The following is a 72,089-nucleotide window of genomic DNA, read 5'->3' as shown; positions in this document are numbered from 1 at the left end:
CACAACACTATTTGGTATATATTATTGTGTTTAAGTGGTTACAATTGAAAATCATTGTCATATGCTAGAAATTACGTGTTAAGTTGCGATTTTAAGGGTTTTTAACCGTTTTTGGCACTTTTGCGCATAAAGTAGCTCAAACTTGGTTTGATTTTGATGCGAAACCGGGGCTGATTAAGGCCTTGGTTATGCAAAGATTAATGTTGTGCGGAAGCTTTGATTAATGACACAGAAAAAAACTACAAATGATCATGAAAAGAACACGAAACAACCACAAACAGAACCAAGGATTAATGTTCTGAAATACCTCTATATTACTTTGAATAAATCTGAAACATAAGTTGTTCAACGTTTATTACACAAGTGAGGCTCTCCTTATATAGAGCTCTCAAGTAACATAACGGCTATATTAGCACACGCCTAATTAAAACGCACGTGCTATTACATGGGCACTTAAAACAAAAACAAAAAACAAAAAAAAACACTTCTGATCTAGCAAACAGTCGAGCAGTCCTTCTTCAACTCAGCTTTTAGGAGTCCACGGGGATTGTTAGAATGATTTTAGGACCTTGATAGCTAGATTAGAGTACCAAGATTCCATTTCCACTTTAGCCTAGGTCTTGGATGCATAGGTTTGGTCTTCACGTGTCGTGCAAGGTGGTCTGGTCGCTAGTTTGCTGCTGTGTTGTTCTGAAGCCATGACCTGTTCTGTGAGGTCTGTATGTAGCCTATGCAGCCTTGTGTGGGTTCCTTTGGTATCTTCATTTGATACAACCACATTTGTATCAGATTTGCACGAAACTTGGCACACAAAATTATTTGGTATATATTATTGTGTTGAAGTGGTTAGAATTGAAAATCATTGTCGTATGCTAGAAATTACGTGTTAAGTTGCGTTTTTAAGAATTTTTAAGCGTTTTAGGCACTTTTGCGCATAAAGTAGCTCAAACTTGGTTTGTTTTGCATGAAACTTGGCACAACACTATTTGGTATATATTATTGTGTTGAAGTGGTTATAATTGAAAATCATAGTCAATGCTAGAAATTACGTGTTAAGTTGCGATTTTATGCGTTTTTAATCATTTTTGGCACTTTTGCGCATAAAGTAGCTCAAACTTGGTTTGTTTTGCACGAAACTTGGCACACAACACTATTTGGTATATATTATTGTGTTGAAGTGGTTAGAATTGAAAATCATTGTCATGTGCTAGAAATTACGTGTTAAGTTGCATTTTAAGGGTTTTTAAGCGTTTTAGGCACTTTTGCGCATAAAGTAGCTCAAACTTGGTTTTTTTTCATGAAACTTGGAACACAACACTATTTGGTGTATATTATTGTGTTGAAGTGGTTATAATTGAAAATCATAGTCATATGCTAGAAATTACGTGTTAAGTTACGATTTTATGCGTTTTTAAGCATTTTTGGCACTTTTGCGCATAAAGTAGCTCAAACTTGGTTTGTTTTGCATGAAACTTGGCACACAACACTATTTGGTGTATATTATTGTGTTGAAGTGGTTAGAATTGAAAATCATTGTCATGTGCTAGAAAGTACGTGTTAATTTGCGATTTTAAGGGTTTTTAACCGTTTTTGGCACGTTTGCGCATAAAGTAGTAGTTCAAACTTGGTTTGTTTTGCACGAAACTTGGCACACAACACTATTTGGTGTATATTATTGTGTTGAAGTGGTTAGAATTGAAAATCATAGTCATATGCTAGAAATTACGTATTAAGTTGCGATTTTATGCGTTTTTATGCTTTTTTATCATTAACATCTATTTTCTCTTAGTGCTAACGACAACCTTCTAATTCCGTTGATTGCAGCTACTACACTCTCAAATACATGGACGATATCTTAAAATCCGTGAAGGAGGTTGGAGTCGAAAACATAGATGCCGTAAGTATTTGTTACGTTTTTAAATTATTATTATTGGTAATATCTAATGTTTATTAATCTTTTAGTTTTATATTATATTATAGGTTTTATACGACATTCCGAGGGAAACACGCCCTTTAAGAAGTGGAGAGATGCGCGAATTAAAAGACAAGATTGCCGCGTATCTTGTTAATTTCTGTCCTTGATAAATTGTAATTAGTATAGATTTTTTAGGACTTTAATGTATATTATATATATATATATATATATATATATATATATATATATATATATATATATATATATATATATATATATATATTTATATATATATATATATATATGTACGTACATAATATTATATTATATATACGATCGAGAGTTTATTATTACAAAGAGATTATTGGTGATTTTTTGTGATTATCATTGGATTATTATTGGATTAATCATTGTTATTACATTGTACATTATTATTGGATTATTATTAGTATAAAACGAAAAAAGAAAAAAAAATTACAAAGTATTTGCTGCAGTCAACAAAAAGCCGTAGCAAATAAAAAGGACTATTTGCTGCGGTTTTGTGTCTCCTCTTTATTTGTTGCGGTTTTGTGCTGACCGCAGCAAATAATGCTATTTTTGCTGCAGTTTTTAACCGCAGCATTTAAAGTAGGCCATTTGTTGCTATCACTATTGCTTGGGGTCAAAACCGCAGCAAATAGGGGCCAAAAAACCGCAGCAAATGAGGTGTTTTCCACTAGTGACATCCCCCAAAACTCCTTAGCGCCTTTTGGGAAGCACAACATATATAGTGCCCATAAAAGCGTACAAGACAAATCTTAAATATGAAATATGAAAACAAAAAGCCAAGAAAATAGAACGACAATCTAATTACAAACCTTTAATGTTTGACACGATTGATTGGTAGAAAATGAATAATTCAAAATTGAAATAAAAGCTTTAAGAGATTCAAAAATGGAAAAACAAGATGAGAATTATGAGAAAAATAAACACAAGTATACTATGAGATATCTTGGATATCTCCTCCTCAAATAAAGATTTATTTATAAAGATTCAACAATACAATATAAATAAAATCTCCTCTATCTTGAGAACAATCCTCTCAAGATCTCAATATTAATTCAGTGAAGAACACCCTCAAGTTTCTTACAAAGAAATAACCCTCTCACAAGTTTGTGTTTTTGCTGTATTTTTTTCTATAAATGATGTATCCTTATATAGGCAAAGAGTGCATTAACCAAAGGAATAGAATGCTCATCAATGTAAACCGTAGCTCAAAAGTCCTAAAACGGCATCCTAGGCAAGGTGCTCGAACAACGCACTTAAGTGCTCGAATGCGCACCCTCATCAGAACCTACTAGAAGCTATAGTACATTATGCTCGAAGAGCACTCCTTTTTGACCCCCTTTGTTTGTTGTTTTCGAGTTGCCTTGAGCAAGCAACCTTCACACCATGCCTTGCCTTGTTCAAGGCATGGTTTCACCCTTTATTGAAGCCTCATTTGTCTCACATTAAGCACCTCATCAATCATTTCAAACCTCAATTCACTCACGCTCGACACATCCACATCGTTCTTCTCCTAAGTACAAGTTAAGGCATGTTTGATTAAGTGATTAAAGTCAACGTCATTGTTATAAGTTTTGACACTTGCACTAACAAATATTATTGATTTGATCTCCAATTTATGATGATTTGCTAAAATAGAGCTAGAAAAGATAGAAAATGCCCAATTTTGTATTCATTGAAAAATTCTTTCTCAAATTAGCACTCTGGATTTTAATAGTTGCTACAGTTCCTGTAGCAACTATTGCTCATCAATTGATTTTATTTGGCATATATTTCTCAATGTATAATGTAAAACATGGTTAAGTGGAATCTTGCCTGATTTGTCTTAATGCGTATTTTCATAATATGAATTTTTTAAAATTTCTATCATATGAAATTAACGATATTAAATATTAAAACTGCGTATGCGATAGCGTAAAAAACAGAAATGTAGTAACTATTAAAAATTAGAGAAAGTATTAATTATTACAAAGTTATTTTAATAAATGTCAACGTGAGAATTTTCAGCTTTTCTAACTCTATTTTAGCAACACAAATTCTTGTGAGATACCGTCTCTAATTGTGTCGGCCCATTATATATTTTGTAAAATATTGTAAGTATATATTAAGAATGATGTAAGTAGACATTTAGAATACTTAAAGTAGGCATTAAGGATACGGTAAGTAAGCATTAAGGATAATGTAAGTAGGTATTAAGAATAAGGTAAGTAAACATTAATCTTTAATGGGCCGGGTTTGAGATACGTCTCTCAAAGAAACGGTTTCTCAAGAGACTAGTTGTTTTAGCAAATCATTACCAATTAAGAATTTCACTTATAGTTGCTCGAATTAGTCCACGTATACTAAATTGATTTCACGTGTGTTAATACCAAAAATATGAACAATTTACTCTTTTACCCTTATGGGTGACTAATTATTGAGTAATACTAGTATATTTAGAGTTTTCTAAGTGCTTTGATAAATTCCCCAATCCTCTATATTACTTATACAATTATACTTATTAAGTTAAGAATAAGGAGATCCTCCCTCTCCTTCTCTCTTCTCTCTCTAAAAACACCCTAATTTCTATATTTGGTTTGAGGCTATCATCAACCTTTTGGTTGATGGTAAGCCCTTAATTTGTCCGTTTTAAGCTTTTTGAATGTGATTAAAATAAATATTTGTTCTCGTCGTATAGGAGAATATTGGGTTTTGATCTCTCTCCTCGAGAGAGTATGTAGTTATGAGGTTTGGTTTCTAATTGATATGTTGATAGAGATTAATGCAATAATGCAGCAAACATCAAAATTGCAATTACCATCAACTGCATCAAATTCAATTCAATCTCAAGACTATAACAGATCGAAAGACCCCCTCTTAAAAGGCTGTGTCAAACAGTGATGTGAAAGAGGATATTTAGAATTGTCAGATCTCATATACAACGATCGTAGTTTTGTTAATATTGAATTATATTTGATTAAAATTGTTATGTACTTGTTAACTTTTATCTCTAATGTAGATGTCGTATGATTCTTTATTAATGAATCAGGTTTTATTAAAAAAAGGTTAAGAATAAGGAGATCGTAACTATAGCTTAGTCCAATTCAATATGCTTATCTGTGACCTCTTTAGGAGTTGTAAACTTTTATTATTGTCCAATCCTATTGGCCCATTTATAATATTATCCTCTAATTTGTACTCCCTTTGTCCATCTCATTTAAGATTATTTTTTATTTTAGATTGTCAATTTAATAATTCATTATTTTTAATTTTGGACGATGACTCATCATATTTTAAATATATATGCATTCTAACACTCTTTTTATTTGATTCAGAGTTTATTCTCTATTTCTATTTATCATCAAATATATATCTTTTCTTTAAAAAATAATATACTTTCTCTTTGCTACTATTCTGGAGATATAAAAGAGTAAATATTACTACTTCGTCTAGTGGGAAAGAAAAATAAGGTGTTTTCAAGAAAATGTGATAATAAATGAAAAAAAGAAAATTATATTGATGAAATTAACATAGAGTTAAATGTATGTTTGATATTAAAAAGATAGTAAAATTAAAAATGACGCAAAGTAAATTAAACAGTTAGCTAGTCTCTTGAGAGACCGTCTCTTTGAAAGACGTATCTCAAGCTCAGTTCATTAATGATTAATGTCTACTTACCGTTTTCTTAATGCTAACTTATATTATCCTTAATGTTTAGTTATCGTATCCTTAATGTCTACTTTCAATATCTTAAATGTCTACTTACATCATTCTTAATGCCTACTTACAATATTTTAAAGAAAATATATTAGGGTCGGCCCAATTAGAGACGGTTTCTAAAGAGACCATCTCTCACAAGAATTTAAAATGGACTGAAATCGAGTAGGCAATTGCTTCTTCTAGTTTTAAATATTCTAACTACATTTCTATTTTTCACGCTCAATACATAATTTTATTCTTAAATCTCTTTAATTTTATATATAAAAAATTCTTAAAAATTAATAAAATGAAAATATATGCATCAAGACGTATCAAAAAAGTTACATTTGACTATATTTTACATTATATATAGAGAATTATATATCCAATAGGATCAGTTTATGAACACAATTAGCCGTAGAACCTACTCCTTCCTATTCATAGAAAATGGGACATTTAGTTTTTCACGCTATCCAATGTACTTATTGAATGCTTAATATTCTTTATAATGTATAATGAAACATTTTAAAAAGTGGATATTAATTTACTTTGGATTAAGATGAATCAAATAAGATCTCACTTAACTATGTTTTAATTTATTAATTAAAAAAAATAAAAAATCAAATGTAATAAGTAAATAGTATAAAAAAGTAAATATCACATTTTCAATGAATGTGAGGGAGTATTTAATTCAAGAGAAAGTAATGAAGTACAACAATACTACTTCCTCTGTTTTTTTTTGTTTTTATCTTTGCACAGTTCTCTTTATACTTTAATATCTTTAAATATATATAATAACAAATTATAAAAATACATAATAAAAAAATATACATTAAGACAAATCTAACGAAATTTAATATAGATATATTTTATGTTGTAATTATGTGTCAAAAACATTGATTAAATTTCTCTCTCAGGTAGAATATTCCAAATGGAAAGAATATTAGAGAACCAAATGCACTAATTTAATTCTTAATATCTCTAATTACGTAAAATAAAAAATTATAAAAATTTTATATTTATTCAATATTTTCCGAATTATACTTCGTCCGTTCTAATTTACTTGCAACATTTGTTTTTTCACGCAGTCCAATGCACTAATTTAATTCTTAATATCTCTAATTACGTATAATAAAAAATTATAAAAATTTTATATTTATAATCTTTGTAATGAGACGAATCAAATAAGATTTCACTTGATTATGTTTTAACTTATAAATTAAAAACTAATTACAAATTAAAAGTGATGAATGAATAATATCTTTTTGCTAATGTTGCAACTAATATAGAACGGAACAAGTATTTAGGGAGTATTTATTTTAAAGGATTGTGTTACTCCTACTATCTTTCCCTCTCCTATCTTCCCTTTATGCAATTCCTTTATCTGTAACCCCACTATTTTCCAGTTTTCTCCTTAACTCAAGCACCAACAATGGTGGATTTGCAACCCATCTCCATTCAACACAATAATAATAAAACCTCTGAAGCATTAAACTCATTTTCTTCTAATTCTCCAACTTCTCCTCTCCCTCCTTATTTACCCCATCTTCTCTACCATCCTCCAACATCAAACCCTCCAATCCACTTTCATGAACCCGTGATCAATCATCCTCAGATCTCCTATTATTACTATTACTGCCCTTTTTCATATTGGTTTCCTTCTTCTAATCATTTTTATGGTCTTCAACCCGCCACAAATTTTCAACTTCCACACATGGATGTTCCTGTTTCCGTACCCGTTTCTGTCATCAATACTCCATACGACGTCGTCCACCTTCAGTCACCGCCTGTGAAGAAGTATGTCAATGATTATCATTACAAGAAGAAGGGAAACTGGTATAAGGGTAAATCGAATAAGAAGCATTCATGGAAACCCAAAGTTAGAACCAAACCCGATAAAAAAGAGTTAGCTTTGAAATCGGATCATCCGACTGGATCCGGTTCCGGGTCTGACGATTCTACTGCTCATCCACCTTCACTACCATGTAGTGGCCATTTGGCAAAGTGTACTTCTGTGATGGTCAAAAACATTCCAAATTCTCTGAGGTCTTTTTATATTCCATGTTTTTATTGCTTTCTTTCTCATTAAATTCCGCCTCTTATATAATAAATGCAATAAATACTGCATAAAAATGCAACTAATCAAATTCATGCAAAAATAGTAAAGTCATATGTTCAATTTTGGGTATTTTATAATTTTATTTATATTTATATATATTAATATTTATATTGTTGAATTAATGGTAACAGTAGAAGATCATTGATGAATATGTTGGACCACCATTGCCGGATAGTGAATGGAGGTTATAAGGATAATAAAAGCACAAACCCTTGCCCTTCTCAATATGATTTCCTTTATCTCCCCTTTGATTTCAGGTGCGTGTGACATTAAATAATTAATAAAATTTAATAAGGTTTAATTTAAATCTAGAAGGTAAATTTTTGAAGTATAATTATTATGAATGAACAGGCAACAACAGAATCTAGGGTATGCTTTTGTTAATTTTACTACTGAAGAAGGAGCTTTAAAATTTCGTTCTTGTTGGAATGGGAAAGGGTGGGAAGGTTCTCACAAAGTCTGCCAAATTAGTCCAGCAAAGTTGCAAGTAAAGTCACTTTCTTAATACTTTTTAATTAAAAAGATCAGATGATTTTAATGTGATGCAAATTGATTAGTTCTAATTAATGGTGATGTGTTTGAAAAATAAATGTAGGGTTTGGAGAAGATGAAGAGACATTTTGAGGGTTCTTCATTCTATTGCAAGTCGGAGGAATATCTACCAGTAGAATTCTCACCGCCTCGTAATGGTTTGAATGGTGTTGGTTGCAAGATGATGACTATTGGTAAATGGTTTCGTAAACCCATGTTTAGTTGGAGGGTTAAGTCTAAGAGTGTTGTCATTCCACCTCGTCTAAGGGACTGATCGATCATAAGTCACATATAGTTTGTATGTTGTGTCTTAAAACTATCTTGCATGCATTGTTGTAGACTTGTAGTTGTATATCAGTGTCTTCTTATGTTTTAAGACAATGGCCTGTGTTTTAATTCTCCCCATGGTTCAGATTTGAAATTAACTTGGCCAAGGGGTGAAATAGAAACATGGTTTTATGTCCATGTCTGAGTTGTTTAGATTTGTAGATGTAATCAAGTTTGTGGTAGATGTGTTGTGTAATGCTCATCATTGCTTTTTATCAATCAAAGCTTATTTCTATTGCTTCAACTGTTAATTGTTAGAAAGATTAAACCCTAATGCATGTCAGTCTTTGCCTTATGGATTTTGGTTGAATGCTTGTCTATGGTATGTAGACTTCTTGTGTTGTCAATCTGTAATCATATTTGTGTTGTGATGTTCTTATTTTGGATCAAGGTGGATGTTAGGGAGCCTTCTGATGTTTTCACCTTAATTTTAATCAAACATACTGCCCAATGTCCTATTATGAGAAAGCACCATATAACTTGATTAGTTTCAGCACATAAATTTAAATGAACAAAATAAAAATATTTTTTTGATTTTTAATAGTTATTATACTTTTTTTTTTCACGTAAAACGAATTAAATAACACTTGACTATGTTTTATACTATATATAGAGAAACATATATTAAATAATATTAATCTATAAATAATAGTTGTTATAGGTAAGAAACTGTAACAATAATTTGAAGGGCAAATTTAGCTGAATTGGGTTTTGACTTTTTAAAAAATGGTGTAGTACTTTGTATAACTTCCTAAGATATGAGCATAGTGAATGTTCGAGAAAAGCAAAAATGTGGATTGTTTAGGCGAATTTGGTTGCTCCTTTTTGGTTTTCTTTTGCAGTTTTCTAATTGTATGCTATCTTGTTCAGGCTTTCCAGGTACTATGAACTTTGGTTTGAACTTTGTCTTTTAGTCTTTTACGCTGTTCTATGCTTCCATGTTTTGGACTTACTTCTTCTGTACTAATTTACTCGTAATATTGGATATAATTGCACTATTTACTTATCTTTTTTAATTTGTAATTAACTTATAATTTATATGTTAAAACTTAAAATATAGTCAAGTGAGATCTTATTTGATTCGTCTCGATGCAAAGATTATTAATATTATTTTTTTTACAATTTTTTATTATACATAATTATAGATATTAAGGATTAAATTAGTATATTAGATTATGTGAAAAAACAAATATTGTAAGTATTTTGAAATAGAAAAAGTTGTAAGTATGGCAATTTGCATATCCCAAATCTGAATTCACAGCCCCAGTAAACTGCATGCGGCTGCTATTTCTATAATTAACTTGTCCAGTTTTGCTTCGTTAGTATTTCCACCGGCAGTAAAAATTCCTATTTCTTGGAAAATGCTTTTAAATGCTGTCTTCTTTGGCTGCCAATATTTATAAAAATTGGAGGAGCTGGAAATACTCGGTAAAATACTTCATTTTGCAAGGCTTTTAGCGTTATTTTTTATTTTTGTTATTTTGCGTGCATGTAATATTAATTATTCATGCAATTGAAATTTTACTTTTAAGTACTTTTAATATTCAATGATTTTTGAACTTGAAATAAGTGATGGAGGACACCTAGATAAATAAACGTCTGTCACTAATTGACTTGTTCATATTTTGTATTGTTTTATTTAATTTATTTCCAAAATATATCACATAATTATGATAAATAATTATTCCCTTTTTAACTATGTGATTAATACAAATTAGGTGATATTAATTAATTTGTTCATTTTTTACTAATTGATATTAGCCTTAATAGTATTCGAGTATATGTATTAATTAAATTAATGTATTCTATCCCAGTTTATAACTTACAAACAATTAGAAATAATCTTTCTTATTAAATGGTTTGATTAAATTAATGTATTTCATCTATATACTTGTGGACAATTACTCCCTCCGTTCTTTTTTATCTTTCACTTTGGCTTTTTACACATATTAAGAAAGATAGAATATTTGGGTTGTAGTGGGTATTATTTTAATTAAATAGTAATGTGAAGTAATGATTATAGTGGAAGTATGAGGTTGTAGTGGGTATTATTTTAATTAAATAGTAGTGTGAAATATTGATTGTATTGAAAGTATGAGAGAAAAAATAATTATAAATAAAAGAAAAGGGGTACATTAAAAGAAAATGAGGAGTTTTAATGGGTAAAAGTGGGATAAAAACTTTTTAAAAATAGAAAGTATTCTAACATGGAAGAACTTTTGAAACTATCCGTTATAGTAATGTGGAAGATAAAAAAAGAACGAAAGTAGTATATATTTTCATACTCCATTATTTTTTAATTTGTTCTTAAAAAAGCTATGATATCTTTTGTCAAAATGTAGTTATATAAAATGTCATCTAATTTCATACTCCATTGTATTTCATCTATATAAAGTCAATTTTTTTTATAGGAAGTGAATAATAGTGTTTGAATTATTACAATAAAACGATATATATCTTCTATACTACTATTAGTATCGAAACTTGTAAAGTGCATAAAGCTTTAGTATGTAAGTATATATATAAATATAAAGTTTTAATAAAGTCGCAATGACATATAATTGATTTTAAATTATAAAATTTCATATTTAATAGATAGAGTATATTGAAATATATTTGCTTTTAATGAAAGAAAATTAACTTGTTAATAGAAACTTTACTAATAAGCAATTAATAACACTTTCGAAGCTTTGACGAATATATATATATATATATATATATATATATATATATATATATATATATATATATATATATATATATATATATATATTCATAGGATTTTTTAGCCAAGTAAAATAAAATAATAATAAAATATAATATAAAAATTTGTGCAACACATAAAATTTTTTTAAAAAGAATTGACGGTTGAATTGAAGTAGCCAACATGTTTAATTTAATCTCGAAAATATATATATATATATATATATATATATATATATATATATATATATATATATATATATATATATATATATATATATATATATATATATATATATATATATATATAGGTTAGTTTTTAGTGTTTTTGGTATTAAAAATTTATGTGAAATAGTTTTATGTTATAATTTAATCAAATTAACAATTTCTATTCCATAAATATATCTAATAAAAATATTTACCTAATTAACAACCCCATTAACATGAAATAATTAACCAATAAGAGCTAATTTCAAATTGAATATTAAACAAATTGATTACTATGTTAGGTAAATTTTAATAAATATACTCAATCAATATTATTATTTTTACCTTATTTGGATCACCCAATGCTTGAAAATTTTGGCTGCTTTTTTCTTTGAAAATATTCAAATTATTTAGTTTTGATAGATGATATATTCCATATTAAAATTTTGTTTCTTAAAATGGTAAATTAGTTAGAAAATAAAAGAATATAGTTGTTCAATCTAGAGGGCTCTGTAAGCAGATCATTTGTTTCTTTTTAAGTTTTTTATTAAATTGTAGATGATTTTTTAAATAATAATTGTCGTTTGATTTACAACCCCATTTTTGATAAGTCATGCTTTGTTTAAAATCACAAATTCTTACGGAATACAGTCTCTTTGAGAGATTGTTTTTTATGGACCGGCCCAAATTAAAAAAAAAGAAAAAAAAATGAAATTATTTAATTATGGCAGTTTCCAATGTAATTATGTCAGGTTATTTTATTTGAGAAATACAAACCCACACTAGTGGAAAAAAACATACCTGTTGCTAATCATTTAATGCGGTTTTTTGTATACGCAGCAATAAATACTGAAAAGAATTAGACAAAAGTAAAAAGACAACAAATGCTACGGTTTTAGGGTTGCCCACAGCATATGAGCATTCCGGACATATCAAATGTTGCGGTTTTAAGGAGCCCGTAGCATATAACTTTTCTTTAGAAATTGAACTGAATTTTATATTGCGGTTTTTTAAGGTTGCCCGCAGCATTTAGACCTTTTAAAAACGCGCCATTTAACGTTACAAAACCTTTGTTCTCATTCATTAAACCCTACTGTTTTCTTTAAGCAGGACTATTTCTCTTCAAGCTACAATCATCTTCTTCAAACCCAGAATGTTAAACCCACGAAATTTTCTATTGTTCTTGCTTTTCTTGTTCTTCTTCATCGTCTGCTGGTTCTTGTTCTTCTTCAAGTTACAAAAACTTTGTTATCATCGGCTTGCTGTTCTTGTTCGTTATCATTAATTTTGTAACTAATAATTAACACCTGCTGCTTCTTGTTCTTTATTATTTCTTGCAATTCAAATTCTTGCTCTTCTTACTCTTCTTCATCATCTGCCGCTTACCCATTGTTGTTGCTCTTCTTAAACCCACGAAATTTGGGCTTAGTTCTTGATCTTTTTCAAGGTATAATTTTTTAAAGCTTAGTTCTCAAACCCATTGTTGTTCAAGCTTCATTAATTGTGTTTTAGGGCTTAGTTTTTTTATACTAATTTTTTATTCATTGTACACAACCCAAAACCTACGAAAATTCAAGGTATAATTTTCAATTTGATTTTGTAAATTAGGTTTAAATTTATCATAATTTATGAATATGTATGTAGTTGTTGTTTTTAAGTTTTAAATTTATCATATATTTCATGTTTTGTTATATTTTTAAGTAATTTCTTCATTTTATTTATTAATGTGTATGTAGTTGTGGTTTTTAAGTTTTAAATTTATCATAATTTTTTTATAGTTTGTAAATTAGGTTTAATTAGGGTTGTTTATGGTTAAATTTGTTATTATAAGGGTTAATTAAGGTTAAAACAATTTATTAGAATATACATATTTTTTGAACAATTTATAGATTATGATGGTTTATTATTAATATTGTAAATCAGGGTTAAATGAATGACTATTACTTAATTTTGTGGTTAATTAGAGTTCGTTAAGTATATATGTTAAAAGTTGTTATTAATTTTATTTTGAATTAATTAATCACACTAATTAGGATGACAAAGGATCGTTCTTGGATGTATGGAAGCATTGAATCGTCAGAATTTATTGATGGTGTATTAGAATTTTGTAGTATTGCGGTTGAACATCAAGTTCGGACGGGGGAGTTGGTTTTTATTGCCCATGTGTCACTTGTGGCAATGTATCAAAGGTAGATAGTGTTCTAGGGAGCACATACTTCGACGTGGGTTTAGGCCTCAATATCATGTTTGGGTTTGGCATGGTGAGGAGAGAGTTTACAAAGAGAAAAGTGTTGTTGAGGAACTCAGCAATGTGGCCGATGTCAATAAGGATGTATTAGATCGTGTTGATGGGTATGAGACAGATGAAGAGAATGTCGATGAGGATGTGGATTGTGTTGATGAGATGATGGAGGGAGTCGAGGATGAGTTAGGAAAACGTCCTCGTGTTTTTGACTTGTTGACAGTGGCTTCTCAAAAGCCTTTGTACCATGGATGTACAAATTTCACCAAACTAATAGCAGTGTTGACAATTTTCAACATTAAGTCAAAGTTCAATTGGAGTGATGCTAGTTTCACAAAATTAAATTGCGATTTTAAGGGTTTTTAAGCTTTTTTCGTACATTCGCGCATAAAGTAGCTCAAACTTGATTTGTTTTGCATGAAATTTGGTATATATTATTGTGTTGAAGTGGTTAGAATTGTAAATCATAGTTATATTCTTAAAATTACTTGGTAAGTTGCAATTTTAAGGTTTTCAAAGCTTTTTTGGCACATTCGCGCATAAAAGTAGCTCAAACTTGGTTTGTTTTGCACGAGACTTTGCACACAACACTATTTGGTATATATATTATTGTGTTGAAGTGGTTAGAATTGAATTTACGTTACTATGTTCTAATATATTTCTATTCATACTCATTCAGGTACTCATCTACAATGCAACTTTTTAGAGACGAAATTGTCCCCGAGATTGAGACCTCGGATATGAGCATCATAGTTATGACACTGAAGAGGACCAAATTGTTGGATACGAGCGTATGGCTGAAGACGCTCTACCACTGAACAATGATTATGACATTGAAGACGTCCTACCAACGGATGCTTCCATTACCACTAAGAAAAGAAAAGGGCGAGGTACTACGAAAAACCTCAAAGTCACAGAACTCATGCATTTGGAATACAATTCATTGGGTCAACCCTGTGGAAAACGGCGTAGGCAATATGGAAAACGAGTAGGCCTATGTATCCGCAAGATTTCGATATTGTACGCATGTAACGAGGTTCCAGAGGGTTTGAAGAACTCTTTATAGGATGATACATGGTAAGCAACTTTACTATTTTTATTCATTTAGTTTCATTTTAAAATTAATTTAATTGACATTAATAATTATAATTTTTCTTTTATAGAATTTTTTTCACATCGAGAACGATGAGGAGAAGAGTGTGTTTCTTTCAGCTGTTGCTGAAAGTTCCAGAGATTTCAAATCCAAGCTAGTAACTGGCTGGATCACGAAGAAGCGTGCCCGTAAGACCAAAAAGGTCAAAACAGAAAACAAAGGTGGAGATCAAGCACTTTCAAAGATGCCCTATGAAATATGGGGTCACATATCGAAGAATGAATGGGAGATTTTTGTTGCCAAAAGAACAACTCCCATTGAAGTTGTAAGTATTCCATATTATATTATAGCTTTTGATTTAAATTTACTTCTTTTGATTCAATCATTAAATTAATATATGACATTTGATTTCTATTGATTAATTAGGAAAAGCATGGTAAAGCTTCTGAATTAGCAACCAAAAAAAGTTTTACAATCGCTTGGGCCCAAAAACGTACGATGAGGCCCGAAAAGAGTGGGTGGATGCGGGTTTATACCCCAAAATAAAGTCCGGCCACGACCTCATCTACGACCACCTCTGCATCCGTGAATACTCCTGCTAGAGATCGGGTGCGAGATTGGTATTATGGACTTCATTCCCGAGATGCAAGTGGTAAATTTACCATTACTGATCCTGGAACGAAGAAGGTTGCTGATGCTGTGGTGAGTTTTGAAATTATTAAGTATATTCTTGATTTATTTTGTATTTTTTTGGCTTTGATTTACTTTTTATTTGAACAAATGGGCTAGAAGAAACAAGAAGCTACGGGGGAGTTCACCCCAAGAGGCAATGTTGATGCATTGCATATGGTCTTAGGGACAGACCATAGAGGGCGGGTAGTCGGAAAAGGAGGCGTCTGTGTGGGGTTAAAGAAGGCATTTGGCAAAGAGTGTGTTGCTACTCAATGCAGAACGATGCGTCGATGCCACCTGATGAAGTAGCAACCCTCAGAGCAGAAATTACGAAGGACGTTCTCGCCAAAGTGGCATTCATGTTGCAGAAGATGGGAGCACCCACTGTAGACTTGGCAAAGAGGCAATGTTGATGCATTGCATATGGTCTTAGGGACAGACCATAGAGGGCGGGTAGTCGGAAAAGGAGGCGTCTGTGTGGGGTTAAAGAAGGCATTTGGCAAAGAGTGTGTTGCTACTCAATGCAGAACGATGCGTCGATGCCACCTGATGAAGTAGCAACCCTCAGAGCAGAAATTACGAAGGACGTTCTCGCCAAAGTGGCATTCATGTTGCAGAAGATGGGAGCACCCACTGTAGACTTGGCAAATCTGATTGTCGAGGATCAGCAAAGTCAACATGTGGATTCTAAGTTTTCGGCCAAGCCAACACCCCAGCCCATTCCCACCGTAGCACCCCAGCCCATTACTACCCCCGAAGGGCAAAATCCTACACCGGAGACCATGAATTCCGTTGCTCAAAATCCGGAGCCAACTCCCGAGCCAGTGGTAAAGGTACATAGTTTTTTAATAATTAAGCATTTATTAATTTAAATTGCAACGTGTTTTAATATTTTATTATGATGCTTATTACACTAAAAGACACAATTTTTAGAAGGCGACTCCTTGTTCTCTTTTGCTGCCTCGGTTAGGTGTTGCTAGTGATGGCGACTTAACTGAGGTTGCATTTGGTGTGGCACAACCAACCAAAGAGGGCCAAATAGTGCATTCCATGCCTGTTACAAGTGGCCACATCAGTGTGACCATAGAAACTATTCTAAAGGGGTTTGAAGATTTCTCACTCCCGGTTCCAATACCAGAATGGAGCCTTGAGAAACTATCAGATGCCCTAGGTAGTTTCGTCACATGGCCATATGCTTGGATCCGATTCACTACCATGATAATAATAATTTGTATCTTATTTATTATTTTTTAATTGCATGCTTACACTAATTTAATTGTATAAATTGAAATAGCAAAAGAGTCCAAAGGGCTCTAGGAGAGAGATTAGTTCCTCATCAAAGGTGTCGACTGGGTCAAAGTCGATGGCAATCACTCCAATTTTGACTGATGTGGAGCTAAAAGATCTCTCTCAAGATTGCAAATAACTGCACACATGTGCATCTCGCATGCATGAGGAGGACCCAATCGTTCTAACTCTGCAGAAGGAACAATTCTGCTTTGTTGAGAGCCCTTTTATAATTACTGGTCCTAGTGACATTGGGCAATTTTTGAGAGGAGAAATATTGAATGTAGCACTTATCCATGTCTACATGAGGTGATGTTCATTATCTTACAATTTAGGCATTATTGTTTAACTGTTTTAATAACCAAATTACTGACAAAATTTTCTTATTCGTGAGTTTAGTGCGGCTTACGACGAGGTAAATTCTTGCGAACCTCCAATAATAATTGGATGGTTTTGTCCTGAGTCGATTTCGGGTATTAAAAGCGTAAATGATCCACATGACGTCAAATCATATATTGAGACTGCTTTGAAAAATTTCCTTGCATCTAAACACGCATTCATTCTGGCTCCATATATGGAAGAGTAAGTTTTATTTTGAAATTGAACTTATCTTTTGATTTTTAAGTTCACATAATCTCTAATTTGTTGGTTTTAAATTTGCGTTTGTAGTTTGCATTAGATACTTTTGGTCATATGTCCTTTGACGAATACTGTCCATGTCTTCGACTCATTACAAAAAGCTCAAAGCCCGCCTCGCAACACATAATTCAAAGCCTTGTTGAATGCGTAATTTTATAAATTTTACCAATTTCATTTAATTAAGTGTTATATATATAAATAGTGTTACATTAATATTATTACATACATTGATATATAAATAGTTATACTTTTCCCATGCGTTTCAGCACAATGAAGAAAGTGGGTGGAGAAATGGGATCTATATCCAGAGCCACATTTCCGTAATGGACAACAGTAAAGGTACACAACACTATTCGAAATACGTTTCATTTAAGTGTTTTTGGCATATTCGCGCATAAAGTAGCTCAAACATGGTTTGTTTTGCACGAAACTTGGCACACAACACTATTTGGTATATATTATTGGGTTGAAGTGGTCAGAATTGAAAATCATAGTCTTATACTAGAAATTACGTGCTAAGTTGTGTTTTTTAGGGTTTTTAAGCTTTTTTGGCACTTTCGCGCATAAAGTAGCTCAAACATGGTTTGTTTTGCACGAAACTTGGCACACAACACTATTTGGTATATATTATTGTTTTGAAGTGTTTAGAATTGAAAATCGTAGTCATATACTAGAAATTACATGTGAAATTGCGATTTTAAGGATTTTAAAGCTTTTTAAGCACTTTCGCGCATAAAGTAGCTCAAACTTGGTTTGTTTTGCACGAAACTTGGCACACAACACTATTTGGTATATATTATTGTGTTGAAATGGTTAGAATTGAAAATCATAGTCATATGCTAGAAATTACGTGCTAAGTTGCGATTTTAAGGGTTTTTATGCTTTTTTGGCACTTTCGCACATAAAGTAGCTCAGTCTTGGTTTGTTTTGTACGAAACTTGGCACACAACACTATTTGGTATATATTATTGTGTTGAGGTGGTTAGAATTGAAAATCATAGTCGTATGCTATAAATTACATGCTAAGTTGCGATTTTAAGGTTTTTTTAAGTGTTTTTGGAATTAACATCTATTTTCTCTTAGTGCTTTCGACAAGATTATAATATCGTTGATTGCGGCTACTATACTCTCAAATACATGGACGATATCTTACAATCCGTGAAGGAGGTTGGAGTCGAAAATATTGATGCCGTAAGTATTTGTTACGTTCTTAAATTATAATATTATATATTTACTATTGGTAAAATCTAATGTTTATGTATCATTTAATTTAATATTATATTATAGGTTTTATATGATACTCCAAGTGAACACACCCTTTAAGAGATGGGGAATTGCGCGAATTGAAAGACAAGATTGCCGCGTATCTTGCTAATTTTTGTTCTTGGTAAATAATGTAATTAGTTTAGATTTAGGACTTTAAGTTTTATATGTACATATTATTATATGTATGATCGAGAGTGTATATATATATTAATTGGTGATTATTGGTGATAATTGGTACATTAATTATTGTTTGTATATATACATTGTACATTAATTATTGTTTGTACATCAATCATTGGATTATTTATTAATACTAAACGAAAAATGCAAAAAAAAAAAAAAAAACTATGCTATATGTTGCGATTCTCCCAAAACCACAGTATATAGAGTATTTTTGATTTAAAAAAAAAGATTATATGCTGCAGTTTTGTGTGAACCGCATTATATAGTGTTACAATATATGTTGCAGTTCCTATAAAATCGCAACATATATTCTTTTTTTGTGCTGCGGGTTAAATAGGCCATCTGCTGCTACCAATTATGCTTGTACCACTTATGCTTGGGGTTTACAGCAGCATATTATGGCCAAAAAACCGCAGCAAATGAGGTTTTTTCCACTAGTGCCATTGATTTGTCCCCTTGTAATATGCGTCATTTCCCCTACCAAAAAACTGTAATCATCATTTTTTAAAAAAACCTTACATATTTAGAAAATCTTCCATTTCAGTTTCAATCAACCATTTGAGTTGCCATTTCACTTTTCTTTCTTCCTCTCGTTTTCTTTCTCCTGTACACTCGTGCTTTTCGCCATTTTTATGAAGCAAAAACATAGTTTAGTTCCTTCATATGCAAACAGGTATGGTAAAATTTTAGTTTTTTTTTTTATTTCTTCGAATGTAAAGTTGGTTATTTTGTTGTTGTTAATTTTTTATTCGCCATTTTCAATTGTTTTATTCCATTAATAACCAAATTTCTCTTCTTTAATGAAATAAAATTCTAATTTTTTTGATTTTAGACATGGATGATGAACAAACCCTAGCATCTGCAATGAAAAATTTGAGAAGACCAGACTTATATTCCAGAACGAGTGGTGATGTTCAAGGTTCCAGCCCAAAACCCAAAATAAAGAAGGCTAAACAATGCTACGTCAAATTTGAAACAAATGAAGGATCATAAGTAAAATTTTGTTTTATATGTAAATTGAGTTTAGATCTGATCTAAATTGGCATTAGATCTATTGTAAATTGGGGGTTATGTTTTTTTTTTTTTTTTTTTCTTTTTTTTTTTTTTTAAAATTGGGATTATGCATGTTTATTGTAAGTTGGGATATATGATGAAGTTTAAGATGATAGATTTTATTTTGTAAATTGGGGGTTTTGTTTATTTTTTGTAAATCGAAACTTTATGTTACAGATTGGCTTTAATGTTATGTAAGTTGGCTTTTAATTCTATATAATGTGATATAATTTTGCTCTTAATATTATATAAGTTGTCATTTAATATAAGTTGACATTTAATATGTATTATTTAGCATTTAATATGTATTATTTTGCTCTTAAATTACCTTTTGGTGTTCTTGCCATCTTGCTTCTCTCGTTTCTTTTTTTGTTAGTTTTTGGTTTTCTTCTATTTTGTAGTTGGTTCTACGTATTTATTTTATTTATATGCATTTAATTTATCTTTTCCGTGTAGCTACGTCTCCTTATCTTTCTCGAACTGGGAGACTCCTTTGGCCGCGCTCTCCTTTATGGGTATGAGTTGTCGCCGTCCTTCCCTCCCCAGACCCTGTCCATAGATTTTCCATAAGCGAGATACACTGGGTTGGATGATGACGATGATGATAAGTTGGCATTAGATCATGTTATTCTAAGTGATGTTTTAATTTGTGTAAGTTGGGATTATGTTTATCATAAGTTAGGATTAGGTTATTGTAAGTGATGTTTTTATCTTTGCAAATTGGAAATAGGTTATTGTAAGTGATGTTTTAATTTGTGCAAATTAATCCAAAATAAAATGGCAAGTGATTAAGTTTAATGTAAGTGATGTTTTAATCTATTCAAATTGGGATTAAGTGAATGTTGTAATTTGTGAAAATTGAAATTAAGTTTATTCTAAATTGACATTATAACAAATATAAAATGACAAGTTGGGATTAGGTTATTGTAAGTGACATTTTATACAAAATAAATTCGCATTAGTTTGATGTAAATTGATATCATACAACTAATTAAAAGAGTTGTCAAATTCCACATGACACACTTTTAAATGCCCAACTATTTTGAAATTTTAGGCAATTTTTAGCATATTAAAATATTTGATCCTTTAAATTTTAAAACTAACCTATATAGAATGCCTATTTAAAGAAATTATCAAATGCAAAAATGACACTTTTAATTTTCAAATCATGCAACTAATTAAAAAAGTTGCGAAAATCCGCATGACACTCTTTTAAATATCCAACCAAATGTCAAGGTTTAACTTGTTTAAATATGTCAAAGTGTAAACTAAAATACAATTAGGATAAAAAAAATTTAGGAAAAGGAAAAAGTTTTAAAAAATAACTATGACAACATAAGGACGATTATGAACGCTATGATAGTTTTGAATTGGTAATGTTTGTAAAGAAAATTTGTCATATCAAGTAATTTGGCATATTAAAATAAAATAATTGATACTTTATATTTTTAAAATAACCTATTTAGAATGTCTATTTAAATAAATTATCAAATATAAAAACGACAGTATTTTAAATTTCATATCTGATAACCTTTCAAATAGTTGGTGAAATTCGTCAAATAATAATTCATTTTTAACAAAAAGACAAAACATTAAACTAGCAATAATTACAACATATAAGGAAATATATAAAAGAAAGATATTAATGACATGTAGTTGTGATTGCTTCAAATTGCAATTACTTTGAATTTGATTCTATAAAGATGTTGAAATATATCGTACCACTGAAAATTTTGTGTATAAAAAGGTGTTTCAAAATTGCTAACTGTTTGTCGGAATAATATTTAAAAATTATTATAAATATTTATTTTTTTGGTTAAATATATGGTTACTTGCAACATTATATACATTTAAATATCTATTATCAAATCGTTAAAAATATTGAAATTCGGAATCTGATAACCATAATATATACATTAACTAAAATTATAAATCTAATACTTACATATGCCGATACTTAAAAACACGTGCATTGCACGGGTTTCTATACTAGTTTATTGTATTATAAATGCATGTTAAGTATGCTATAATTTTATGATATATATTATAAATATATTGTAAATGCATGTTTAGCATTATATAAGTTGGCAATAGTTCAGTGTAAATTGCCAATATATAACTTATAAATTGGCATTAGTTTAATGTAAATTGAGATTTTAGTATGATACAAGTTTTAATTGTTTGCCATTTAGTATGTAGTGTTGACAGAGCTATTTACACAAATTGCAAACCACATCTTTTCCTTAGTAATGGTAAAGAAGAAATTAATCTGACTCCGACTCAAATTCGTGATGTGAATGCCATCGAGTTTTCTGGATTGCTAAAGGTCAAGTGCGTTAAAATGCGTTCCGACATTATACCATTCCTTGTTGCTCACTTTTACCATGTTAACCGAATCCAGAATATACCCAACAATAGAAGATACATCATCAACGCTGATGATGTATTTGATATATTTGGGTTGCCAATCAAATCAAAATAAAAGCCTCCACCCATGAAAATGGGTATGGTGTGTTTTTCCTTCACATGAGCACAATGAATAGCACTCCGTAATTATATTATTACTTGATCTTTGTGACCACTATTTCACACTGAACCCAATGACTCTTGCATGTGATACGTACAATTGCTCGAGATCTTCTAATTTTTCTACAGTGACCCCTTCAAGTGTCTCGTATATATCTACATTTGCAAGGTCACTTATATGTCGTCTTACTTGAAGTGGGTTAGCATAGCCAATGTTCGTTGTAATATCCTCATCACCGTCATGGTTGATGATTTGTAGTTGCTTGTCAAAATTACATCCTGTCACAAATATGTATAAGCACCAAATGCCAACTTATAAAAATATGATGCCAATATGGAAACTATCTAATGTCAATTTGAAAACTATCTATTGTCAATTTAAATAGCATCTAATGTCAATTCGAAAACTATCTAATGCCAACTTGAATACTACAATGGCATCAGCATCTAATGCCAAATTATATAGTATCTACTGCCAATAAAAATACCATAAAATACCAATTTGAAAACTATTTAATGTCAATTTGAATACTATCTAATGTCAATTTGTAAACTATCTAATGCCACTGTAAATAGCATCTAATGCCAATTTGAAAACTATTTTATGCCAATTTGAATACTATCTAATGCCAATTTAAATACATCTAAAGCCAACTTAAAACTATCTAATGCCAAATTGAAAACTATTTAATGCCAATTTAAAACTATCTAATGCCAAATTAAAAACTATCTAATGCCAATTTAAATAGCATCTAATGCCAACTTGAGTCTATAATGACATAAGCATCTAATGCCAATTTAAATACTATATAATACCAATTTGAAAACTTTTAATGCTAATTTGAATATTATCTAATGCCAATTTGAAAACTATCTAATGCCAATTTAAAAACTATCTAATGCCAATTTAAATAGCATCCAATGCCAATTTAAATAGCATCTAATGTCAAATTGAAAACTATTTAATGCCAATTCGAAACTATCTAATGCCAAATTGAAAACTATCTAGTGCCAATTTAAAAAACATCTAATGCCAATTTAAAACTATATTAATGCCAATTGAAAACTATCTAATACCAAATTGAAAACTATCTAATGTCAATTTGAATAACATCTAATGTCAATTTAAAACTATCTAATGCCAATTTGAAAATTATTTAATGACAATTTGAATACTATTTAATGCCAATTTACAGCGGGCAATTTGACAACTATAATGAATAATATCTAATACCAACTTTTAAATATTAAATATGACCTTGAATATTATTTCTATCGCCATGCTTGAACTGGATATTACTTCCATTGACATGTTCGAACTGAATATGCTCATCATTTAATGGAACTACAGAAACAGATAGAGAACATCACATTTGTTTATTTAATTCTAATTTATTGAATTCGTGAAGGAAGAGAGAATCAAACATACATATAATGTCTCTAAAAGACGAATCCCGATGAGTCTATGTTACGAATTCTTGAATTTTTCCATGAATTCATGCATGTTGTTGAAAATGAAGAAAAACGAAATGGAGTGAGAATACCCATTTGAATCTGATATTTTTTCCTTTAATGTATGAGAAATTAGAAAAGTTTTGTCAATAATTATATTACCTCAGTTTTCAATAATTTTTTACAATCATGACCTTAGAATATATAAGGTTACCTTGGGGACTATTTGGCTGCTAAAGCTGCTATTCTTTTTATTTATTTTTTTTGTTTTATATTAATTCATAAAAGCTGATGGGTCTGAACTTGAGGGATGGAAGACGATCTCTCAAGAGTGTTACTTTTGTTTGAAATTGGTAGAATGAATAAACTTGCCTCTTGGTGGTTCAATTTTCCCATTGTTAATTTGTAATCATGATTTTAAGTCATCATTACTTTTGAGAATAGACTTGTTTGAACCATCATGTCCGCAGTCATTAGGGTAATTTCAATAATTATTGCTTAGTTTTGAAATGATAAATTCTATTACTTCGTTACTTTCACTTTGGGTTATTTTCATTTCAAAAAGAAAAAAAAAACTTTGGGTTAAATAATATATTTTTCGTCTTTTAAAATTTCACTTATTTAAAATATTGAAATTTAAGGAGATACACAATTTTATTAAAGTTTTTAAAACATAAAAATACATATAAGATAAAAATATATTTATATGAGATTTTATAAAATTCGTTTTAAGATATACTTTTTAAATATATTTTTAATAATTCGTATTTAAAAATATTAAAAATTTTCTTGGAAAACTGTATAAGAAAGTAAATAGAAGAAAAAAAAAGAGAATTATTACTTAGTCTTAAAATGATAAATTCTATTATTTTGTCTCTTTTAACTTAGGGTAATATAATATTATTGGTTAGTTTTAAAATGATAAACTCTATTCAATTCGTGTCTTTAACTTCGGGTAATTTAATATTATTACTTAGCCTTGAAATGATAAATTCTATTTTATTCGTCTCTTTAACTTCGAGTAATGTATATTATTGCTTTTTTGAGTGGAATGTACATTATTGCTTAGTCTTGAATTGTTAAATTTTATATAATTCGTCTTTTTAATTTTATATTATTTTTATTTTAAATAATGTATTAATTATTTTTTTAATTCATATCCTTACATCTTCTCTCACTTACAATCCTATTATCCTAACCACATAATTTTTTAGTCTATCAATTTTTTCAATCATTTGTGCCACTTATATTGATGGTAAATAAACCACTCTATTCTATGGTACAAAAATCATAACAATATATTTGTGTGTTTAGGGGATGAGCAAAAAAGTATGTTATTGGGAGGTGAGATAAATGGAAAATATACATTAAATGTGTTGATGATGTACTAAAAACAATTTATTTTTTATGAGATAGAGGAAGTAGTACATGAAAAACCTATATTTTGTTATTATAAATACTCCCTCTTATTATTATGAATACTATCTTTATTTTTTAAAAAAGTTCTCATAAAAAATGTTCATAGGAATTAACAAAAATATAATATTGTAGATTGTAAATATGTTATTTTTAAATAATAAATTTGATGAAAGAAAAATGAGGACCATAAACATTAAAAAATATATAGAGACCATAGGACGTAGGTGTTATTAATATATTAAATTAATGATGAACAAAGTTAATTTGTTTAAAATTTATGCTATAAATAGAAATATGAGGATAACAAATAAAACAAACCAAAATGACAAATAGGAGGAATAACTTTTAAGGAACGGAGGAAGTAACATTTATTTTTTGATATTTTTTCCAATAACTCCTAATTTGTAAATTTATTTTCAATCTATAAGTAAAAATATGGTTAAACAAGATCTTATTAGATCGATCTCCATGTAAATTTTGTTAATATTAACCCTTTATTATTTTAAACTAAGCATAATTAGAAATATTTAGAATTAAAATACTAAATTGACAAATTGAATGTCTAAAATAGAATTATTGATTAAAATAAAAGGGAGTATCAAGGAGTGAAATGAAGTTTAGGGATAAATTAATAGCATTAACTTATTAATTATACTGAAGTGTTTTACAATTAGTTGTTGGCTTGAACGGAAGGATAAATCAATTAATTTGTTGATCTGGTGAGTTGAATAAAAAATAAAAATAGCGAAATTATGTTGTTTTGTTAACAGTTAGCCTGATTCCCTCTTTAAGTATAAAATTTCATATCTGAAGTTTCAGAAGATAGTCACGTTTAGTCTTTATCATCTAAATTTGAAACATGAAGCATTTTAGGTTTCATTTTAGGTTTTGACTTCCCCATTTTTATCAAGAAATGAGGAAACTTGCGTATTAAAAAAACCCAACTTTTCTTGATCCCGATGTTTACATGGTAATGCCTTCCAGTTTATTTTGTGGATGTGAATTTAGCTTAATCCATGTTTGTAATAATCTTTGGGAATAGCAATGCTGCAGTTTCCATGCATCAAAGAAGAAACTGCAACTATTTCACATGTACATTTGGAGCTCATTGGATGGAATGTTTTGTCTAATTCTAAATTCACTAACTACATAAATTAAGATGGTTTTTGTTTTTTTTTTTTGCTTGAAAACCAAAAAAAAAAAAAATGTTTCGTGAATGGTTAAAGTCAAAATGAATAAGCTAATGTGGTATTTTTATTTATTGATTTTTGTCTTGCTGATCCATTTATTTTCTAAAAAACAACTAATAGTCAATATAATTTTACTAAATATCTCCTTAAACAGCTGATTTATCCAACTAGTTTAAAAATCAATTTAAAAATTCAATTTTTTTAACTAGTTAAACAATCTAACAAATAAATATAATGGTGAACACAATGAGCTAACATTGTAATAAACAAACCCTTGGTCTAATAAGAGCCGGAGCATTGAGGAAGCCTAAACCCTACTATCGATATACTTGTATTTTACTGCCCTAACTTGAAGCACATAGAAGTATAAAAGTAGTATTCATGCTGTGTTATTCTTATCAATCCTTATGGGTGTATATCTTTATCCTGCATCTTTTGTGGGTGTTCAAGTTATAAATATATATCCTTATCATAATATAACAATCATACGAATATAGTTAGTTATATTTCATAATCATACATGATGAAGTTCAAATAAAATATGGAGTAAAAGAATACAATAGCTTTGAATAGAGTAAAATTGCTTAGAGCCTAGGAAAGCTTGCCAAATTCAACTTCAATACAAAAATGATACTTCTAAGTTCTAGCCAACTAATATAGAAGTATATGATACCAAACTGTACTAACGATAGAGGGTTTTGATTATTATTCAGAAAATAGGATAGATAGAAGCTTTTTAACATGGAAAATTACACTAGTACATATTCTAAAAGAGGTGTTGCATCTGTCATCAATATCTTTGTTGTCCGTATCGAATAGGGCTTAGCGATGAGCTTGCTCACTTATCACGCAATCTAATGTGAATGCTTCACTCTTTTCTTTTTTCCTCCTAATGGATGCCTAACTGTAAGAAAAATCTTACTTTCTGAGTCATTTGAATGATTGACATCATCCTCAAACAATTAACTTGGGTTGATTTTTGTCTTCACATCTTCATCCATATACAAGGAGCAAAAATTTAAACACTCTTCAAGAAGATACCCTTGGGCGATTGATGCTTCTGGACGACTTCTATTACGAACATAAGATTTCAACTTATACAAATATCGTTCTATGAAATACATGCTTCGACCGTACACCGGACCACCAAGTTTTATCTGTCTTACTAAATGTATAGGCAAGTGAACCATGATGTCAAAAAAACAAGGTAAGAAGATTTTTTCAAACTCACATAAAATAACCGAGATTTCTTTCTCTAATTCTTCTAGGTCATCGATCTTTAGGGCTTTATTACACAAGCTACGAAAAAAAACCACCTAATCTAATCAATGGTATAGCAACTTGTTTAGGAAGCGATTTTCTAAGAGCAACTGGGATCAAATGATGTAGCAATATGTGAGCATCATGACTTTTATATCCAACAATTTTTCTTTGTTTCAAATGCGCGCATCGTCCAATGTTTGAGGAAACTCCATAAGGTAACTTTGCTTCTTTTATAACATGACAAAATATATCCTTTTCTTTGGAAGACATAGAATAGCATGCTTTTGGAAGATACACTTGCTTATGATCATTAGATAGCTTTGGATGCAGTTCTTTTTTGATGCCCAAATCTAACAAATCAAATCGAGCCTTTGTATGATCTTTTGTCTTTCCGCTTATATCTAATAATGTCCCTATCAAATTATCGCATATATTCTTCTCAATATGCATTACGTCAAGATTATGAGGACATGCATTTTCTACCCAATATGACAACTCAAAGAAAATGGACCTTTTCTTCAAGGTAACTCACTATTATTCTTTTTCCTTTGTTTTACTCCAAATTCATTTATGAAATCCGATAAATCATCTAAGGCCTCAACCCCCTGTCATAGGTTTTGGTGCCATTCGCTCCTCAACTTTACCATCAAAACACCTTTTACTCCATCTCCATGGATGTTTTTCATCCAAAAATCTAAGGTGATTCATATAGCACATTTTCTTGCTATTATGCAAATACAGACCTTCGGTGTCATAATTACAACATGGGCATGCATACTTTCCTTTTGTTTTCCATCCTGATAGCATGGAGTATCCAGGAAAATCACTAATAGTCCATGTTAAAGCTGCACGTAATGGAAAAGTTTCTTTTTTAAATTTATCATAGGTTTCCAACCCAACACTCCACAAATCTTTTAATTCCTCGATCAAGGGTTGTAAGTAAACATCAATGTTATTACCAGGAGAATCGGGACCAGAAATCAATAATGACAACATTAAATACTGAAATTTCATATACATCCATGGTGGAAGATTATAATTTATTAAAACTACTCGTCATGTGCTATGCGAAATACTCATAGTTCTAAAAGGGTTAAATCCATCACTAGCCAAGCCTAATCTCACGTTTCTAGGCTCCTTGGCAAAATCAGGATTATTAGAATTAAAATCCTTCCACGCAAGCCCATCAGAAGGATGTCTCATTTTTCCATCTTTAGACTGATTATCAAAATGCCATGTCATAAATTTTTAGCAGTTTTAAAACACATAAATAGTCTTTGAAGCCTAGGTTTTAAAGGGAAATGCCATAACACTTTTGCAGGAATATGATTATGTTTTTTTGAAGACTTGTTAACATAATCTTTTGGTGTATCTTCAATTAGTTTCCACTTTGAGGTAAGACAAACAGGACACTCCTCTGCATGCTCATACTCTTTCCAATACAATATGCAATGATTAGGACACGCGCTTATCTTTTTATAATCAAGGCCTAAATCTCACAATTTTTTTGGCTTTATTAAAATTTAAAGGGAAATTTCCGTCTGGAATAACATTCTTGAAAAGTATTAGAAGATCATCAATGCCCACATTACTCAATCCATGAACTGTTTTATATAAGAATATCCTAATAATAAATGAAAGTATAGAAAAATTTTTGCATCCAGGATACAACTCTTTCTTGCCCTCTTCCACAAACTTATAAAATTTCCTTGCATCCTCATTTGGACCTTCTTGTCCAATGTTTGATCCCTCAAACATACCTCTAAATCTATCATGCAACAACTCACTAACATTCTAATGCATTTCTAAATCATCATCTTTAAAACCATCATTATCTTCTCTTAATGAAGTCTCTTCTCCGTGGAAAGTCCAAACATAATAATTTTCAACAAATCCAGCTCCTTTCAAATGATTAAAAACCTCATGCCTCTTATACCAGTAACGATTTACGCAGTTCTTACATGGACACCTAATTTGACCCCCTTTCCTGCTTTAGCAAATGAAATATCAAGAAATTCTATAATTCTGTTTCAAACTCGGTAAAATTCTAGGTAAATACATCCAACTTCTATCTTCTTACATCCCTCAATAATCTGAAAAATTAGCATTTACTACAAATTTATCATTTAATGTTCAATTTAGCAAGGAATTCAAAACCAACTAAAAATGATCTCTACAAAGAAACACGCAATACACACTTCAACAATTTAAGCCAAATAAGCAACTAATTCCAAAGTTCACACTATATAGAAATTGTAACAAAACTTATTTAGAAGCAAACCAAAGTTCGTAGTGTATTTAAAAGTTCATAGTGACTGTGAAATTGAACCAATTACAGAAAATAAGCAACAATATTAAAATACCCAAATGCAGTGAAAATGGTTCGCATGTTTATCATAGCAGATGCAATATATTAACATAGCTGGTATGAAAAAATATCACCTTCCTCTCAACAAAAAGATCGAAATCTAAAATACTTCTCAAATAACAGTGATTAGCAAAAGAAATTCATGATACACTATGCAAACTTCTTCAATGGAAAACTAGCCAAGTATTCCTTTACTAAGATTGTAGAAATGCAGAATGTATTCCTAACTCAGAACCCAGATGATGATATACTTCTTAAAACCCTCCACTGGAAGCGGTAACGGTGGCCGTCCAGCCCATCCGTGGCTTCCAAGGGAGGTTTTTTTAATCAAAATTCAATTTCACCAATAGTTTAAAAAAAAAACAGATCAAATTTCAATCCCAAACTGATGAAAATCTTTTCAATCACACAAACCACAAATCTCAATTTCTAAAATTGGATAAGGATACATGAGATTAAGAAAACAAACATACCTGAGATTGAAGATGTGGTGCGTGTTGCCGACTGGTTTAGGGTAACCGCAATTGGCTTATGAGTACTTATCGATTCAGAAAGTGATGGTTCTTATGGAATGAGAAGGACGGGAATTGGAGCGTTGAAGATCAGAGAATTAGTTTAGCGGGAATGGAATGAAAAATGAAAATATATAGTACTCCCTCCACCCCATTTTAATTGCGGCAAAATCATATCAATCGTCACATTTTTATTTTTGTCAATTTTTTTATCTAAATATTCTTAGATCACACAAGTAATTATGCTATTTAAAATCAGTCAATCACAATGTGTTAACTACCATAAGTATGACAAATACTTTTACATATACCAATATTAAATCCCTTTTCCAAATACAACTCTGCATTCAAGGAAAAAATTAATAATTATTATAATTAATTTGCATTCAAGGAAAAATTATGTATTATTACAGTTAAGTAAATAAGAGTTTTGAAGAGTTTAATATGTATTATTGTTGTTAATGACGCTGCTGCTACTTCTGTTGTTGCTACTGTTGTTGCTACTGATGTTGCTATTACTGAGAATGTTACTGTTGCTACTGATGCTACTGTTGCTGGTACTACTACTACTACCACTATTATTGTAGGAAGATGAGAGTAACATAATTATAAATACGTAGGAGAATGAGTTGACATACTTAAAGGGATAGAATTAGAAAATGATGACATAATAAAAGGTTTAGGTGTGGCAACATTTAAGGACAAGATGAAAAAGAACCGTCTAAAATGGTTTGAGCATGTGCAATGACAAAATATGTACAATGAAGAGTTGCTGGCTATAAGAAAAACACACAAGTGAATATTTTTTGATAACATGTGCTACAATGAATACAAGGATAATGCAAAAACATGTAAATGTTATGCAAATGTGGCAATATTACCCCAATCGAAATGGCTATCCTCCATTGACTTTGGCAAGACAAAAACATCTAAAATGAGCTCAAGGCTGTATTAGGAACAATTAAACAACAGAAAACCTCACTTTGTAGACAATTTCTTACCCAAGTATATCAACCTACTCAGTTAGTTTTTTGGACTCTACACTCAAACCTTAAGTGTTTGAAGTGAAAGGAGTTTCTTGCAATAAGGTGCACTATAATTTCATACATATAATTTAAACAGTCAATCACTCAAGTCAAGCAAGTATGGATGTATAGTAGTCGGTTCCTAGGTTGTTGTGATGGATTCTTGGTCAGTATTATGCATACAATGTCTTTAACACCTCTATTACTTACTAATGGCTATCATTAATAGTAAGAAAGAGATTGCATTCACAAGGACAATCTTTCTTTGCACTTGGCTATGTGGTGAGGGAAAAGTTTATTTTTAGTTGATTTTTTGTTGGTTGGTTGCATAAAATAAGACTAATAACTAATTAGGAATATGGAGAACATTCAAGGTCAAGATACGATGGCCCTATTTTCGTCTTTCCTACATAGGTTTGGGCTTTTAGACCTCCAAAAAAGTAGTTTGGACCAAGATGTAAGAACACACCAACATATTCAAGCAAAATCGACTAATGTTACTATCGAGGGAGTTCAAGCACCTCTTCTTGGGTTAGCTTTCCCTCATTTAAGGACTCAAGCTTCTATGCTTAAAGTCAAGGAGGTCTTACCCACTATCCAAGAGTCACAAGCAAGCTACAACAAGTTTAATGAGGTCTTAATCATCCTCTAAACATGTTAATGAGCCCTTAAGCCCCAAGTCCTAGAGACTAACTACTCATGACACATGGATGAAAAGATTAAAAAGTATGAAATTAGCATATATAAACTAAACATGATTACTTGACAACAAATTAAGATTATCAAAAATTAAGCAAGATTAGGCTACATTAACAATTATCAAAATTGACCATAAAATCTAATAAAGCAACAATTATCATCATTATAGCCATTGTAACAAGAAATTAAATAATACGAAACATGAAAATTGCAAAGAAGAGAACGCAATAGTTTACAACCACAAAATGGTGGCCAAGAGTTCCTTCAACAAGAAAAGATTATAAAAGGCTTGGAAGTTGAAGAAAACTTGTATCAACTTGAATAAATACCCATTTATTTCTAATACAACTTAAAAAATTTACGAAAGAGTTTTATGAACTAGAAAATTATATCTAAAGCATAAACTTTAATGGTGAAAATTATAATAAAGAAGATTACAATTAAAAACAATGAAAAAGACTAAAAGACTCTACCCAAAAGAGAGAAAATTTAGTATAAAGGTGGTGGTGAAGTTAACCCAAATACTAAAAGTCAAGGGTAATACGGAGACAATATCAAACAGTGAACAACCAATTAATTTTTATCAAACATTTCTAAACTGACTTATACAATTAGAATAATCGCTAACAAAAAAAGTCATTTATACCAAGTGACCAAACAAGCAAATTGAGCAGGCAGTAACAGATACACCATCATGGAGCATAATGTATCTTGCCAATCTTCATCCCACTGACAGAAAAGCTCAAATAGCTTTGCTTTGATGAAAATGTAAACATCTTCCCGAGAAGAGAAGATTTTCATGGCATATACAAGCTGGAAAGTATTTATGCAAAACCAACATATAACATATGATAAGAAAAAATGCATCGCTTCGAATCAGCAGCATCTCATATCAGGTGAACTCGTACATAAACATATGAAGTATTTAGTAAATGAAATACAGGTTGTAACAGAATTCGAATTGTTAGATATCTCACTATTACAAAATTACATGGAATACATTCTGAGTTACTACAAACAGAAAAACTGACTGCTTTATAGCACCCTGTAACGGAAGGGAAAACAACCCAAACTCAGTTCAACTATTTGGGACCAGGGGCCTTCTTTTTCCCGGCAATTGCCACTCTTTTACCTTTCAAAGTCCTGCAGTTGTTCTTGGTTCTTTGTCCACGGCATGGTAACCCCTGAATGTGCCTCACTCCTCTGTAGCATTGTATCTCCTTCAATCTCCTAATTGCTAAAGCATTGAATCGCCTCTGCATACAAACCCCAATTACTGATCAAGAACAATACTCGACATTTTTTATTCCATTTTTTCAATACTGTTAAATGACTTCCACCTAGCCAAGGTTTGAAAAGTTTGGATGTACACAATTTTACTCATGTAAAATCAAGGAGCTTTTATATTATCCTTGATTCTAGTCAAGAAAAATAATTCAAGTGTTTTAGACCTAACGATCTCTCACATTGATTTATTTTACTACATGTAGTCAACCACATGTTATGAGTAAAGATTCAACAATATTGCAATCTTTTACAAAAAATATATGCATCGTGAAAAAACTACAGGGTAAAAAAAACCATTAAAATTAACAGTTGTGACTTATATACTCACATGTACCATGTTAGGACATGAGAAAAGGTTATCAAGCTTAACATCTTAATGATTTGTGATCCAATTGCCGAAATGTTGTCATGATGTCGGTAGTCAAAACTGATTTTGGCCGTAAGAGCTTCCTTAAATTATATAATACTCAACTCAAGAGTATATCAAAGTATCCCATTAACTAGGATGTCTGTTAAGATAATTTGTGACTTGGTTTACCAAGTAATTAAGACATGATTATTAAGTTAATCAAACATCTTAAGTGTAGATTATAAGAGGACATAGTTCTCCTTTGGGATTGGTTAATGGAGTATCAAGCAAGTACATTCGTACATTGTACAACATGTATGGAGGCTTGGTTGATACAAACCTTGGGCACCAAGGCAAGCTGTAAGAGATAGGACAAGGTGGAAGAGTATGAAGGAACCAAAGGGGACCATAGGATGCGTGGAAGAAGCTAGACAAGCGGACAGAACAGCACCTGCTCGAACGAGCACTCTGATGGCTCGGACTAGCAGGGCCCATGCTGCTGCTTCTCATCCTTTGCTGCCACAGTTTCTGTTGTGTGGCATTGCTGTACCACTCTTGGCTTCATTTTCCTTATAAATACTTCTTAATATCCTAGGTCTTAAGGGTGCCAGGTCTCATTGTATAGAGCTGTATTGTGTAAGATTACTCCCTAATTAGCTCCTCTCTACATAAACTCCATTTGTAATTCCTTCGAGTTTGTATTGTTTCCTTTAAACATAATAATATAATTCTAGGCTAGAATCGTGGATGTAGCCCATTATTGGTGGCCCACCTTAAATTGTTGTCTCTTTATTTGTTTGTTATTGTTATTCATCATTATACACTTGCATACTTAGTTCCTACAATGACACATCATAAACACACATTCAACTCTTTATTGTGATCTTTGGTGTGTGAGAATGCTTCTCATTTCAATGTAAAATACACACTTCTTAATCTTATAAGAGTTACATCTAATAACTCTAATAGTGTTCACAAGTTCCAACTACAAGACTGAAATTTATCACTTAATGCCAACAAAAAACAGCAAGACCCATCATATCTTTACAAAAGGCGTTAAGCATAGGAGTATTGACAACAGGTAACAGGAGGCTGCCTTCAGCTGTAGTTTATGAGCTACAATGCAACAAGGAAGATGCAAGGCTATCAAGGGTATCAAGACTAAAGGCATTATTCTGCAGCAGCTTATGAAGACTTAGTTACCTTAGTCTTGTAGGTTGTTTATTTATTTGACACGTGTACTAGATTGTTTTTGTACCAGAAGTTAGTTACACACATAACTAACTCTTTAGTTCCTTATATCTAGGTCTATATATACAGCTTGTAATGTATCCTTGTATGTGTGAATCCAATCAATCAATAACAGAATTCTTTCCTCTCTTATATCTTTGTCTTCTGTTTTTCTTTCTTGATTGTTTGGTGGAGGAAAGCTAAAATGGTATAAGAGCATTGATTGATTCATTCAAGAATCAACAGTCTTCTACCCAAAGTCTTGGAAGCAGCATCATAATTCATTCCATCATTCAAATTTAGATCAAGAAACATCAAGAAACAAAGGAAATATGGTAAGTGCAAATCAGAATGGATCTGGGCACTTACATCCTACCATGAACCCAGGCTTTGTCTATTTTTTTGCATCCCTCAGACAGCAACCAAAAATTGGTTAACATAGTATTCTCTGGAAGAGTGTTTGCAAACTGCAAAAGAGTGATGATAATTGCTCTATTAGGGAGAAAAAAATTGGGTTTTGTAGATGGAACCCTCCCTAGGCCAACAAGTAATTCATCTGCAAAGGCCTGGGACAGAGTTGATAATATTGTGATGGGCTGGATAATTGGAGTCTTTGAGGACTCCATTGCTAATAGCATACTGTCATACAAGATCTCTAAAGACATATGGGATGAATTGAATGAAAGATATGGGCAAAGATCAAACGCCCAAATATTTCTCTACAGGAGGAAATGAATGCCTTGGTGCAAACACCAGAAATGAGTATATCAGAATTTTTTACCAAGATTAAGACATTGTGGGATGAGTTTGATGGGCTGAATCCCATACCAAACTGCACATATGCAGCAGCAACCACTTGCACATGTGATGTGATCAAGAAAATACACAAGATGCAGCAAAACAGTAAAGTGATTAGTTTCCTGATGAAGTTAGACAAAGAATACAAACAGGTCAGGAGTAATATGCTAATGATGCCTGACTTGCCTACTGCTGCACAGGCTTATAGAATTTTATTGCAAGAAGAGACTCATCTGCAGTAGAGTACTAGTGGAGGAAGTGTAAATGACTCTATGGCTTGTAGAGTAGAGAAAAGGAAATATCAAGATAAAGGTGGAAGCAAGAACTACAGCTCAGAAGGATATACGTCCAAGAAATCAGTTCTTTGGTGTGAACACCGTAAGATAAGTGGGCACATCAAAGAGAAATGCTGGAAAATCATTGGTTATCCTTCTAACCACCCTGCAAGCCACAATTCAAATTCATGGAGAAGAGATAGCAACAAAAGCAGTGTCAATTCAATATCCACTCATGAAGAAACTGATGGAATGGTTAGTGCAAGATCCACACAAGAGCAGTATCAACAAATCCTGGATATGTTGAACAAGCAAGAGTCAAAAACAAGCAATACCTATGCTAACACCAGCCAACTCACAGGTACCTTTTGTTTAGCTTCTTATAAAACAAATATGTGGATCTTGGATAGTGGTGCCACAGATCAAATGTGCAATGATCAGTGTAGATTTGATAACCATAGTCTCATTGAAAAAGAGAATAATGAGGTGACTATACCTAATGGCACAAAGATAAGGGTTAAATATAAAGGAACTGTTGTCTTACAGACTGGCATAACTTTGCAGGATGTTCTGTTTGTGCATGAATTTCAATATAACTTGATATCCATAAATAAAATCTCAGTGGACCTAAACTGCAAAATATTTTTCAATGCTTATGTTTGTTTCATTCAGGAAACCTTGATGAAGAAGCCTTGACTTCTTGGTGAGGAGAAAAATAGGCTCTACATCATACAAGAAAAGCACAATGGAGGAAGAACAAAGCATGATGATATCACAAACACAGCAGCTAACTATGACACTATAATAAACAAGGCAAAACTGTGGCACCTAAGAATGGGTCACATCCCTATGCCAAGGCTACAACTACTTCTGCCTGATTTGAAGAATAAAAATATCAAGAACAAAGTGATACGCACTATATGTCCTCTTGCCAAGTAGAGAAGAGATATGTGCCCTTTATCATCTAGCAAGTCTAAACAGCCTTTAGAGCTTCTACACACAGATATCTGGGGCCCCTTTAGATACTTAACTAGATTGAATTGTAAAATGTTCATAACTATAGTAGATGACTATAGTAGAATGTGTTGGGTATTAATAAGAAAAAAGTCTCAATTTCCCAAAATCTTCATGAACTTTGTTCATTTTGTTGAAAATCAATTTTCATTTAAAGTGAAAACTATCAGAACAGACAATGCCATGGAGTTAACAAAAGGTGAAGCTTTGAACTTCTACCTTGCACATGGCATAAAACAGCAAACCAGCTGCATAGACACACCCCAACAAAATGGGGTTGTAGAAAGAAAGCAAAAACACATTAGAAACAGCAAGATGTCTGTTCTTCCAATCAAATCTCCCTATGCAATTTTGGGGGAATTGTATTCAGTGTGCAGCACACTTGATAAACAGAATGCCACTAACAGTTCTAGGAGGAATGACTCCATATGAAAAACTACATGGTTCTAAGCCAAATTTAGAACATTTGAAAGTATTTGGGTGTTTATGTTATGTCAGTACACTTAAGCAAGGAAGGCACAAATTTTCTCAAAGAGCATATAAATGTGTTCTTTTAGGCTATTCCATCAATAAAAAAGGGTACAAAGTCTACATCCAAGAAACTAAACTGTACTCACATCCAAAGATGTCATTTTTCGTGAGAGAATTTTTCCATATCAAATCATGCAACCACAAGCACAATCACAGGAAGTCAAACACTTCTTCCTACCTACTTAGTCAGAAATAACAACAACCAATTTACCTTCACATGATCTCTTTGATCCTGAGCATGATTACACCATTATACTAGATGAAGAAAATGATTCACCTGAGGAAAATCCCTCTCACAACTCTACTGATTCCAAAGAATCAGATCAAATTGAAGAAGAAATCATGAATAACACCAACACTAATGTCACAGACATTACTGACATCCCTACTAACTAGAGGACATCTTAGAGAGTAAGCAAACCACCATCACACCTAAATGACTATTATTGTCACATGACCAAGCACTGGTGTGGACTAGTGTCATACAAAGAAATTAAAAATAAACAATGTGCTACACAAACAAATAGAGCATCATAAGCGAAGGAACTTCAAGGAGGCCATCTCAATCCATATGTGGAAGGATGCCATGGATAAGGAAATTAAAGCCCTAGAAAGTAATCAAACATGGGAGACTGTTACCCTCCCCATAGGCAAGAAAGCCATTGGATGCAAATGGGTATTTAAGGTCAAATTAAAGGCAAATGGGACCTCAGAAAGATATAAGGCAAGGTTAGTAGCAAAGGGCTACAACCAAAAATTTGGCATAGATTATCAATTTATCATGAGACATTTCACCAGTGGTGAAAATGACCACCATTAGGTGCTTAATTGCTGTGGCAGCACATAAAGGATGGTCACTATATCAACTAGATGTGAATAATACTTTTTTACATGGGGACCTAAAAGAAGAAGTATACATGCAAATACCTCAAGGCTATGAAAAAACAAAAAACAAGGTTTTCAAACTAAGAAAGTCCCTGTATGGGTTAAAGCAAGCATCTAGACAATGGTTTGTAAAGTTGATGAATGAGCTCACAAATCAAAACTTTCATCAATCCAAAAATGACTATTCACTATTTACTAAAAAAAAGTGAGGTAGCATCACTATCCTAGCCGTTTATGTTGATCATATAATATTGACAGGAAATAATGCAACTGAAATCAGTAACATTAAGGCCCATCTTGACAGTGTCTTCAGCATAAAAGACCTAGGTCATCTACACTACTTCCTTGGAATAAAGGTAAACTACCTACATGGAGGATTAGTTCTTTCTCAGAATAAATTCACAAAAGACCTAATCAATGAACACTATACAGACAGAACCTCAAAAAGTTCCTTGACACCTTTGCCCATACATTTAAAACTCTCAGCTTTGGAAGGGACTTTATTAGATGATCCAACAGCTTGTAGGAGTATAGTAGGAAAGCTCAACTTCCTAACTAATAACATACCAGATCTGTCTTATGCTGTACAATCACTCAACCAGTTTATACAACAACCTAGGGACTCTCATTGGAAAGCACTACAGTATACACTTTCTTATGTAAATCACACTTGTGGACAGGGAATTTTTTTTTAAAGCAACTAATCAGCTCACTGTCCAAGCCTACTCAGACAGTGACCGGGGGTCCTGTGTGGATTCAAGAAGGTATGTCACAAGCTATGTCATTATGCTTGACAACTCTCCTGTATCATGGAAGTCTAAAAAGCAATGTACAGTTTCCAGGTCTAGCTCAGAAGCTGAATACACAGCTATGGCCTCTATAGCTGCAGAGATAACCTGGATTGTGAGACTCCTAGAAGAACTAAGCTTAGACAAGTTAAAGCCTATTACTCTTCACTATGATAATCAGTCTGCTATGTATATAGCAAAGAATCCAGTGTTCCATGATAGAACCAAACATATAGAAGTGGACTGCCACTTCACTTGGGATAAAAGTGTTAGAAGGCTTAATCCAATTTTCCTATCTTCCAACTAGGCATCAATTAGCAGATGTCCTTACAAAGATTCTGCCTTCTCCACACTTTAAAATACTTTTGGACAAACTAGGAATGGTTTCTCCCCATTCCGGTTTGAAGGGGGATGTTAAGCATAGGAGTATTGACAACAAGTAATAGGAGGCTACCTTCAGCTGTACTTTATGAGCTACAATGCAACAAGGAAGATGCAAGGCTATCAAGGGTATCAAGACTAAAGGCATTAATCTGCAGCAACTTATGAAGACTTAGTTACCTTAGTCTTGTAGGTTGTTTATTTATTTGACACGTGTACTAGTTTGTTTTTGTACCAGAAGTTAGTTACACACATAACTAACTCTTTAGTTCCTTATATCTAGGTCTATATATACAGCTTGTAATCTATCCTTGTATAATTGTATGTGTGAAATGGATCAATCAATAACAGAATTCTTCCCTCTCTTATGTCTTTGTCTTCTGTTTTTCTTCCTTCTATCTTGATTGTTGGAGGAAAGCTTACAAAAGGCAACACCCAAATAAAATTGAAACAATACTCACTAATTCATACATTCAACATTAGCAAAAATAGCTAAGACCCAAATTGAAACGAAACATACACACCCACAAATTTAAAAATTTAATCATGATTTTATCATACATTCAGCATAATTAAAAGTGCCAAAACCCAAATTGAAATTGAAACATAACCACCCCACAAATTCAAAAGTTCAATCTTGCTTCTATCATACACTCAACATAATCAACAATAGGCAAAACCCAATTCAAGTTTATCATTCATAGCACAAATTTCATAAAATCAGTGTCAAACAATGAGAAAAATCAGTAACAAATTAAGAAGAAATATAAAAAGTGAAAAGAAGAATGAAAAATACCAGGTCTCCCTCAATCATATACTTGGAGACTTCATCTCTAAGCTGCATGAGTTCATCATCATTTAGTTCCTTTGTAATTTTATTCTCCAAACTCAAATCACAAAGAATTTGACGAGCTCTAGAACGCCCAATTCCATGAATGTATTGAAGAGAGAATTCCACCCTTTTGTTATTTGGGATTTCAACATTTCCAACACGCACACATTTTATACTAAGATCACCCACCTACAAAATTAACCAAATTCATCAAATGTGTATTGTAAATTATCATTCGTAACATAAAATTTTTTAAAAAATACAAGAAATTGGAAAGAATGTAAACCTTTGAAGGGTTGAGAGTGGGGAAAGAGAGAGAAGAGGGGGAAATAGAAAGAGAGGATAAAGTGTTGCAGATGAGAGAAAGCGATGATGCAACTGGTATTGCCAGAGTTTGCGCCATTTCCAGAGAAAATAAAGAGCGTGTAGACGAGGTGTAGACCAGAGACCAGAGAAAATGAAGAGGGAGAGGATGGATATGAAACTCAACTCTTATCTTCTTGTGCGTTGTGATTTGGGAGTTTTGAGAGATATGAGTGAGTAGATAAAAGTAGTGGGGTTTATTAGCGGGTACCCGGTATTTTGGATATCGGGTTAGTCAGATATTTTTTTAAGGACTGGTGTTCTGACCTAATTAATGCGGTATTCGAATTTTGGGTATCCGCATAACTCGGGTCGGAATACCGGATATTCGGTTTTATTTTTAATTTTTGTGAAAAATTTTATTGTTAATTATTGGGCAGTGAAAGTAAAATTAAGACATAATTTAAAGATGTTACAAATCCTAGCAGACAGTTTTTTCATAACTAAAACTAAATTTTACAAATTACAAATAATTCTTAACATCATAATTACAGTAATATTTTTCATGGACAGATATTTTAGACATAAAATTTCATGTCAAACATCTATTCGAGTTTCGACTATGATGAATACTCATCTTTCTATTTTGTGATTGGTGAATGAGTACTCAAAGAAATACAATTAATATCGACAAACATACAAGTATTGGATCTATCTTTTATCATCTGATGTGTATTTTTCTGAAAATTTAAAATAAATAAGATTAATTATATAAAAATATAAAATAAGAGTAAAATCAACTTATTTTCAAATGTAAACGCCTTCAGCCCCAGAGTTCAGGTTTGGTATTGTTCGTAGTTAGTAACTGCGAACGGAGGCAAACTGGTCATAAAAAGTTAACCAAATTGTTCCTACTTACTAAGTGTGAACAGAGGAAAACCTGATCAAACAAGGTCAACTGACTGCGAACAGAAGGTTGACTCTGTTTGACTAGACTCCACTGCTCGCACTTAAAAAGAAATTGTTGTATTTAGGAACATACCTGTTTGCACTTACTAACTGCGAACATATGATTTGGTCAAAAAAAAATTAACAACTATGTTCACAGTTAGTAGAGTGCGAACAAACTTAAACCTCAGATTTGGGACTTAGGCGCTTGCATTTGAAAATAAATTAATTTTGCTCTTATTTGATATTTTTTTTTATAATTAATCTTATTCATTTCAAATTTTCTATTTTTCTTATGACCTGCCCAAGTATGTTAAGACATTTAGCCTTTACCCTTTTAAAACAAATTGGCCCAACTCTTTGGACTTTTTTTTTTTTGGAAAGATAGTTGAAAAATTATGAAAATTTGAAATGTATAAGATAATTTATTAAAAAAATTAATAAAATAGTATAAATTTCAACTTTATTCCAAAAGTAAGAGTGAAATTCCCAAAATCTGAGGTTTAGGATTGTTCGCAGTTAGTAACTGCGAACAGGTCAAAAAAGACAAAAATTAGCTGTTAGCAGTTACTAACTGTTAACAACTATTTGACTTGTTTTGACCTATTCGCAGTTAGTAACTGCGAACAACATGCTCCACAAAAACAAGTCAAATAGCTGTTCGCAGTTACTAACTGCGAACAACTATTTTGTCTTTTTTGAGCTAACTGCGAACAGCCCCAAACCTCGGGTTTGGAAATTTCACGCTTACTTTTGGAATAAAGTTGAAATTTATACTATTTTGTTCAATTTTTTGATAAATTATCTTATGCATTTCAAATTTTCAAAAATTATTTAGGTGATAAGAATTAAACTTCTTGTAAAGTGTTTCTTATCGCAGAAAATGATTAAAACATTGATTTTTGTATAGGCTGTAAAAATTAAATATTTTTTGAAAGGTTAAAAAGCAAACTGTCACTTACGAGGTCAAGTCATAATTATCATTTTGTGGTTTACTCTTAAAATGAAAATATAATTTTGTATATACAAATATTTAAAAGGAAAGTTACTCAGAATCATACAAATTTTCATAATTAATCAACAATAATCCTTACTTTTACTATTAATAATTTCACCTTTAAAATATATAACCAACAACCTGTAGATAGGTCACCTTGCTTGCCTTTAAAAAAGAAAATTATAAAGAATTTAAAAAAATTTTAGTAAAGAATTATAATGATAAATAAAAACAATCACCTATTACCCCTGTCTACTGGCCACTAGCCCACCAACCCCCAACTGACCACCACCTTTAATCTTCATCCCCTCCCCAACTAGCCACCCACCTCTCCCCTCTTCCAGCCTGCAACCGCTGTAAATATTTCTCCTTTCCTCTAGCCAAAACCTCTTCCCTCTAACCTCTGCAAACAGCCAACAACCTCCCCCTCATCCTTTGTGTCAACCCACAAACCCAACACTGTCGATTCAATAACCCCAAGAATAACAAGAGTGGAACACATTTTTCACTAGACGATAATTTCAACTCGTAGTTGGTGTGTCTCCTTTAAGTAGGTGTCAACTATTGGTCAATCAAGAAATACACTTATATCATCGATTCACTTTGACTTCAATGTTCATTGTAGTAACTTCAACGGGCAAAGAAGTAGAGTAGTTAAGAAATCTCATTGAGACACCATTGCTACCTAAGACAATCTCACCTGAAAGTGTAATTGCAATGCAACTTTGATCAAGGCTTATAGTACAATGATAAGTCTTAACATATTGCACTTAGACATTGTCTTGTGCAAGGACTTAGTGCAAGGACTTATAGATATATGCAATTTATCTTTTTATATGAAAAGTACAATAGAATTCATTCTTTACATGAAGTAGGCAATGACGATGCATGTCTTCTCAGAATAATTTCTCATGTAAAAATACTTCCGCATTCTACTACAAAATTTGGTCTTAAAGACACACCAAGTGATTTTCAAGATTCTCCCTCACGAGCCTCTGCAGCAGCAATCTCCGAGTCTAATTTGTTCATAAATTTGTCGCTCACTTGCATAGCTACTGAGATCATGTCAAGCAACACACTTGGATCCACCCCTGCACCCCCACGCTTAGTGAGACCACATATATGGCCCTTCCGGTTGACAGAGATAGACATTGCTGAACTCATTTGAGATTCCTCCTCCAGATTTGCATCAACTATGTAGTGATTTCCTACCTGTGCATTGCAAACAAGTACACTTTTAAAAAATCAAACCCACTCCAAACCATAAAGGTAAATTAGCCAAATATTCACTGTTACTGGGACTCAGGTACTTGTGTCAAACTCAACACTGATTTGGTCCACAAGATTTGGCTAAAGTGTAGAAACACCATACCCAACCACCCATGATTGATGTAGTGTTTATAACTCAACACTAGGGGTGTTCAATGGGCCAGACCCTCATTTTGAGCCCTTATTCGGCCCATTTTTAGAAGGGCTTTGTAAGGGCTGGCCGAAAATGAGTAGGGCCAAAAACGAGCTCTGCTATAATTAAAATGAAGTGGGCTATAAAAGAACTTAATAAGGGTCGGAAACGGGCCTTTGTAAATAGCATAATTAATGTATAATTTAAATATTATAAATGACAATGTCAATGGGGATTTTTAATATTTTTTCAATTTATTTTAATTGTTATAAATCATAATTTAATTGTCATAAATTGATAGATGGGGATTACATATACATAACAAGTTCATTCGAAAGGCATTAGGGTTTTTAGAGTCATAGTGAAAGGTGGGTGTGGAACCTTGGTCAACGTAATTATAACCGGGACGGCAGAAGTGTCAAACTGCAGAAATTCTTCATCACTAACATCAACTTCAGGTTGATCACTGGCAGATGTTGGATCAGCAGCAATGACATTAACTTTTGGAATGCCAGTATTACTCAAAGCAGCCTGTAACGCAACTAGGGCATCAGCAAACATGGTCTCTTGGGCATGAAGTATAATGTGATGGCAATAGAAAAATGTAAGAACCAATCTAAACACCAGCATTTATATCCCTGCATTCAAAAACCTTTCAAAATTTTCAAGCACGGGTAACTGGAAACAGCTTACAGATATGTGAAAACCAAAGATAACATAGTTCCAGCATAAATTAAAGCTTCAGCAGAGCACTACTGATGTTGTCCGAAAACACATGATGGAAAAAATTGCAACATATCCTCAAGAGTTGTCCACTTAAAATGAAGGGTTGGAAGGTGAAATGTAGCAAGTTCATCAACTATTGCTTATAAATTACAACCTTTTGTTTCCCCTCCTAATAATCAATTTCTTCTCCCTGTGTTGTAGTTTCAATTGATTAAGGAATCCTAAAACGCAAAATGATTGCAAAAATGAATATTGATACACAAAACCGTAGGCACAATGGTGCAAGTGCGAGCTTTTGGTAGGCAAGATGCACATTTTGGCTCAAAAGTTTGTAAACCAATTCTGGAACATATGTGATATTTAAAACATTATAATATTCATAGTATAATTGCATAAAAGATCTAAGACATCTTTATCATTATGCTAAGCTACCAATATATTACAAAATGACACAAGAGCATACCTACACATGCAATCTAAAGCATTTTGTTTAATTATTCTCTATCTAATTGTTCTCAAAGGAGAGAAGAAAAACATGAAAAATCTAAAAGAAGACATTATTGAAGAGGAAAATGGAGAAGGTAAAAAGGGGAAACTAAAACAAAAAGAAAGAGAATTAGACAAAATTTGAAAGGCTAAAAAATAAGAGAATTCGTAGGAAGAAAAAACAAAGATGACTATATGAAGAAAAGAAAGAAATGACGATTCCTCAAGAAAAAAAATGAGAAAAGTCTAGAAAAAAAGGTACCTATTGGTGTAAAGGCATTTGAAAAGTCCACCATGTTTTAAATCTGTAAACAAATCAATTTTTCGTTTTTTCTCTTTTTCTCTCTTCAAAACAAGTTTCCTTTTCATTCTCTCTTCGAAGAATACAACTTTATTTTCTATCTAATTGTTCTATGCCAAGTAATTTAAAATGTTTTCTTTCAACAAAAAAAAAAGCACGAAAAAGCTTAGAAAGGCGCAAAAAGGGCACAAAGCTAAGTCCAGACTAGGAATGAGCCTTTCTTCTAAGCATGCTTTTTAAAAACTAAGCTCAACACTATACTATTTTTAGTGTTTTCAATTCTTTCTTTATGATCAATTAAAGTATTTTGTAGTCATTGTGATTCACTACTACTCGAAATCCTTGGTAATTAAGTGTTAATCTTAAAGTCTATCTTTGATGTTCTTACCAATTAAACACAATCAAAAACACAAACAAACAGAATTAGAATTTGTTTAATCGAAAAATAGTTTTGAGAGATTGAAATTGGATCATCCTTGAATAAGAACCACTTCAACATAAGCAACTAACCATCCTTCAAAGCCATAAAGGACAACATCATGTGGATTTGAGAATTAGGAACAAATTTGAAGTAGACTTATTTAAAACTTTCTCTACCTTGGTGCTAGTAGAGAGGGAGATATTCCATTGACTTCCCATTTGCAGAAAACTAACAGCATAGTAAAACAAGCTCACTATATTTGAGATGACTCAGCGGCAGCAGGATAATATGACTATGATAAAAATTAATCAAACCAAGCTAGATTGTACTAAAGCTGATGATCTGCAAATTTGAAATCAAATAGTACCTTTATTGCTGCACCTAAGGCATCCAGTAAATTCCCATCTGAGCTAACTACAAGGCCATCAATATAGAGATCCCAACAAATCTTTCCTTCCACAATAGATAGAGATGAAAGATCAATTCCAGCTCCTAAAAGACAATGTCAAACACATGAATCCACAATTATTTCCCCGTGATAAAATAAGAAACACTAAGTAATGTTTATCCGGACAGAGTTCTTGCCTTCCCCACTTTTACCACCCAAGAGGCAGCGCTGGAGATCACTAGCAAGTTCAGTAGATAATGCTTCACCCCCTTTACCCTGAGGCACAGAGAATTATACTAACCATTTAGTTTGCATGACATTAGAAGTATAAATAAGTAGCAATCACAATCACCTCATTTTTTCCTAGTTTTCAGGGTCATTGAACAATTCAAGACGGCACAAACAAAAGATCAAACATAGACAAAGTCAAGGCAAAGTAAAGTAAACAAGTTAAGTTGATTGACGCTTATTTTTCAAATCAAATATATTGAGAAACCAGTGAAAATTCTGAAGCAATCATGTTAAAGATGTATCAACCAACTTGTAGATAGCTATTACCGCAAGTATAATCATTCAAAAAACTAATAAATCAACTTCTTCTCTCATCTCTCTCTCACACCATATAGGATTTCTTTCTCAAAATGACAATTCACTACATCACGATCAAAATTCTCTTAGGTACAAAACATTGGGTCAGTATGCAATGAACTAGTATTTCGGGTAATAGGCTTATGTAAGGGTAATTTAGGTAACTTAAATTTAATTTTCAGATTGAATTTTCCTATCACTCACTCAAGTCAACTAATCACATACTATTTTTTCTCCACCATTTATCGCCAGGCTAATTTTTATCCACCTTGAGGGCAAGGTGGAACTTCAAGCGGACAGTAATGCAATGAAATAGTATTTCGAGTAATAGGCTTACGTAAGGGTAATTTAGGTAACTGCTATGTTAGTGGAGACTTGGGAAATAAGTTAGTATTAAGAGGTGGTTTAATTATAAATAAAGGAAATAAGGGAATGATTGTCATCGGGAAATTAGTAAACACATAGTGGGTGGATTTCATACTCATGTGGAGATCTCAAGCTTCTAGAATTGCTTAATTTATCATTTCTTGTTTTACTTTTAGGATTGTAATCTTCCTTTTTTCATCATTATTATGATATCATTTTCAGTTTATCCATTTTAATATTCATTTCCAGCTTTACAGTTTAATTCAATTAAGTCAGTTTATAGCACACTAGTACTTTTGTTTCAAAAATACTTATCAAGAATTTAGCTCCTTCAAGAACACAACAATCGGCTAATAGTGTCTAATGTATTTTACTTGTTGCTTATTGTCGATCCCAAGCCCAGATAAAGGAGAAGGAGGAGCGGTAGATTTGTGACAACCAGCTCAGTGAAACTTAGTCACATTTCATGATCATAAACGAAAAATCAATTCTTGTGGGGGCGTCCCATACTCAGTAACATTCTGCTCTCCTTAGGCCTTGGTGCAGTGAAAGTCGGGATGACAAATTGGCAGGTGGGTATGGTATGGCTTCCCTCATACCCATAATCACCAAAAATTTTCAAAACCACCACCTAGTTGTCACCCATAACGGGTAAAATTTTCATACCCACGTCTGCACACCTAGGTTTGCATTCAAACACCTTACCACCCATTATGGCCAACTGGATATACCACCTTATACTCGTCTCACATTCACTCCAAGTACGCGCTATATGCTCTATAAAATCGCAATTCTACAAATTTAATTGTTTACCTAAAATTAATATCCTTAAATTTTTTGTCAATATATTTTAAGAAAAATATACAAAATCAATAAGAATTAATTGTGAATTATAGTCTTAGTGTTTGATGCTTTTGCGAATTACTAACCTTGATTTTTTTTTTTGCGAATTACAACCTCCAAAGTAGCGGGTTCTGTACAATATTACCGGTTGAACCTGATTTTTACCTTTGACTTTCCCTCTTCCCATAGACTTGACTTGTGTGGGTTAATTTAACCCATCCCTTAACCTAACTCATTCTCTTTTCCTCCTCCATTGTTACAGATCAATCAAAGCTTTGGGTTAAATTTTTTATTTCTCATTTAATTCCTTCCCTTAACATTTAACCCATCTTCATCAAGTTGAGTTTTAATTTTTTTTTTCTCATTCAATTTAATTTTTTGGTAACCCTAAATTTCAATTTTGCACTTATAAATAACAAACTTCATTAATGAAAGCTCTCCAAATTGCTAAATCCCTCTTCCATCCCCTGTCCCACATTCAGAATCATTAACCATTTGAGAGCTTAGCTTCAGCATCATTAACCATTCGTAAAAAGTGGTTTAAAGATGGATTTAGCAATTTGAACTCATCAGCTTCATCAATACTTAAATTAACCTGATACATATCATCAATCCTCTTCTTCAAGAGTTTGAACTCATTAGTTGAAAGAGCGGTAGTAGCAATTGATAAGTAAAGTAGTTCGAAGTAGACTTCAAATTTGGTCAGGAGAAAGATCACACGTTGAAAGAGCCAGGTAAATTAGATTGTATAGTTTCATCTGCTCCACTATTGTAGTTCCAGAAGAGACATAAAATACTGCTTAGTTTGAAGAAACTGTTCTGTACAGATATTATTCTGGCACAAACAATTTATGAATTGTAGACGACACAATTTCATTGATGTTCACAAATCACAACTATAGCCAAATCTGGATCACTAATTAATTATTTGGGACTAGGGAGGGAAGAGGGATTTAGCAATATGGAGAGCTTTCATTTATGGAGTTTGTCATTTGTAAGTGCAAAATTGAAATTTAGGATTACCAGAAAAAAGAGGAATTGAATAAGAAAAATAAAAATTAAAACTCAAATTGAAGAAGATGGGTTAAATGTTAAGGGATGGAATTGAAAAAGAAAAAAAAAAATTTAAACTCAAAGCTTTGATTGATCTACAACAAAGGAGGAAGACAAGAGAACGAGTTAGGTTAAGGGATGGGTTAAATGTTAACTCACTTAAGTCAAGTCAATGGGAAGAGGGAACGTCAAAGGTAAAAATTAGAGTCAATCGGTCATATTGTACGAAACCGATCACTTGGCTTGAAAAGTGGTCAAAAAGTTACTTCGAAGGCTGTAATTTGCAAAAAAAATCAAGGTTGTAATTTGCAAAAGCATCGATCATCAAGGCTGTAATTCGCAATTAATTCAATCGATAATAAAATAATGCCTTGTAGAAATGGGTATAAGGCAGGTGAGTGGGTATGGGCGGGACGTGTGGATACGGGGTGAGTAAGACCTCATACTCACAACCTACCCACTACCCGTGGTGGGTAGTACTTTTCCAACCATATCCACCCACTAACCATAAATTCATACCTTTATCCGCCCCAACTTGAGCGGATGCGGCCGAACCTGTACAATTTTACCTGTTCATGGAGGTTTTGGCTATGGAACTGGGAATACATGAGGGGAATACATTTTGGATTTTGCACTCATACGATTTGTGGGTTCATAACACACGGTTTAAGAGAGATAGTCATCCAGTGACGATTAGAACTAGAGTAAATGCAACCAAAATTGACTACTTTTTGACAAGAATGATAGATAGAGGTAGTTGGCTAAATTGTAAGTTTCTCCCAAGAAAGTGCGTAGCCATCTAACACAAACTCTTTATCTTAGATGTTTGTTTTCACGCAAGACCAAAGGTAAAGAAAGCCAAAGAAGAACGTAGCATTAAATGATAAGATTTAAAAAGGTAATGCTGAAGTTTTTGCGGAGAATGTTATTAAAGAAGCAGATTGGGAGATGACTTCGGATGTAGAGGAAGTTTGGACAAAGATGAAACATGCATCATTCGAATATTTGAAGAGATTTTGGGAGAATTAGGTGGTAGGTTCGTGGTAAAGAAGGATACAACATGGTGGCATGAGGAGGTCAAATAATTATCAAGGAATAAAACACGGTGCCGGATGGTATACTTATTGTGATATGGAGATGCCTAGGGAGGATTCAGGTAACTTGTCTAACTGATCTATATAACAAGGTTTTGAGAATAAATAAGATGACATTTGACAGGAGAACATAGTGTAAAAACAAGGTCGCATCGCATCGCATCGCATCGGCTGCGTTATAAAGGTTTTCAAATAAACGAACCGATATTCCCCACATTGCCAAGGTGTTAAAAATTTGCGTTATAGGCCGTATTAATGAATACCTTACTGTTTTGACCGATATATAAGGTTTATAATAACCGCATCACTTCCGTTACTACATCACCGTTTCGTTATCGCAATCACAACTGTTTTGCACTATGCTGGAGAGAAGTATTTTAGTGCCTATTTACAATAACATAAGAGATATCCAAGATTGCTCTAACTATTGGGGAATAAAATGTAATAGACTGAATCGAGACGTAGAATCATCATGACCAAGAACATAGAAAATTATGGAACGATAAAAATGTAATGTATGTGGATTGAAATCTCAAGCATTACAAGAAAGATAATAGTACAAGCATTTAAGAGGCTTGCAACTCTTCCAAAATGAGCATAAGACTCGACCTACAAGTGTAATAAATTTCCCCCGTTGTACTTGGCCATTCTTATTTATACTAGTTTTTCCTCCCCTACTATTATAACAAACTAGTAATAATTACCCATAATACCTTTGGAGCTAATATCACATTGGCGAGCACCTAAAGTTCCACCTTACCCTCAAGGTGGATAGAAAAAATCTTGGATGGCAAATATCAGTAAACAAGATAAATGGAAAAAATTTGGATCAAGGAGAAATAGGTTGAAACATTTGGAGGTAACAAAAGAAATTCATGTACAACATTAGGCTTGAAATTCTAATGGATGGAATTAGGAATAGTGATGGGTTAGTCATTAAGAGTAAATTAATGGAATGAAGCACTTTTGGATTGGAAGATAACGAAACATAACAAAATTAGCTCGAGGTTTTTTCCAATACATCAACCAAGAAAAAGCACCATGCATCTCATAGTATTCTACCCCATTTAATGACTTAGCTTCATAACTTATCCTTTCAATACATCTCACCGACGCTAGTGCATGCAAAGTGACTATAGTACTCACTAAGAGTAGGGGAATGGGTTAATTTCCCTCTTGAAAAGTCCAATGTAAGTGTGTGGGATGGGAGGCCATGTGTCGTGCATAACATTACCGGCCGCCCAAAGATCCACCTTGTCCTCAAGGTGGGTAATGGTATGCTTTGATGTAGATAAGTGGTGTCAGAATTTGCACCAACTTTATACCCTTCGCATTAGCATTAATATATGAATGCGACTTATGTTTTAAGCTATCATGTGTATGGTAGGGAACCAGGAGGTAACATGTGTTTGATTTGAAAAGAAGAATAGGGTATAGTGAAAAATATATGGATTTGGTTACACGTCGGGTCTAGAATGCCTAATTGAAGGATGTTAAAAATGAGTCAAAATTTTGAGATGAACAGGGTCTAGAATGCCTATAAACCCCACACCAATAGCATACACAACCGATGTGGAACAAGTCCCATACCATGCAATGGACCATAGCAATCAAACCCACATGAGGCCAACATCCTCGTTGGTTCACGACTGCATTAGGTCACAATTACGTTGAGTCACGACTGGCTTTTCCAAGCTACCCCTATGCACCCCACCTTTAATAGACTAGATCGAGGAATGGAACCATTAATACCAAGAACACAAACTGCAAAAATGCAATGTGTATTGATTCTAATCTCAAGCATTACAAGAAAGATAGTATTACAAGCGTTTGAGAGGCTTGGAACTCTCCAAAAATGAGTATAAAACTCAACCTAAAAGGGAAATAAAATTTATTCCTCTGTTCCTCAACTTGCACATTCTTATTTATACTAGTTTTCTCGCATACTATTATTAATAATTACCTATAATACACTTGTAGCTAATACATCACATAAAACTCATGAGTCATACTATAAAGTTATAGGAAAGAGTGATCGAGATATATAGGAGGATATGTACTTCCATAATAAATAACCAATTTGAATTTATGCTTGGGAGAACTACAATAGAAGCAATCCATGTTATGAAACAAATGATAGAGTACTATAGGGCTAGAAAAATAGACTTGCATATGGTTTTTATTGACTTGGAAAAAGCATAAGACAAGGTATCAAGAGAAGTTCTTTGGTGGAAAATGATAAAAAAAGTCATACCCAAGAAATACATTTATATAGTGTATGATACGTACCGAGAGGTAAACATAAATGTTATGACATGTGGAGGGGCAACAAAATCAAAATTGGCTTTCATCAAGGCTCAGCCATTAGTCCCTTTCTTTTCACAGCTTACCTAAATGCAGTGTCACATAATTCGGTAATTTAACCCACGAATCACGATTCAGTTTGCTCCGCTCGAATCGGGAATCTTCGTCGGTTGAATCGCCGATGGGAGTGGACCGATTTTCGACGACCTTAACTGAGAAAAGAGGGCAGCAGTAAGAAAACTCCAGCAAAGCTAGAAGGAAAGGGTATTTATTTGACAACTATTATACTCTTAGTGTATCGTGCATAGAAGAAAAGGGTATTATTTGAATATTAAAGGCCTCTTTTATGGAAGGAAGAAGACATAGAAGGTCTCTAGATACTAGATAGACGTGAAAAAAAATTGAAGAGAAAAAGTCAGACTCTAAGTGTATTGTGCACACACAATTCTCAAAATTATAACTCCTTTAAAAAAGGTGAAAGTAGTTTAAATTTTATCATATTTATTTAGAATTGTACTTGACAGCTGTAATACTCCCCTCTTATTTATTATTTAAATATTTTTTTATCTTATGACTTTGTTTTATCTTTAAATGTTTGAAAGTTTAAATAAAATATAAAATAATATGAAACAAATAACATATATGTCGACTAGCGAATCACGAATCTGAATCCGTACAATGAATCATATTGAATCGCGCATCGTGTGACATTACCTAGATGAGATAATGCATTTGATACAAGGAGATATCTTGGTGTATGTTGTTTGTTGATGACATTGTTTTGATCAATGTTATCGAAACGAAATTCGATCCGATTGGTGAAACAGAAACGAAAAAGAGAAACGTTAATTTTAGAGTTTCAGATTCATAGAAAATGTAAGAAACATAAGTACAATTTTATTCACAACAAAAAAATGAGTAACAAAGTTAAGAAAAGAAAATGACTAAAAAGAAAAGACAAAGAAAAACAAGAAAAAAAAAAAGAAAAGCTTTCGCATTAATAATTATTATAGTTTTTGTGCTTCAAATAAATCATTTGGGAATTCGAAAACGTTAATCAAGAGTTTTGGAAATAAAGGTTCCAAAACGAGAATCGGTGGGAAGATTTCGGTTACGTGTAAAAAGGTTTGGGTAGAAGAGATTAGGGAAGGGGTAAAAGCTAAGTTAGAAAGATGGCGACAAGAGTTGGAGTCACAAGGTTTCAAGTTAAGTCGCAGTAAGAATTTACAAACGAGATTATGAGAGGCAATATAAAGCTAGTTTAGAAAGAAATCGCTTCAAGTGGATGCTTCAAATATTTTGGATCCAGTTTTAGAGTAATGGGGACATCCAACAAGATTTGAACCATAAAATTAAGTTTGGGTGGCACAAATCGAGATTGACTACTGGAATATTATGTGATTGAGGTGTAGTATTAAAGGGTAAGTTTTATCGAACGATTAATAGACCAGTGCTACAATATGGATCAGAATGTTGGACTTTTAAAAAGAATCATAACATAGTAGATAGATGGAAGCAGCAGAAATGCGAATGTTTCAATGAATGAGCAAACATACCTTGAGGGGCATAATTTGAAACAAATATATAAAAAAGGGTTTAGGAGTTGCAAATATTGAGAAAAGGTTGAAATAGAATTGGTTAAGATGGTTTGAGCATGTGGAAAATGGGGTATTACCGAACTGATAAGGATGATAGAGAGCTCGAGCTCAGAAGACTAAAAAAGAGGGTGAGAAAGACCGAAGATAACTTGGTGGACATGAGTGGAAAAGGATATTAATGACTTAGACTTACAAATTGAGATATTAGAAAATCGGAATGAATGAAGAAAAATCCATGTGGACGACCATTGAAACTGATATATTGATTGAGGCTCTGGCATAGTTGTTGTGTAAGAATACATGCAGCCATGAAAGAGCTAAGGATTGGAAACTAGAGCTGGAAATTATCGTGGGCAGGAAGTTGGTAAAACACTAGAAAAATGGCCAAGGTCCAATACTATAGTAGGAAGGATCCTATTGCTACTTGAGAGTTTGCTACTTTTAAGCATTAATTTACTTACTTTCTAATGCATGCTCCTAAATGTATTCCACATATCTTGATCTTCTAGGAGTATGATGCAGAAGGTCAAACAAAGTCAAATCACAGTAAATCAAAGCTTAAGTTTTTTAATTATGTTAAATTGAGAATCCAGATGGATTTTGTACATTAGATTGTTGAGTCTACAACATTCCAAATACCGATCCCATTAATGGCTCCAACTTAGTTAGGTTTAGAGGGTCGAAGGTACGCAAGTTTTCTCCTAAAATAAAAAAGAGGTTGTTTGCAATTAACCCTTATCACAAACACCATCTAGAACTTTACACATATAAGATGTGCAATAGTGCACACGATTTGATAAGCCATTAATCCCTCAATGTTTCAATTCTCAAGTTGAAAAATGTTTTTTAGGATGTATGTGAAAGATTATTTCCACCAAATGCCACAAAATCTTGGAATCCAACAAATATATTCATGTTTGCAATTGTTCAATTCTTAAAGAAATAAGAGCGTGTCAGCACCCTTACATTTAAAAATTAAGCAAATGTTCACCTTTCCCGTTATAACCTTCTATACAAAGATAATAGGCATTTGAATTATACCTTTCACCAACCTTGTTCAATCTCCTAAAAAAAAGGCTCAAGGTACTAGAATATAACATGCTACTATCAATATACATAAAAAAATATTTCATTCAAGAGAAAGAACGTGAACCACAAAATACCACCTGGAATATAGGTGCTGCAGTTGCACTACAATCAATATGTATAGAAACCTTTCCTTTATTTGGTTGAGATGAACTGGGTCTTCCTAATTCAGCCTGCATTTGATGATTGATCACACATACAAAACTTAAACTAAAAATGTGAAGTTTTAGCTACTGAAAAAAGGAAGCATTAAATTCATTTGACGAAGAAATTAAGAAAAATTGTCTAGAATAAGCCCAACGTTTACCCATGTAATTACAATAGTCCAACCTTTTGATTAACCCTATATAATCCCAACTTTAAAGTGTGTTTTCGCGTAGTTCACCAAGGTGACTGCTAACGTGTACAAGAAAAAATAAAAGATGAGGATGGATTTCAACAAAGAGATTCCGTATTTTCAGGATCACATTTCCTAAAAATCATGAAGAAAACCCATTTTCTACCAATGAAGAATGAAACAAAGAAATGTTTATGCAAGTAGTTTGAAGGAATACATTTAAGTGAAAGTTGGAACTATTTATGGTTAATCAAAAGGTGAGAATATTAAAAGAAAATTGGTAAAAGATGGAATTATTCTTGGTAATTTTTCCAAGAAATTAAAGAAAAGAAAACGGAGTTAATATTAAAATACCTTGACACTAGCAATAACATATGTTCCCCCAATCCGTACTCTAGCTGAACCATCTGCCTACAATAAACAAAATATCTAGTTTAAATCATATACAAATCTTATTTATACGAAATTTAAGAAGATTGTTTTATGATTAATTAGAAATCACCGCTTTATTATCATAATGTTGTGTATATTCAACCCTCTAAACCACAATTAGAAAATACACTTACAGCCAACGATAGGTGGTAATGGTAATGTTAATTTCACTACCAACTAAGTAGTGTTTGGTATGCTTCAATGGACATACATAGGAAATATTAAGCAATGAAAAGGAAAAAATAGTAATACCTTATTACCTCCAAAAACCCTGATAATAGGTGTTAATGGTAATGGTTTATTACAAATTGATTTTAGCCACGCTCGCGGCTTTATTATGTATGTTATGTTCCTTATTTCTTAGTTTCACTTATCTCTCAACTGCTCCTTTGTTTTTCCCTTTCCTCTCGCTTTCTCTCTCATAAAACCTAATTTCTTCATCAAATCCATGTCAATTGCGGTAGATTCAAAGCAGCTAGCTAAAGTCTCTATCTAAGGTAGGTTATTGTTCTTTCTTTCTCTTTGAATTTTGTTTGATCGGAGTTGATTTACAAAATTAGAATGATCTTAATTTAGCACAACTTTATGCATTCTAGGGTTCTTCCATTTCTACTTTTGTATTACAAATTTTCAGGTTCATTACTCTTTAATTTCATATTGTTGTTCAATTTATTTTAGATTTATGCATTAGTTATTCGATGCATCTTTTCATGAAACTTTATTGGATATTTTTTGTCATGTAGTATTCTCGACATCTAGTAGTCTCTTCTTTAATTTGATAACAATGATCTATATATTAGCTACATCAATTTAATTAATCTAATGTCATTTACATCAATTTGAAAGCATATAATGAATAACATTATAATTTTCATTTTAAATATCTTCTATGTGCACATTGCCTCTTCATTTTGTTCCTCTAATTGGAATTACTGCAATCTAATAATGATTTATTCTTCTAAATAATTACTCCATACTATGCCTCTTTGTTTTAAGCCATTGTTTGTGTCTCACTACTATCTCATTAACAATCTCATTTGTTAATGATTATTGTTAATACATTTGATAATAATGTAGCTAAGAATAAATTTGCAATTTTTGTAACATATAATTATTTACTTATGCTAGGATTTGTCTAGCTAGGCGCGACATCAAAGACCACATAAGGAATATGTACTCTTTTGCTTGCTATGAAGCGAAGAAATATAAGAAGACTAATTGCCTCAAGAAGACTAAACTTTAGGATGTTTAGGCAACCTAGTTTAACATAATCCTATCCATATAATAGCACAATTAGATGGCATGATAGTGCAAAGTGATATGGCTTGCATTGAGCAACTCAGGATGGATCGTCGCACTTTTAATATTCTCATTTCATTGGTTCGTGAAGTTTAAGGGTTGATAGATACCAAGAATATGGTAGTGGAGGAGCTAGTTGCTGTGTTTTTTCATATACCAGCATTTTAGAAGAAAAATAAGGAGATAAATTATGATATTTAAAGATGGGGATAAACTTTTAGTAGACATTTTAATCATTTATTGAGAGATGTGCTAAAGCTATCAATTTTATTGCTTAAGAACCACTGTCGATTCCTAAGAATAGCATAGATGAACGGTGAAAATAGTTTAAGGTAATAGTTAGTTTGCTTCTATGTATAGTAAGCACATAATTTTTATAAAGTTTTCTAAATTATACTCCTTTTCTTGTAGAATTCTTTAGGCACTATTGACAGAGGTTTGATTAACATTAATGTTCTAGTAATAGATAAGACACGTCATACGTCAAGGAAAAATACCACCTCAACTAATGTTTAACAGGCTTGTGCACTAGATTCACAATTTATATGTCTTTGCTGGCTGGGAAGGTTTATTTGTTAATGGAAGAGTTCTTCGAAGTGCTTTAAATAGGATTAATGGATTAAAAGTTGTTAGACATTAGAATTCAATTGCTTGTGTGTATACAATTGCTAAAGAGTACTCTAGTCTATTTTTCTCATTAGTTAGTTGTTTTTCTGTTTGGCCTAAGAAAATATTATCTAGGGGATGCAGGTGTGATGGATTTCTTGTAACTTATAGAAGAACACCTAATCATGAGTGGAGAAGGGGGAATGAGCAACCACAATCTAAAGAATTGTTCAATATGAGGCATGCTTCGACTACGAATGTAATTGAACATGCTTTTGGTTTATTGAAAGTACGATGGCATGCTCTTGCCAAAGGAACCAAATATCCACATAGCACTCAAATAGACATGATATTAGCTTGTGTGTATATTCATAATCCCATACGTTAAGAAATGAGCATTGATCCCATGGAAGCTAATTTAGATGCCTTTGTGGAAGTTGAAGCACAAAATGATGAGTATGAAGATAGTAATTAAATTCAAGTTTGTGAGGCATCCGATGAATGGACTACTTTTAGAGATAACTTAGCTCAAGAAATGTACAATTCATTCTTGGCTAGGAGGAATCAATAATGAATATATGTTTTTAATTAATTTTCTTTTTGCAATACTTGATAGGCCTAAGCTCGCAAAAGAACAATAATTTTCTTTCCCTCAAAATAAAGCCAGGTGCAGAATTTTATGTGGACTAAAGCTTCAACAATTCGCACTCTTCTAATCATGTGCTTTCTATAAATGAGTTTTAATTTGTTGTTATAGGATTTTCCATCGAGTGCGACAAAAATGGGTCATGATAGTTGAGGTACAGGAAGAAATAAGAGAATGTGGACTTCACTAGAGGAGAACGCTCTTGTGGACACTTCACTTGAGATGCAAGACTCAATCTGGAAGTGTGACACACGCTATAAGACCGGTTATCAAACACATATTGAGAAAAAAATGATCGAGAAATTTCCTTACAGTGGATGGAAGGATAAGCCCATATTGAATCCAAGGTTAAGATTTTCAAGAGACAAATGAGATACATTCTTGAAATTCAGAAGCAAGTTAGTGGCTTTGGATGGGATGATGCTACAATGATGGTTACCGGTGATAAGGAAGTCTTCATGGGATGGGCTGGAGTCCATTTATCCGTTTAGATTGCTTCATAGTGTTTAAAATGGTGTAAAGTATGGAATTAACCAAATTGTACTAGTTTTATGTCGAAATTTTGAACATTTGGCTGACTTGGTGCATGAATTATCATTGTATTAATAGTGTTTTTGATAAAATACTCAAGGAAAAGATAGAGCTACTACTTTGTACTGTAAGCCTTTTCCTCTATATGAGAAGTTATGTGAGATTTACTCCAAAGATCGTGCTAATGGATGCTTATGTAAAGGGCTTGGAGATGATGAAGTTGACAAAAATAAGGTTGATAAAAATGAGAATGAAGCTATAACCTCTTTTACTATGGCAAATGGTCTTTCAAGTGGCCGAAGAGATCGTAAGAGAAGAAGGAAAATGGAGAATGAGGAGCTTGGTGGAGTGACAACAACATTGACATCATTGATCGATGTTGAGGACTCCACTTTAATCATGAATCATATGAAAAAGTCATTTATGCAAGATGTTGAGATAGTTGAAAAGAGAACCAATCTTTTTGGGGCTTGAATGAATTGCAAGGTTTTACATCTAAGGAGATCTTCAAAGCTACAACAGTTATCGGTATGGATGACAAGAAAGCATAGATCTCTCATAGTTTACCAGATGAATCCAAGATCATGTTTGCCAAAGCCTTATTAAAATGAATGGAAAACACATTAGTTCTCATGTTGAGAATATAGGATGATTTCATATTTATTTATCCATTAGTTACAGTTAGTTAGAGGCAGTTAGGTTGTTAGATTGCTTTAACTTTAATTTATTCTTTCATTATTCCTGTATAAATACATCTTGGGTATTATATCTGTTTTTCAATGAGTGATGATAATGAGTTACCTTTCTCTCATCTTTCTCTGATTTATGTTCTCGTGAGTTAATATAATTGAATCCAGTAGCATACCAAAATTCAACATGGTAGCAGAGCGGGCAGATTAGAGATCTTGTTTTTTTTTTTTTTTGTGTTTCATGTTGTTCTGATTCTTACAAGGAATCTCTCCTTTCTTTCTTTTACCTAAACCTTGTATTTATGGAAAATAAAGCAATCCATACTACAAATTGAGAAATAATGAATAATACTAATCAAATCATTGACTTAACACAAAATCCTGGACGCATGTACTACTTACACCCATAGTTACCTGGAACACAATACGATTTGGAACGTGGGACGGGAACAGGAACGCGGGACGCTACCTTGGGTGACTCCAAAACGAAGTGGATCGCGTTTTGATCTTAAAATTTTAAAATCAAAACTAAAATGAGTTAAAAGAAATTAAAGAAAAGTAAAAATAACAATATATAAAGTACAAGAATTTGTATTTTAAAATACTTTATTTTTAAGTGTGTAATGTATTGTTTAATACTTGGAATGAATGAATGATAAAGTAAGAAAAATTACGAACAAGAAAAATGAAGAAAAAAAAAAAGGAAAAGGAAAAAAATAAAAACAAAAGAGTACAAGGGAGTAGATAACAAATTATACCGAGTTTTTATGAAGGAAAATAATGGGCCAGGCCCACTAAAGAATATGTTTCAAACCCCAACTATATATAAGTAATATCACAGCACAAAAAAACCCTACAAAACCCTAAATGGTGATGGCTCCCTTTTATTTTAATAGCTGCCTTAAGAAACATACCATGGCAGCACAAGCACCTACTGACCTACATATCAAGAACTTCAGAGCATCGCCTTTTTTACTTCTTCATCTCTTTCTTTTAATTTCTTCTATGTCCTCTTCATGAAAGCTAGCAATGGTGGTGAAGGGTCGCTCAATTTGACGATTTGGGACGTGATCCATGGTGATTCGGTACGGTGTCATCCCGCGATTTGGGTCGAACGTTCCCGATCGGAAAACGGTCCTACGTTCCGCGTTTCGGATAACAATGCTTACACCCCTAAAATTCAGCCAGCATGAAACTCGTTTCAGTAGTTTTTGATGGGACGTGCTACAACGATTGGAAAAGATCCATGATGATAGGCTTGGATACAGAGAACAAAATGTGTTTTGTGGATGGATCCCTACTGAAACCTGAATAAGGGGCTGTGGATGAGAGAACATGGAATAGATATTTGGAACCTCATGATATTTGAAAGACCAATAGCAAAAAACATCATGTACTTGAAGATAGCCAATGATGTTTGGAAGGATCTTGAGGGAAGGTTTGGAGCCCCATCTTCTCGTATGTATGGGCTTCAAGAAAGACTTCTTAATACTCCCTCCGATTCAGAATAATTGTCCCATTTCCTTATTTGGCAAATTCATATCAATTGTCCAATTTCCTTTTTTGTTAATGATTTTTTTACCTAAATATCTTTAGTTCTCAAACACGTAATTACGAAAATATCCCCACTTTTACTACTTACCCAATTAATCCAATCACTTAAAAAATCCCAACTACCACCTTTTTGGTGGACCCCATCCCACTCTTAATATCCGTGCCCAACCAAATGGGACAATTACTCTTAATTGGAGGGAGTAATATACAAGAACCAAGAATGACTACTGCTGAATACTTTATCAAAGTCAAATCTCTTTGAGATGAAATTGATGACTTAAGACCTTTGCCCCATTGCAATTTTCACCCCACAACTAACTTTGTAAAGATTCAACAGGATCAAAGATTGATGACGTTTTAATGCAACTTGACCCACAATTTCATCAAGTTCGAACTAATCTCTTTATATGGGAAGACATATGCCTGATATTAGTGAGGTTTATAGAATGTTACTTCAAGAGGAAAGCCACAGGGATTTAACAAAGAGACCAATAATACCAATTCTGAATTTGTGGCCTTTGGAGCAAAAAGAAAGAAACCACATGAGAAAGGAAATGGTAAAAATCAGAATAACATGGGTGGGAAGAGACCTACCTACTACTACGAGCATTGTAAGATTACAGGACATTCCATAGAACGTTGTTTTAAGATCCATGGCTACCCAAACAAAACTAGGTCTAACAATAATAAAAGGTATGCTATCGTAGCACAAGATGAAGGAGGGGCAGGAGATTGCTCTAAAGAAAACCAATTTGGCCTAATTGAAGAATAATTCACAAGCCTTCTTTCTTTTCTTGGTAAAAAGAACATGCACACAATAGAACAATCTGACATGGACTTATCAAGCAACTTGGCAGGTAAATGTTGCTTCATCTCTACAGCTAATCAAACTAAATGGATAGTGGACAGTGGGGCAACCGACCATATGTGAAATGACATAAATAAACTCATTAACGTTAAATCTATATTAGAGTCTAAACATGAACTATACCAGATGGAAGCAAGCATAAGGTAAACAAAATAGGTGATGTGCAATTAAATAGTAATATCACTATAAGAATGTCTTGTGTGTACCTAAAATTAATGTCAATCTTAAATTTGTCTATAGATTATGCTGTGAAAGGAATACTAATGTTGTTTTTTCAAAGGACTTTTGTCTTCTATAGGATCACTTAACGAGAACTTATTTACCCCTTGGTAAGCTCATTCATGGCCTTTATTACACAAGGGATAAAGGAAATGAGATTATATGTCCAAAGGATAAAGCAAAAGCAACAATTATTCCTTGCAATATTAAAGCTCCTGACATTATTGCTTGTTCAAAGAAAAAAGCTATACCTACTTTCTCCATTTCACATGACAAGGACACACATCTTCCCAAGGTTGAAATTGATTCTATCTTTAATAGTGCTACTTGCAATATTAAATTCCTGACATTATTTCTAGTCCAAGGAAAAAAGTTATACCTACTTTTTACATCTCACACGACAAGGACACACATTTTCCAAATATTGAAGTTGCTTCTATCTTTTAGTACACATGCTACACACCCCATTCTACAAAAAGCTAGTCTTTTCACCATCCTAAGATAAGATGGAGTTGGGTAAACTTTGGCATTTACGTCTTGGACACATGCCTTTTACAAGGACGAAGAATCTTTATCCTGATCTTGACATAAAGACCATTAAAGATAGCTTTATTTGTACCATATGTCCAGCTTCTAGACAAACAAAATTGGTTTTTCAAGATAGCTATGTTAAATCAGTAGTACATTTGAACTTCTTCATATTGACATATCGGAAGTATATTTTTGCAAAACTCATAATTGATGTAATATTTTCTTGACTATAGTAGATGATTTTACTAAAATGACTTTTGTACTTAATGAAACATAAAACTGAATTTATTACTATGCTTGAGCAACTGATTAAATTTATCAAGAATCAGTTTAAAAGCAATGTGAAATTTGTTCGAATAGACAATGCTAAAGAACTTTGTCAAGGGCCCATGGCACGGTTATACCACGAACATGGCATCATACACCAAAAAAGTTGCACCGAAACCCCAAAACAATATAGTGTTGTAGAAAGAAAACAGACACCTCACAGAAACGACTTTGCCAGTCCAATTTAGCCAACTCCTTTTGGGGAGAATGTGTCCTTTATCCTACTTACCTTATCAATAGGATGCCCTTGTCTTGTCTGAATAACATCTCACCTTATCAGAAACTTTAGGGAACTACACCTAACAATGACCACCTAAGAGCTTTTGAATGTCTATGCTTTGTCTCCACCATAAAACAAGGGAGAACTAAGTTCAAACCCATAGCCGATCCATGTGTTTTTATCGGATAACCCTACGGGTAAAAGGCATACAAAGCTTATAACCTAACCACGAAAAAAATTATGATTTCAAGAGACATAGTCTTTCATGAAAAACACTTCCCGTTTAATTTAAAACAAAATTCTAAACCTTCTTTTCCTATTTTCTACCTTTCAACTAATACTATTGCTTATCTTGACATTACATATGTGACAAAAAACAACAATGAGACTACACATAATGTAGCCAACCCCACGCCAAGTAACAACAATGACACACCTAATAAAGCCTACACTACACGAGACCTACACTACACCTAATAAGGCCTACACTACACCTAATGCAGGAACCTACATCACACCTAATAAAGACTACCTGACGCTTAACAGCGACAATGAGACTAACCTTGATATCTTAACCATACATACTGCTCAAAATAATGTGGAAAGTACCTTCGATATTAATGAAAATGACAATAACACTTTTCTTGAACCTAGGAGGTCTAATAGAACACATAAAGTTCCCTCTCATCTATCTGACTATGTATGTAATAGTTCTATATGGTGCAACTTAATTTCTTTCTCTGCTTTGCCTTATAAATCTCAAGTTTTTTTAGGAAGTCAAGCCAAATGGAGTGAGCCAGGCTCATATACAGCAGCTGCCAAAGAAAGCAAATGGAAAGAAGTTGTGCAAAAGGAACTTGATGCTTTTGAACTAAATAACACATGGGAAAATTTTCCTTAACCTCAAGGGAAGAAAGCCATAGGTTCAAGATGGGTTTACAAAATCAATTTGAAAGCAGATCGTTCTTTGGAAAGGTATAAAGCAAGATTTGTGGTAAAAGGGTACAATCAATGTTTAAGATAGATTTTCAAGAGACTTCTCCCAATCGTCAAAATAACTACAGTTAGATGCCTCATTGCCTTAGCCGTTATGGCCTCATTTTCAGTTAGATGTCAACAACGCGTTTTTTACATGGAGCGCTCCACAAAGAAGTCCTTATACGATTAAAAAAAATCTTCTAAACAATAATTTTCTAAGCTCTCATTGGAAATGTCTCACCAAGGCTTTGTCCAATCAAAGAATGACTACTCCCTTTTTATTAAGAGAAACTCCAAATCTATTACTATAGCAATTGTGTACGTATGATATCATTGTTACCGGAGACAACATGTCAGCCATTCAATCCTTGAAGCACCAACTTAACAAAATCTTCAGCATCAAGGACTTAGGAAACCTAAGTTACTTTTTGGGAATGAAGGTAACTTATTTAAATGAAGGAATTGTCTTAAGTCAACAGAAATTTACTAAAGAACTCCTCAAAGAATCTGGCCTCCACAAATTCAAATGGGTTGTGACTCCTCAACCTATAAACCTGAAAATTCAAGCAGGAGATTCTCCTCTCTACCACAACCCAACACATTATATTCACAAACTAAACTTACTCACTCATACCATACCAGATTTCTCCTACAATGTTCAAACCTTAAGTCAACATATGCAAAACCCAACTACAAATCATTTCAAGGCCCTTACTCACACCCTAAACTACGTTGCCCACACATCTGGACAAGGAGTCCTTCTCAAAGAAAGTGACGCACTGCAACTTCAAGCATTTTGCGATCATGATTGAGGAGCTTGCCTTGACACTAGAAGCTCTGTAACGAGGTATGTGATCCACTTTGGAAATTCACCAATTAGTTGGAAATCAAAGAAACAACACAATGTTTCCAAGTCATCTTCTGAGGCAGAATATAGGGCTATGACAGTTGTGGCTTCTGAAATAACATGGTTGGTTCGACTCTTAGAAGAGTTTGGAGTGGTCAATCTCAAGCCAGTAACTCTACAATGTGACATATAAACATAGCACAAAACCCAATTTTTCATCAAATACCAAAGCACATCGAGATAGACTTTCACTTTCACTAGAGAAAAAGTCATTGAAGGGCTAATATCATTGCAATATTTACCCAGCTCTCAGCAGATTGCTGATGTTTTCACTATATCATTCCTTCAACACAACTCCATCCTATTCAATCCAAGCTCGGAATGATTAACACCACTCCAAGCTTGAGGGGGGATGTTGAGAATATAGGATGATTTCATATTTATTGATCCATTAGTTACGGTTGGTTAGAGGCAGTTAGGTTGTTAGACTGCTTTAACAACTTTATTTTATTCTTTCCTTTTTCCTGTATAAATACCTCTTGGGTATTATATCTGTTTTTCAATGAGTAATAATAACCAGTTACCTTTCTCTCGTCTTTCTCTGATTTCCGTTATCGTATGTTAATACAATTTAATTCAGTAGCATACCAAAATTTAACATTTCTCCGTATGAAAAGGCATTAATTTCAAAAAATAAGTGTTTAAGCGTTAAATATAGATACACAGAGAAGAAGGATGTTGAACCTGTGGAATGACGCCGGTATCAACATGAATTGGTCGATAAGACAACCGCTTTCGACCATCACAACGAAGATCTTGAGCAATCCCACCTCGTATGAAGTTCTTTTCCCCTCTTGATAGTTCCACCATAACTGAAAACTACTGAAATAAAACAAACATGAAAGGCTTAACTTTCCAAAATGTTACATAATACTTGATCAAATACGGAGAGAATTTGAGAGCAGGGGAGAAAAAAATAGCTAACATTAGCGACACTGCTGCGTCAATGGCAGAAGATTTTTGAACTCAAATTGTCTGAGGTTTAAAGAAGGAATGAAAAGGCTATTTGATTAAAGGACCGAACAAAATTTGATTTAAATCATAAATAAAATTTAAAATTTTATTATTTAGTCTAGTCTATAATCTAAATGGTTTAGTCTGGTTTTTAAAATAAAATACGGTTTACATTTTGGTCTTGGTTTTTTATTTTTCAAACAAAACCAGACTATAAATCTTATTATGGTCGAAAATCATAATTTTTTTTAAAAAAATAAATTGCTACCTAGATATTTTAAAATATAGTTATTTTTATATAATAATATATACTTAAATGATGTGGATGCTATCAATTAATTATAAATTATTATATTGAAAAAATTACTCATAATTATCCAACCTTTCATCAATATTTTTTTGCAAAGAGTATACATAGTTGACTTATAACTTGTTGTAACAAGTAATTTTGCAAAAAAAATAGAGAAAATTACAAAAAACTACTTAATCTATAACATTTTTGTAAAAAACTACCTTATGTAAAATTTTTTGCAAAAAACTACTTTATATAATACATTTCTTTACAAAACAATACCTTATAACGGTTTTTACCCTTTGACCGTTTAATTTAACCGTTGACCGTCACGTGACAGTCACCTAATTCTTTAAACCCAGGTTTTTCACATACTCCTTCACTTCCTCTTTCTCCCTCCTTTCCTGGTTTTGACATACTCCTAAATTGCTATTTTTGTTCCTTTTCAACTTTCAAATCTCACATTAATGGCTTATTAATTAGAGCTGTTCAAAACAAACCCGACCCGAAAATCCGACCCGGAATCGAAAATTATCCGACCCGAAAAAATGTGAGTTTTTTAAGTTTACCAAACCGCAATTACCCCAACCGATACTTCACTCGAACCGTTTGATAACCGAAAAGGGCAAAATCGAACTCGAACTGCAACCGAATTTTATAACCGACATATAAACCTTAACCGATGTTACCCGAACTGAACAATGATCGACCCGAGTCAAATCCGACCCGAATTATGCACGTAACCGAATGCAACCTGACTAAAACCGATTAAGATCGAATTATTTTTAACCCGAACTGATACAAACCCGAATCGATTATTAATCGAACTGTTTTTAACCCGAACTGATACCAACCCGAACCGATTGTTAATCGAACTGTTATAAATCCGAATCAATTTTTTCACCTAATTTTAGCAAATTAAGTCCAATTTCAGTTTTCTAATTATACATCCACCAAATATAAATATACAAATATTAAGTTTTTAACCCCAAAAATTTACATCCATTACTTATACATCCACCAAATTAACATATACAAATATCAAGTTTTTTACCCCAAAAATTTACATCCATCACTTATACATCCACCTAATGTAAATATACAAATATCAAGTTTTTAACCCCAAACTTTTACTCACCTACAAATATCATATCCATATAGCCAACTTCGGGTTGTGATCAAAGTCTCGGCACTCTCCAGTAGTAAGGAAGCTCTCCATTTTGTTAGTATCCTACTTCCCAAGCTAAAACTCGACTCGGAAGCAACAGTAGTAATTGGAATACTTAACAAATCTCTTGCCATACTTGCATACTTAAGTAATCCTAAAACCCTGCCGAGTTAGCATACAGTTACAAAATTAGTTATAATTTTTTTAATTAGACTTTAATCGGTTGGGCGACCGACTGTTACATTTATACTTTCAAAGTGGTTGAATTTAATTGATAGAGTTAATTTCTTGAAGATATTAAGTCATTTTTGCTTTCCAAAATTATTAAATTTGGACACTAAGCGATTGTCCTTTAAACTTATCACAGGTGCTGGTTCTGCAAATTAAATAACCTCTACGTATTATTATATTGTAAAATTCAATATTTTTCATTTTATAATTCACTAGCCTTAATCACTAATGGATACTTGATTTAAAAATTTAAAATCCCAAATCGAAAAAATAATGTCGAGGAGGCGCTCTTTCTTCCCACTTAATTTTCCAAGCACTAAAAAAAACTCCAAATTATCCATTTTCCACGCCATTGATCCTCAATAAAGTAAAACAGCCAATAATATTGCCACGCCTGTCAATGACATAGAGCGTGAAGCATCTTCCTCTTTAAAATTTTAATATCAACCGTCCGATTTTTATACAAAGTTGAACAAAATCAATGTAGGAAAAATGCCACTTCATCAATCCGTTTCCTTTCGTATATCTTCCAACAAAATCAACATTTTCTGCCCTATAATTATAGACCTGAAATCATTATGTTTCATTGCAATCTACAATTCTGATAACCAGACACTAATCCTTCAAATCTCAAAAGGGCATTACTATTTGTTCAAAACCCGTTTTTTGCGGATCGGGTTTTTTGGGTTTAGCGGGTCGGGTTCATAATTGACAGTTCTACTAATAAGTAATAGCATTGAGTTAACTGTAAATGATAATCTGTAACTGTCACTATAACTCTATAAACTAATTGAAATAAATTGATCTACCATAAAATGAGCATACATCAATTAAAAACCTGACTATTAACTTATTTCGATATTGACCCGATCAATAGTTATCAGTAACCGATAACTAATCAAAAAATAAAGCTCGAACCCGATCTGTACCCGAAAAAACCGAACCAATTAGTAATCGATGACAACCCGAGACCGATTGACACTCGACACGAACTTCAACCGACACCGAACTGATGATAACCCGTTAGCTTGAATAACCGATCTCCAACCGAACCGTGACTAACCGAGTCGACCCGAGTGTGACCCGTTGTAACACACAGCCAAAAAATAAGCGATCCGAAATGCAACCGAACCGAATAACACCCGTCCGAAACCGACCCGATCAACCGAATGAACACCTATACTATTAATCCTCAATAAAAACCAATATTCTACTGTTTCTTCATCCGATCAACTGCAATGCACTGATTTTTCGGTGATTAAGCCGATTCTTCAAGCGCCCAAGTTCGTTTGGAAGAAGACGAATCTTTCTTCCCTAGATTCTCTAAATTACCCATTTGTTGGTCTTACTTTCTGGGTTGAAAATGGGTTTAGAAGAAGAGAAATAAAATTTAGTTTTGTTGGTTTTTAATAGGTTTTATTTTTAGATTGATTTTAATATTTGGGTTCTTAAAGTTTGTGAATTTTGGTATATTTTTTTGATGTTACATGCTGTAATTTATACTTTTTCCCGTCTTTTATGTGCTTTTAATGTAAAATTAAAAAAAATTCATTTTTTGGATTGTTAGGAAGTATAATGCTTGTTTGTCTTGATATTGACTATTATCATATGCTCCTTCCATTTGATCTAATTCTAAAAAAAAAAAATTAAATAAGCTTATTCCCAAGTTAATGCAACCCAACCATTAAGGAACGAGATTCATTTTCTGTCAAATTAGTTAAAGTTGTGTATCAAATTAGTTAATGCTTTGTTTGGGAATGGACATTTGATTTGTAAATCCAGAATTGCCTCAATTTACTTGTTTGGGAAGTCATAAATTTCAATTCTAGAATTTGGCCCAATTCCAATCCAATTCCAAAACTCTTTTTTTTGGCCCATGTTGAAATGAAAGCCCATAACCTATTATTTCAATTCTAGGTTGCCTTTCCCACTTTCAGACCTATTTTCATTTTCTATCTCTGCTGTGTTCTCCTAATTCCAATCCAATCTGCCTGGATCCACCATTGTTGTTGGTGTTCATTGCTCCAAAGCTTTTCATCCTTGCTTTTCAGGTATGCTTCATCTCTTACTTTCTATTTCTCTTCTGGTATGCTTTGTCCTTGTTTCCGTCATTAACTGTTCTTACCCCATTGTTTCCATGGTTAAATTCTTAAATTTCGAGGTATTTCTGGTATTAAAATATTGAACACTATAAATTATCAGTGGACCTTGAATACTCTTTTATTGAAGATTTATTGCTGAATTTTTCTGTGTGCTTGCATCCATAGATTGTGTATTGTCATGTTGTGGATTGTTTTTCCAGTGTGTATGTTTCAGTTTTACATCTTTAAGCTCTGGTGAAGGTCTCTAGTAGTAATTTTCTTGCGAAGGGGGCATAGTTTTATACTGTTGGAGTATTTTAGTCGCTGAAAATCTTTTTTTTGCTGTTGTATGTATGCAATTTTTAGATAGTGACCTAAAGTTTTACGTTAACTTCCATGAAAATATTTAATTAAATGTATATGAATTATGAACTTTGAACAAGAGATTGTGCGTCTAGCTCATCAATCTTTCTGACTTCCATTTATTAGTTTATGCTACAAATGGAGTTTCTATGGTTACACTTTCCTTTGTTTATAATTACTCCTAATATTTTTGAGTTTATGGTTACACTTTCCTAATATTTAATTAAATTAGTTTGTCTCCATCTTCAGTAATTCACATAATGATTCCTTTTTCCAGTCAATATTTTCACAGTATTATGCACAACTCTTGTCCAAATTTGTAACTGAACTTGAGACAGCAGAATCACCCCCATTATGTACCACTTTAACTGTCATGGGTCACCGTAATCGGGACCCTAATTGCATTTATGCACTATGGCAATAACAGAAATCTGGTTTTTCTCTTAAAGAATGCATTTTCCTAGATAAGTATTTCATTGCAATGGCAAGCAGTAAAAAATATAAAGAATCTCTTAGTCTCATGCCTCTAAGGAGCTCTCTCAAATGGCTTACTATGAACTTAATTAGTTTGTCTCCCATTATGTACTTATTAGTGGTAACTTATTAGTTGCAATTTGTAAGGAGTTAAATCATATACTTAATTTACATTATTAAGGGGTTAAAAGTTAAATCATATACTTCTACTAGAAGTGTCAAAGATTCTTAATGTTAATAATAATTTATACAATTTGTAAGTACTTATTAACTGCAAAATACTCCCATGTATCCTAAGTGACAAATTTTTTTTTGTGGGAAGACAAAAAATGTCTGATCAACTTAGTATTCAAGAATCCAGAAAACGTGCAAGGGAGTATGATTATAAAGATAAGAAAGTTGTTATGGCGGTTGTAGGTTTTTTCATGACTGTTATTGTGGCTTGGTTTGATTTGAGGTATGGAGTAAAGGAAATAACATGGAATCAACAAGAACGTATGAATAGACGAACAATTTGGATGGACACGTTGATGAATGATAGAATATGTAGGGAGCAATTACGTCTAGACAAACGTTGTTTTGAAAAATTGTGCAATATTTTACAATCCAAGGGTGGTTTAGTGACTACAAGATATGTTACAGTGAAAGAAATTGTTGCAATGTTTCTTCATGTTCTTGCACATGATTTGAAAAA

General features: G+C 32.5%; 2 protein-coding genes across 3 annotated transcripts; both read right to left on the bottom strand.

Moving 5' to 3' along the window:
• Positions 1 to 33,282: 33,282 nt before the first annotated feature.
• On the bottom strand, positions 33,283 to 41,349 carry LOC130810231 (30S ribosomal protein S13, chloroplastic). Its single transcript, XM_057676209.1, has 3 exons — positions 41,071 to 41,349; positions 40,749 to 40,973; positions 33,283 to 33,670 (listed from the first exon to the last, which is right to left on the bottom strand). Exons 1-3 carry the CDS (start codon positions 41,185 to 41,187, stop codon positions 33,497 to 33,499), a joined length of 516 nt encoding a protein of 171 aa, XP_057532192.1. The 5' UTR covers positions 41,188 to 41,349; the 3' UTR covers positions 33,283 to 33,496.
• A 2,497-nt stretch (positions 41,350 to 43,846) lies between these two features.
• LOC130809913 (uncharacterized) lies at positions 43,847 to 66,844 on the bottom strand. 2 transcript variants are annotated; one of them, XM_057675769.1, is made up of 8 exons: positions 66,758 to 66,844; positions 66,517 to 66,654; positions 56,380 to 56,436; positions 55,769 to 55,861; positions 46,954 to 47,032; positions 46,736 to 46,860; positions 44,816 to 44,965; positions 43,847 to 44,244 (listed from the first exon to the last, which is right to left on the bottom strand). In XM_057675769.1, the coding sequence occupies exons 2-8, from the start codon at positions 66,640 to 66,642 to the stop codon at positions 44,005 to 44,007; spliced, it is 870 nt and encodes a 289-aa protein (XP_057531752.1). In that variant the 5' UTR covers positions 66,643 to 66,654; positions 66,758 to 66,844; the 3' UTR covers positions 43,847 to 44,004. The 2 variants fall into 2 exon arrangements, with proteins under 2 accessions (XP_057531752.1, XP_057531753.1); XM_057675770.1 differs by lacking the exons at positions 55,769 to 55,861; positions 56,380 to 56,436.
• Between the last annotated feature and the right edge of the window lie 5,245 nt (positions 66,845 to 72,089).

This window comes from Amaranthus tricolor, chromosome 4 (genome assembly GCF_026212465.1).
Source record: "Amaranthus tricolor cultivar Red isolate AtriRed21 chromosome 4, ASM2621246v1, whole genome shotgun sequence".
Lineage (NCBI taxonomy): Eukaryota > Viridiplantae > Streptophyta > Magnoliopsida > Caryophyllales > Amaranthaceae > Amaranthus > Amaranthus tricolor.
This window is presented reverse-complemented; position numbering and strand designations above follow the sequence as displayed.

Excerpts from the sequence above, each read along its gene's own strand:
- LOC130809913 (XM_057675769.1), bottom strand. The coding sequence starts at position 66,642 with ATGGTGGAACTATCAAGAGGGGAAAAGAACTTCATACGAGGTGGGATT. Across the intron at positions 55,862-56,379 it reads ATGTTATTGCTAGTGTCAAG|GCTGAATTAGGAAGACCCAG; the intron begins GTATTTTAATAT and ends CATCAAATGCAG. Across the intron at positions 44,245-44,815 it reads TTATAATTACGTTGACCAAG|GTAGGAAATCACTACATAGT; the intron begins GTTCCACACCCA and ends TGCAATGCACAG.
- LOC130810231 (XM_057676209.1), bottom strand. The coding sequence starts at position 41,187 with ATGGCGCAAACTCTGGCAATACCAGTTGCATCATCGCTTTCTCTCATC. Across the intron at positions 40,974-41,070 it reads CCACTCTCAACCCTTCAAAG|GTGGGTGATCTTAGTATAAA; the intron begins GTTTACATTCTT and ends TTAATTTTGTAG. Across the intron at positions 33,671-40,748 it reads ATATGATTGAGGGAGACCTG|AGGCGATTCAATGCTTTAGC; the intron begins GTATTTTTCATT and ends GTTTGTATGCAG.